The sequence below is a fragment of the Lygodium microphyllum genome, chromosome 25 (genome assembly GCF_053477565.2).
Source record: "Lygodium microphyllum isolate KBCC chromosome 25, Lygodium_microphyllum_v1.1.10, whole genome shotgun sequence".
In the NCBI taxonomy this organism is placed as follows: Eukaryota; Viridiplantae; Streptophyta; class Polypodiopsida; order Schizaeales; family Lygodiaceae; genus Lygodium; species Lygodium microphyllum.
Window position 1 is genome coordinate 9431760 of NC_141159.1, and position 72089 is coordinate 9503848.

A 72089-nucleotide genomic window follows, 5' to 3' on the forward strand; every position below is an offset into this window, starting at 1 on the left:
TTGAAAGATTTGAAGTGCTCATATACATCACTCTTTTCCTTCATGAACATAGCTTTCTTGAATAATCATCAATAAACATGACAAAGTATTTGTTGCCACCAAGAGATAGATTCTGTGTAGGCCCCCAAACATCTGTATGCACAACATCAAGTATATTTTTGCTCACATCTCTGTCATAAGAAAAAGGTTATCTTGCCTGCTTACCAAACTAACATGCTTCACACACTTTATGAAATTTTGCAACTCTAAAAGCAAGCAACCATGTAACCAATCCTTTGGGACTGCATTAATTTTAGCCTTTGCACATTTGCATGTCCAATATGTTTATGCTATATTTGAATGTTTGTAACCACTCCTTTTCCTTTAGCATACACAGTAGCATTCATTGGAGGAATTCTAGCATCTAAAGTGAATAAGCAGTCAACTCTACTTCCTTTTGCAACCAACTTGCACTTATCATTTAAGTCTTCTACAAAACAACCTTTTGCATTAAATCGAATATGCAACCCTTGCTCTACCATTTGGCTAATAGACACTAAATTCTTTGTTATTGATGGAACATGTAATACATCTGATAGACTCTTTGTCTAGCCATCATGCAAGGACAAGGGAACCTTTCCAATGTGTGAAATTGGGTGGCATGAATAATCACTGATCCCGCATATAACTTGGATTTTGTGAGTCTTGCATTTCTTCAAACCATTCAACATGACTGGTTATATGATTAGATGCACCTAAATCGACATACCATACATCATCATCTGGCCCCTTTCCTCTAACAACATTCATCATATGCTGCATAACAAATAGACGCTCATTTTTATCTTTGTTCTATCATAAAGACGATGCATAGTTTCCTTGCTGCAATTTATCACTATGATATCATCCTTCTTACCATAAAATGGGCTGCAATATGACCTGTTTTGCCACAATAATGACAAACAATAGCAAAAGCTCTAGAACCTCTATTTTTCCATCTAGAGTCCCCCCTTGCCTCAAAACTTTCCATGGCCTCCTGAAACATGCATTTCACCAAATTTTTTATTTAATGTGTTTTGCTAGTTATCACAAGCACGTCTCATACCACGGCCTCTCGAAGAGGATCTGCCACATCCCCTTCTTGAACTTGAGTAAAATTCTTGGATCTATTCACCATTTATATCAGATAAGTCACATTGCATATTGATTTTTTTTTATAATCATGCAAGAAACCAACTCATCAAAGTTTGAAAATGGCTTCTATACATATACAGAAGTAACAAATCAATTTCCAAGCCTTCTCATTATTAAGGCTACCCAAAGTAGATGAAATCAAATCATCATCATCAGGCATTGCATCAATCATTGTTAAAGCATCTGCAATGCTCCTCACCTTCAAAACATACTCATTGACATACATTTTTCCTTTCTTCAAGGTATTCAACTCTTACTTGAGTTGAATCCTTCATGCCTTTGTATTGATTGAAAATGTGTTCTCAAAAATTGTCCAAGATGCATGTGAAGTTTCTGCATTCTTGATATGTCCTAGTATAGTATTATTAATGACTGTAGATGATTGCAGATAGCTAATATATCACCTTAGTTCACTTAACCCACCTTCAAGCTTGAAGGTTTCACTTGGCAAGCTCGCTAATCCAAGCATGCACCCTTTTCTTCTTTACCATCTATGGCCTTTAAGAGTGAGCAAGTAGTGTGGGCATATACATGAAAGAGTGCTTAAGAAGAATATGGAGGTTTCACCCACTCTCTCCCTCACTCACAATTGAAGGCAAGAAGATGGGTACAATAAATTAGCACACACATGAATAATCTTTTTCATTCTCTTCCAATCTATTTATACAACTTTTTAGGATTAGGGTTTTCCCATCCCCCTTGGGCATCCAACCCACTTTTGGGCCAAAGATCCAGTCTTCCCTCCATGTATACACTTAGATCTATTGATTTGCTTAACTTCTTATCTTAAGTGCCACTTATTGTTGCCAATACAATTTGTGGGTCTCTTTTTACAACATTTAATATAATGATTTCTTCTTCAAAAAATTTGTGGCATTTCATACTCTTCGTTCTCTTCATGTCTTCATGCTTTTCATGCCATTAACCTTCTCCCTCTCCTAGAGGAGTGCAATTTGCATGGCATTCATGTAGTAGGAGCATGGTGTGGTTGGTAGAGATGATGTTGGGATGGTTGGTGTAGAGGTCTTGAAGACAAGGATGCTTGGATGGTGATAAAGGATAGGTGGGATTTGGTTACAATGACAATGAGGAAGGCAGTGGTTTTTGTAGGAAGTAGAAGGTGCAAGGCACCTATTGTTGATGGGTCTTCAAGTGCTTAATGTACATGCTATATTATTGTGTGCTCCCTGAGGGGTGTGTCTACCTATCAAGTGCAATGTGCAATGTGTATACTATGTAACTAGGAGATGGGTCAAGTTCTAAGTATGCTTAGAATGTTATTCTACTCTTGAGAACTCAATTGGTGTAGGATTTGGCAAAATGTTATATCTAGAGTGACAGGTCTATTGATCATGCTTGAGTTGCCTTGCCCTTGATGCACCTTGAGGTTGTGGTGTGGGGGTGGCAGGGCTAGGTGATGGGCCCCTAGGTGCAATGAGTATGTCATTGTGTTTCTTCTTCTTCTTCTTCTTCTTCTTCTTCTTCTTCTTCTTCTTCTTCTTCTTCTTCTTCTTCTTCTTTTGCTCCCGTTTTTTTATTTGAATGAGTTTGACAATAAATTACACTACTTAAGGATTGGCCCGAGTATACGTTGGAGGCATCACATACTAACCATATATCCTTTTAGTGAATTGTGTAGCTATAAATGTGTCTCAAGGAAGAAGGGATGTATATACAGTGCAAACCGATTGTCCACCATATCTTCTAGTAGCTCAATACAATAATAAGGTAGTACTGCAGCTCTAAAATGAATCCTATCATTGCCACTTGGTCAATTCCTATATTCATATCAAAAAACAATAGTAGAAGTCATTCCTCATATGGTGTGATAGGCTATCGAAGTAATGTAATGAGAAGTTGGAGATGATTGCATGTTGTGATAAAGAAAGGATAGGGTAGTTAGGAAGGATAACATTTGAAATTTTGGAAAAATTATACCTACCATGTTCTCGTTCCTTGTATCTTTTGCCATGGCGGCAAGGCTAGGTTCAATGAAGTGAGTTTACCTTTGGGATGTTGCTCAAGTAACCAAAGGCCTACCATATCATCTTGTCATTTTGAAGGATGGGATATCTCCACTCTGGTTGTCCTACCTAGGCATCCTATGGTTTCATGGTAAGATATCTACTTTTGCTACCCATGACTTGACAAGATTCCTTAAAGGCTTTAATGTCAAGTTGCATTACCCACTTTTTTGCTATGATTTTGGCTTCTCGAATGATCACTCACACTATGCATGGGGGTAAAGGCTCCTTGAACCTATTCTCTTCATCCACCTTGAAGTCAAAAATTACTGCACTACTATATTATTCTTGTGCATAGTATTTTTGTACCACCTCTTCGAGGTTTACTTACTCTTCTTCCACAAGGATTCAGATGGGAGAAGAAAATTTGTGACCTTTCGTGGTTTACTTGCTCTTCTTTTTGAGAATTTTAGATGGGAGGGAAAAATCTGTGACCTTTTGTGGTTGTGCCCTCAATTCCTCTATCATGGCTTCATAAGCCTCCTTTTATCCCGGGATTTTCTCCATGGTTGCTCCATTGATTCTCAAAAATCAAAGTTTGGCATGTCTAGTGGATCCGTGGGTGGTGTCATGGCACTTGGTAGCTTGAGGGAAATAGGAGACTCTGGAGGACGCATTTCTTGTTGTACAAGAACTATTGCTCTTAGATCTCTCTCCCCATATCCATTTTGTATTAGATGATGTATCAAACCTTCCTTGGTGTGCTATGTAGCCAATAGATTGATCCCTTGAATTTTCTCCAAGCCTTCTAAAGTACCATTAACCAATCCTAGTCAAGCTTTGAGCTCTTCAATATGCTCAATTTGCAGAATTCAAGCCATCAAGTTACAATGCTACATCCAAGTAGATGGGCATTTTCAAGAGGGTTTCTTGCTCTAAGTTTGACTTTATATTGAATTCATAGCTCTAGTTAATCTAGTGGTGACTATAGTTTCTTGAAGGCTAGCACATGCGATATTCCATTGTCCCTACATTTATTGATGGTCTTATTTTTCTCTTTCTCTAGTGTTGTTTTTGCTATATCCTATGACAGTTGGATTTTGACAGTGGTTTATTTCCTATAATTGTTATTGCAACTCCATCATCTCTCCCTTCTCATTATGAAGTTCTTGCTTGCTTACAAGAGTTTGTAGTTTCTCCTTCTTAAGCTCCTCCCATAGAGTTTTTGCAAGGCTTCAAGGTCCCCTTTTGCACTTACTTTCGCAATCTGACCATGAGATTTGGTGAGCTTCTCTTTGTGAGCTTGCTCCTGTTTGGTGCTTTTAGGAGTTCCTTCAATGGTATTTGCCTTGGCCAAGTCTAGAATTCAATTTGCAATCCTTCTATGGTTGTTATGAGGCTTTGTAGCATTGTTGCTTTGATAGTTTACAAGCCTTCACCAACCTTATCATTGCCCTTTTTTGACCTTATCATTTCCTCTTCTTTTCTAGTTATGAGCTCTTTGACAAATTTTACTATTCTCTCCTCCATCTTCTTCATATCCTTCCTAGACCGAATCGAATTATAGATCCTTGCCCACTTGTCTCCTCCTCTTTAGATGTTTCAAAGTATGAACTAGATTTTACTTATTCTCTTTCCTTTCCTTTTCTGCTTTGTTCAATGTACCTTTTAGATTCCCCTTTAGTACTTCCTTAGGGTGGTAGCAATTGGTCAATGTATCTTGGAGGTAAGACATCCTTGAGAGAAACTCCCAAACTAATGTTTAGAATTTTTGTAAGGACCCCTTCCATAGTTGATAAGGCTGTGCTTTCCTTCTAGCCCAATTAAGCTTCTCACTAGGACTCTTCTGGAGGACTTTGTGGGCTTTGGCTAAAGATTCTATGATGCACTTAGACACATTGCAATTAGGACTTGATTGATTAGATTATTTGTTAGAATGTCCTCCATTGAATGACCACTCTAGATACTTGTATGGGTAGGCAATGGTTTTATTGTTGTGAGTGAACATATGATCGAGTACTTGTGCTATGACTCTTAGTTCCTCCTCTAGAACATTTTTCAAATGAACTCCATTTGTAGCTATTGCTAATTCCCCCAATTGTTTAGTCACATAGGATGCTTTGACATATTTTCTCAATTCACTTTTGATATTTAAGGTTTCCTCTATCGATTTTGGGGTGAACTCAATGGCTACTTCTCTATCTTCATAATGTTGACATGTTCTCAATGAGTACATGAATTAGCTAGTTCTAGTATTTGGATTATACCATTACAAGTCAAAAAATGAATGGATGTCTCCATAGCTTTGACATACTCAACGGTGCCACACCGAATTGCTAGATCTCGAATAGCACAATGCATAGTCACCAAGTTTGTGAGGTTGGTCTTGGTACCTTGAGCTTGAGGTGTCCTACTCCCCATTTTTATATGTCCATTTTGTAGTCCACTTAGAGAATGCAACTTTATCTTCATTGAGGACATCCTTGATACATATGGGAGTTGGAATAGGTCTAAGTAAAAGAACATGTTGGGCTACGATCTGCAAAACAAGTAGTTTATAATTAAATTCCTTCACAAAAAAGATCATAGTAAAATTTACTTACAATCTCTTTACATATTTAACCTTTTATGATAAGAAAATATTTTATTATAGATGGGCCATGATCTTTCATTGGTTGATTGAGGATAGCATATTTTGACCTTGGTTAGGATTGCTCATAAATTGAAGATAAGTCACTAAGCTCCCTCCCCTTCTAGAGAATCAGTAAAGCTTCCAAGCTTGGGGACTCGGTTTTAGTGTGTGCAATTATGTTTGGGTCTTTGGGTCAAAAAAATGATGGTTTTATTAGTATATACAATAGGAGCAATTCACTTATGGACTTAAATTATGTCAAGAACCCACCGATTGTAGAAATTAGGATTGTACTCTAAGTTGACAAGAGCATCCAGGTTATTAAGGTAGACAAGGAGTTTGCAAAGGTATGATGTGAGATCATCCACCAAGTGAAGGGTCCATTGAAATGACTAACCACATGGAGCTCTTCCTCAGTCAACTTCTTGTTGGGAGTAAAGGTGCATGTGCCTAGCCGCCTATGTATTACTATATTGATAGTACCCGCACACCTATACAGTGTAGGTGGTACAAGCCCATCACTATCAATTCATTTTTTATTCTTTCAGTCAGATTTGAATAAAGGGAAGGCCGATCACACATTGTGACTGTTGGAGTTCCCACATCTTGTATTTCTCTCTCTCTCTCTCTCTCTCTCTCTCTCTCTCTCTCTCTCTCTCTCTCTCTCTCTCTCTCTCTCTCCTTCTATCATAGCTTTTGCTTCCACTCGCATGCTTCCACTTTGGGCTCACTCCTTGCAACCGGTATTAAAGCCAACCATTTGAGGAGCTTCTTCATCCTTTGCTTTAGCCCAAATTCAAAGCTTCAACTCAAAGTTTCACGACAAAACCATTGTTTCTTTCCCTCGAGATATGCATTGAGTCTTTTCTTCTTTTGGCTTATTTCAACTCACTCCATGCTTATTGAGAAGCTTTATGAGGCTTAGCTGAGCCTTGTTGGGTGCATATTGAGCAGAGGAGTAGTCATTTTATCCATTATGAGTAGATACAGAGCATGCTGTAGAAGTCAACAACTATGGCAACTTGACAACACTATCGTATTTTGGCCATAACTTTTGCATATGGTATCAGATTTAGTCATTTTGTAGCTAGAAATAAATAGCACAACGATAGCTACAAATTTGGCGGCATATTTAATGCTTAAGTGATGCTATTTTGGTGCCCGAATGGTATGGTTATGCTTTTGGGACTGACTTGAGATTGAAATAGCTTAGATTTCATGATTATTCTAGTATTATAATAAGAGGGCAACAAGCATTTATTAGTGAAAAGCTTTTGCCTAATCCTCATTGATGCTTTACGAGATACTTAGTGGATGTACTACTACTTCGATTGTTATGTATACTTTTCCATATGCTATGCCATGCTTTTGAGCTAAGGTTTAGCTCTGTTACATTGATATTAGCTGTGGTTACATGCCTTGGTTACTTCAATGGATTATGCAATTATGGTCTTGAAGAGTTTATTAGGTTTAATGCTTCCGTCTTATGCTTCATGTATCTTGGATACTCAGTTATCATTTACATTATGTTTTGAGCTTTTCTTGCTCATTTGGCATTTGATTTTTGCTTTAGTAGGAGCCACATTGGCACTTGGATATACTATAAAGCATTTGGTTTATGTAGTTGAGCTTGAGCTAGCCACTCATCTTGACATAGCATTTGTGATAGCAGTTATAGCACACTATATGACTACAACTAGCTAACTGCATTGGAATACTGTCAAGGGTATCGTGAGGTACTTGAAGGGGTATAGCAGCTATGTACATATATTATGGTGGCTAGGATATAAAAATCATGGGGTATACTAACTCTGATTATGCAAGACATGCAGATAGTAGGAAGTCTATCTCTGGCTATGTCTTCGCCTTTGCTAGAGGTGGTGTTTCTTGGATATCCAAGGTGCAAAAATACATGGCCCTCTCTATTTTCGAGGCCGAGTATATTGTAGCCATGCCATCTAGTTGTAGGCCTTGGTATTATTGATGTGGTCCCTATACTACATTTAGATTCTATGAGTGCTATCTAGTTAGCCAACAATCCGGTCTTCCATGTGAAGACAAAACACATTGAGGTGCATTATCACTTCATCAGAGAGTCATTGAGGATAGGTCTGTTGACCTTGTCAAGATCTCAATTGACCAAAATCTTGTAGATTTTCTTACAAAAATTCTCTCAGGGGAGTGGTTTACCTTTCTTAAGAAGTTGATGGGCATTGGATGAGATGGCGTCTTTCCGCATCCTATTCTACTTATGTATATTTGTACTTTGTCATGTTTTTTTCTTGTTCTCTCCTCACTAGGGGCATATTTGCCTTTAAGTGGGATGTTGTTGGGGGTAAAGGCACATGTGAGTAGCTGCCCATGTATTACTATACTGATAATACTCACATACCTATACACTTGAAGTGGTGAGTGCCTATCACTATCACCTCATTCTTTATTCTTTCAGTGATATTTGAATAAAGGGAAGGTTGGTCTCACATTGTGACTATTGGAGTTCCCACTCTCTCTCTCTCTCTCTCTCTCTCTCTCTCTCTCTCTCTCTCTCTCTCTCTCTCTCTCTCTCTCTCTCTCTCTCTCTCTCTCTCTCTCTCTCTCTCTCTCTCTCTCTCTCTCTCTACCATAGCTCTTGCTTCCATTCGCATGCTTTCACTTTGGGCTCACTTCCTTCATTTTTATAGTATGTGTGCATTTGTGGATATTTTTAGAGAATGTACACATTGCATGCACATATTCAATTATTAAAATATGTTTAATTAAAATATCACATATTTTACCTATATTATAATTTTTGTTATTGATTTAGAAACTCAAAACCTTTAGAAGCTCCCCAAACTTCTAATGTTTTACGATAACTAGCATTTTTCATCCTTCAAGATGGGACCACCACTTTGGATTTATTTTTTCCCTTTAAATTGTTTTCCCTAAAAAATAAAAATTTACATTTTTTAACAAAAAATAGATCTCTTTTTCTTAAAATGCACCCAATCATATTGCAAATTAAAATACTCATTTTCCTATAATTTTTAGCATTAAAGGCCCTCCAAATCAATTTAATCTCCAAGATAGTACTATCACTCTTCCAAAAGTGTTACGTCAGCAACTCAGATTTATTTTTACCTTAAAAATGACTTTTAAAAAATAGGTTTCTTTTTCTCAAAAGGTACCCAATCATATTGTAAGTTGAAATACTCATTTTCTATATACTTTTTTGCATTAAAGGCCCTTAAAATCAATTTATATTTTTTAATACCCACACATGTGATACCTAGGACCCTAAAAAGATAGTTATATACCCACTTTATGTCCCACTACTCCTCGTAACTACCACATCAATAGGGCAGACTAATTAAATGGAGGGAGAGAGGAAAAATATAAGACAAGAAAAAAAGAAAAAAGAGGAGAGATAGACACTAAGAGAGAATAAATAAGAAAGAGAGTTGAGAGAGAAAAAATAAAAATGAGGGAGAAAGAGAAGAAAAAAGCAAAGACAAAGAGATAGAGATAGAGAGAGAAAAGGGTAGAGAGAGGGGAGGGGGGAAATGAGGAGAGAAAATGTGAGAGAGGAAAAGAGGAGAGAGAGATGAAAAAAGGGGAGAGAGAGAAGAAAAAGGGGAAGAGAGGGAAAACAAAGAGAAGAAGAGGAGAGAGAAAAGAGAATATAAGCAAAGGGAGGGAGAGAGAGGGGGAAAAAGATGAGAGAGAAGAAAAGAAGAAAAAAGAGGGGGAGAAAGGGAGAAAAAAAGAATTTTACAGAGGGATGGAGTGAGGGATAGAGAACAAACATTAGAGAGAGATAGAGAGAGAAATATGAGATATATATATATATATATATATATATATATATATAGGGATAGGTAGAGAGGAAAAGAGAAAACGGAGAGAAGAAAAAGCTTTAAAATTCAAGAGAGAGGAAAATGGGAGAGAGAAAAGAGAGTGAGAAATTGAAGAGAGGAAAGAGAAAGAGAAAGAGAGAAAATTTAAAAATCTAGAGAGAGGGAAGCAAATTTGAAGAGAGAGGGAGAGAGAATAAAAAGATTTGGATCATGTGAAGTTGCTATGAAACAAAAGCACCAAACTTGTGGTGCCATCCCCTAGGTGCCTACTTAAGGCCATAAAGGCTCTTTCTCAATTTGCACACTAGGTGTTTCCTACCTTTTTCCTCAAAGCCCTTAGGTTTCTATATATAAATATCCTCATGCAAATCCCCATGTAAGAAAGTCGTCTTAATATCCTTCTAATAAAGGTCCGGATGATCTAACTAAGCAACCAATGCTAGTACCAAGAGTAGGGTAGTCATCTTGACTACACGAGAAAAGACTTCCTCAAAGTTAACACCAAGCGTAGGTTTTTTTATGCAAAGAGATCTTAAGTACTTGGCTTCGATTGCCCTATGATGGCTGCCTAGATTGCGCCTCGTGCTGTGCACACAGTTGTATGATCTGAGAACGATACAATTCTGGGCAGCGACATCAATTTTTCAAAATGCCACGCTCCATAGATACCAATCTCACACTTTGATGTACCAGGCATGAGTGCAGGGAGTTGAGGGATGTTTCTTTAAAAGGGAGCTTGGGAAGATCTAGCCTGTATGTGGAGATCGAGCTTCTCCAATGTAGATGCTGCTGTCCACAGATACAGATATGGCATCAACTTTGAAGACATGCAATGCTGAGGCTATAGCTACCCAATGTCACTGATTGAGGTGCAAGAGAGGAGCTCTAGAAGAAAAGAAATACTTCTCTAGAAGGAAGTCCAAAGGAATTTGACCTATGGAGATAAATATAGAAGCTTCAAGCTGATAGCGTATTATTGGCTATGGCTGCCATGGAAGCCTTATTGGAGGTAGAAATATAAATGAAGTTGGAGATGAGATCCAACACTCAACCTGAGCTGAGAGAAGATGGAGATGAGCTAAGTCGTGCTCGACTAGGTTCTGATATCATGTTAAAGGCCACGGATCCAGAGCATGGCAGCTATGGAGGTTGGAATACTATGTTCATGTTGTCATAGACCAAGAGAGACTGCCGGCTGTTACACAAGTGAATTAGGTTCCAAGATAGATTAACTTGGACTCATAAAGACAATCTTATGTAATGAATTGACACAGAAATGATACTAAGTGAAAGTACAAAGCATCATGATAATTGTGTTGAAAGATGAACCAAGTGCATGCTTTTATAGCTTTTCAATTTCTCCACTCTCCTCACTGTGCATATGGGATTCAGGACACCTCTTCCTAGAGCATACATCATTTGAGTATTCCTCGCCCTAACATCATGAATAGGACGGGTCAGAACTCCATGAGGATTGCATTACCCTCCTAATTTTAAGTCAGATAGGGATTCAAATGTCCCTCTTCTCGATTGGTTCCTTGATGTAGTGTGCGGAGATATTGCTCGAAAGATGAGTGACTATCATGACTGAAGGTTGAGGTATTTCAAAGGGGTTAATCTTTGCTCTTTGTGCCATTGGTTTCTAGTTATTGGGTTCTAGCAATGCTAATTGCTAGGGCCTAGGATAGTATGTTGCCTTGTTTTGCTATTGTTATGGATTGTCGCTAAAAGATTGTCTACATAGTAGATGCCTAGGCACTTGGCAATAAGTTGAATCGTGTCCAATACACCCACAATTTGTGCAAGTCCTTGGAGATCTAGAATAATTGGAAGGAAAATGGTTTCCTCTGCAAATGCACACACTAAATTTTTGAGCAATATAGTCATGGTTGCTTTATGGCATCGATGAGCCTTGCTAGCTTAGTTTGTTGTTGTTTGAAGTTTTTTTATTAGGTCTTGTGCCATGAACAGTTCAATACTACCATTCAATGATGAAACATCACTTCTAACTCTATCCTTCTTGTCTCAATTTCTTTCTCTATGAAGGTCATCCACTTCCATGGCCTCATTTAACATTGAATTTAGGCTTAGCCTATCAAGTGTTGAGTTGCTAGCCATGGCTTTGTAGATATGCTCATCTAAGATTCCCTTGATAAATACTTTTGAGACTTTTGAGTGCATCCAAGGCAATCTCCATGCATAGCCAAATCACACAATAACTTTTATAGCCATACCACCTCACATGTTTCCATAGTAGCACCTCTATACTCAGCCTCTATACTTGATAAAGTAAATGTAGGTTACTTTTTGTTACTCCATGTAACCACTGTACTACCAAGGGAAAACATGAATCCACTGGTAGATCTTTTGTTTGACATGCTTACTAGCCCAATTTGCATCTGCCTATCCAAACACCTATACATCCTTACTTGCCTCATAAAAAAGTCCATAATGTAAAGTGGACTTCACATACCTCAGTATGCATCTCACTGCATCCATATAAGGCTTTCTAGGCATTTTCATAAAATGATTGACAAGGCCAATAGTATATAGCTCAAGTCTGGCAGTGTGGTGGTCATGTAAATCAGACTCCCTACTATCCTCCTGAACATAGGAGTGTCTTCTATCTCATTCCCAACATTAGCACTCAACTTCACATTTTGCTCCAATGGTACTAAAAGAGGCTTACATGCTATCATACCATACTTGGATAACATATCCAAGCCATACTGCCTTTGGGATAGGCATATACCATTTTCACATCTGATCACTTCAATGCCAAGAAAGTATCTCAACTCACCCAAATCCTTCATCTCAAACTTCTTCTTCAAAAAGTCCTTAACTTTAGTAATCCCATTGTCAATCATCTATAATAATCAAGTCATCCACATACTGACTATGATGACCAAACTTGCATCTCCCTTTCTCACATAAAGTGAATGATTAGCATTAGAAATATAAAAGCCAATGTTGACAAGATACTCTCCAATCTTGCCAAACTATATTGTAGGTGCTTGCTTCAACCCATAAAGTGCCTTCTTTAACCTGCACACATATGTGGGATGCTCTAAATCCTCATAATCTACTAGCTGCTCCATATACACCTCTTCTTGCAATTCACCATGCAAGAAGACATTCTTAACATCCATTTGCTACAAACTCCAACCTTTGGCTACTACTGCAAAAGCAATCACGCATCTAACAACTGCCATCTAGCAACTAGAGTGAATGTCTCTTCATAATCTATGCCATATGTTTGAGCATAGACTTTTGCAACCAGTCTAGCCTTATACCTACTAATTGAACCATTTGTATTATGCTTGATTTTGTAAAACCACTTAAAATTCAATAGCTTTCTTGCCCTTGGGCAAGGATACTAAATCCCAAGTCTTATTGGCTTTTAATGCAACCATCTCCTCATCCATTGCTGCATCCCAATGAACATGACCGATAGCACCCCACAAAACAAGTGGCCTTAGTATCCTCAACTACCTTCACCATATAAGCATAATGGTGAGTTGCATAACCTTCAAAACCAAATCTTTTAACAAGGTATCTAGCCCTATTAGACGTGTATACCATTGGATCACTTAGTGTAGCCTTTACATTACTATGTGCTCTCTGTACACCTAGTGTCATGACTGAAAAAATACCAAGCTCATCATCCAACCTCTCTGAACCTCTAGAATCTCCATCAAATCCCAAATGACTAGTAGATGCATCATTACCATCCAACACTTTTTTCTTTTTTTTTTGTGTTTACCTGCAACACTTGTAGATCCACATGAAGATCTGGGGCTACTCCTTGGTTTCCCAGACTAAGGGCTAACTATAGGTATAGTACTAGATGATGTTTATGGTCCACTAAGGCTTCGTGATTCTTACTTTTCTTTCTACACATAGCTATTCATGATCATTATTATCATCAAATACATCACCAATAGATGCATACCAAGTCATAAAAAATAACGTCCCTACTCACTTTGAACTCACTTGTGATAGGGTTATAACGACGATACCCTTTCTACTCTAAAGAGTATCCAATAAAAATACATTTTTTAGCCTTTGGATCAAGCTTATTTCATAGCTCATCTAGCACATGAACATATACAATATAGCCAAACACTTTCAAGTGTGACACATCAGGCTTCTTGCCTGTAAAGCATTCTTAGAGGGTCACCCCATGAATTGCAACTGTGGGAGTTCTATTCATAATATATATAGCAGTATGAATAACTTCAGACCAAAAATGTTTTGGCATATTCTTTTCAGCCATCAATGCACGTGCAACTTCTGCAATATGCCTATTTTTTCTTTCTGCAATCCCATTTTGTTGTGGGGTATACTTGCAAGTAAGTTGTCTATTTATCGCATGAGACCTCAAGAAGCCACTAAACTCATTAGAGAGGTACTCTCCCCCTCCATCATATCTCAAGCACATAACTTTCAAGCCTATTTATGTTTCAACAACTGACTTGAAAGATTTGAAGTGCTCATATACATCACTCTTTTCCTTCATGAACATAGCTTTCTTGAATAATCATCAATAAACATGACAAAGTATTTGTTGCCACCAAGAGATAGATTCTGTGTAGGCCCCCAAACATCTGTATGCACAACATCAAGTATATTTTTGCTCACATCTCTGTCATAAGAAAAAGGTTGTCTTGCCTGCTTACCAAACTAACATGCTTCACACACTTTATGAAATTTTGCAACTCTAAAAGCAAGCAACCATGTAACCAATCCTTTGGGACTGCATTAATTTTAGCCTTTGCACATTTGCATGTCCAATATGTTTATGCTATATTTGAATGTTTGTAACCACTCCTTTTCCTTTAGCATACACAGTAGCATTCATTGGAGGAATTCTAGCATCTAAAGTGAATAAGCAGTCAACTCTACTTCCTTTTGCAACCAACTTGCACTTATCATTTAAGTCTTCTACAAAACAACCTTTTGCATTAAATCGAATATGCAACCCTTGCTCTACCATTTGGCTAATAGACACTAAATTCTTTGTTATTGATGGAACATGTAATACATCTTATAGACTCTTTGTCTAGCCATCATGCAAGGACAAGGGAACCTTTCCAATGTGTGAAATTGGGTGGCATGAATAATCACTGATCCCGCATATAACTTGGATTTTGTGAGTCTTGCATTTCTTCAAACCATTCAACATGACTGGTTATATGATTAGATGCACCTAAATCGACATACCATACATCATCATCTGGCCCCTTTCCTCTAACAACATTCATCATATGCTGCATAACAAATAGACGCTCATTTTTATCTTTGTTCTATCATAAAGACGATGCATAGTTTCCTTGCTGCAATTTATCACTATGATATCATCCTTCTTACCATAAAATGGGCTGCAATATGACCTGTTTTGCCACAATAATGACAAACAATAGCAAAAGCTCTAGAACCTCTATTTTTCCATCTAGAGTCCCCCCTTGCCTCAAAACTTTCCATGGCCTCCTGAAACATGCATTTCACCAAATTTTTTATTTAATGTGTTTTGCTAGTTATCACAAGCACGTCTCATACCACGGCCTCTCGAAGAGGATCTGCCACATCCCCTTCTTGAACTTGAGTAAAATTCTTGGATCTATTCACCATTTATATCAGATAAGTCACATTGCATATTGATTTTTTTTTATAATCATGCAAGAAACCAACTCATCAAAGTTTGAAAATGGCTTCTATACATATACAGAAGTAACAAATCAATTTCCAAGCCTTCTCATTATTAAGGCTACCCAAAGTAGATGAAATCAAATCATCATCATCAGGCATTGCATCAATCATTGTTAAAGCATCTGCAATGCTCCTCACCTTCAAAACATACTCATTGACATACATTTTTCCTTTCTTCAAGGTATTCAACTCTTACTTGAGTTGAATCCTTCATGCCTTTGTATTGATTGAAAATGTGTTCTCAAAAATTGTCCAAGATGCATGTGAAGTTTCTGCATTCTTGATATGTCCTAGTATAGTATTATTAATGAATGTAGATGATTGCAGATAGCTAATATATCACCTTAGTTCACTTAACCCACCTTCAAGCTTGAAGGTTTCCCTTGGCAAGCTCGCTAATCCAAGCATGCACCCTTTTCTTCTTTACCATCTATGGCCTTTAAGAGTGAGCAAGTAGTGTGGGCATATACATGAAAGAGTGCTTAAGAAGAATATGGAGGTTTCACCCACTCTCTCCCTCACTCACAATTGAAGGCAAGAAGATGGGTACAATAAATTAGCACACACATGAATAATCTTTTTCATTCTCTTCCAATCTATTTATACAACTTTTTAGGATTAGGGTTTTCCCATCCCCCTAATCTTTTTCATTCTCTTCCAATCTATTTATACAACTTTTTAGGATTAGGGTTTTCCCATCCCCCTTGGGCATCCAACCCACTTTTGGGCCAAAGATCCAGTCTTCCCTCCATGTATACACTTAGATCTATTGATTTGCTTAACTTCTAATCTTAAGTGCCACTTATTGTTGCCAATACAATTTGTGGGTCTCTTTTTACAACATTTAATATAATGATTTCTTCTTCAAAAAATTTGTGGCCTTTCATACTCTTCGTTCTCTTCATGTCTTCATGCTTTTCATGCCATTAACCTTCTCCCTCTCCTAGAGGAGTGCAATTTGCATGGCATTCATGTAGTAGGAGCATGGTGTGGTTGGTAGAGATGATGTTGGGATGGTTGGTGTAGAGGTCTTGAAGACAAGGATGCTTGGATGGTGATAAAGGATAGGTGGGATTTGGTTACAATGACAATGAGGAAGGCAGTGGTTTTTGTAGGAAGTAGAAGGTGCAAGGCACTTATTGTTGATGGGTCTTCAAGTGCTTAATGTACATGCTATATTATTGTGTGCTCCTTGAGGGGTGTGTCTACCTATCAAGTGCAATGTGCAATGTGTATACTATGTAACTAGGAGATGGGTCAAGTTCTAAGTATGCTTAGAATGTTATTCTACTCTTGAGAACTCAATTGGTGTAGGATTTGGCAAAATGTTATATCTAGAGTGACAGGTCTATTGATCATGCTTGAGTTGCCTTGCCCTTGATGCACCTTGAGGTTGTGGTGTGGGGGTGGCAGGGCTAGGTGATGGGCCCCTAGGTGCAATGAGTATGTCATTGTGTTTCTTCTTCTTCTTCTTCTTCTTCTTCTTCTTCTTCTTCTTCTTTTGCTCCCGTTTTTTTATTTGAATGAGTTTGACAATAAATTACACTACTTAAGGATTGGCCCGAGTATACGTTGGAGGCATCACATACTAACCATATATCCTTTTAGTGAATTGTGTAGCTATAAATGTGTCTCAAGGAAGAAGGGATGTATATACAGTGCAAACCGATTGTCCACCATATCTTCTAATAGCTCAATACAATAATAAGGTAGTACTGCAGCTCTAAAATGAATCCTATCATTGCCACTTGGTCAATTCCTATATTCATATCAAAAAACAATAGTAGAAGTCATTCCTCATATGGTGTGATAGGCTATCGAAGTAATGTAATGAGAAGTTGGAGATGATTGCATGTTGTGATAAAGAAAGGATAGGGTAGTTAGGAAGGATAACATTTGAAATTTTGGAAAAATTATACCTACCATGTTCTCGTTCCTTGTATCTTTTGCCATGGCGGCAAGGCTAGGTTCAATGAAGTGAGTTTACCTTTGGGATGTTGCTCAAGTAACCAAAGGCCTACCATATCATCTTGTCATTTTGAAGGATGGGATATCTCCACTCTGGTTGTCCTACCTAGGCATCCTATGGTTTCATGGTAAGATATCTACTTTTGCTACCCATGACTTGACAAGATTCCTTAAAGGCTTTAATGTCAAGTTGCATTACCCACTTTTTTGCTATGATTTTGGCTTCTCGAATGATCACTCACACTATGCATGGGGGTAAAGGCTCCTTGAACCTATTCTCTTCATCCACCTTGAAGTCAAAAATTACTGCACTACTATATTATTCTTGTGCATAGTATTTTTGTACCACCTCTTCGAGGTTTACTTACTCTTCTTCCACAAGGATTCAGATGGGAGAAGAAAATTTGTGACCTTTCGTGGTTTACTTGCTCTTCTTTTTGAGAATTTTAGATGGGAGGGAAAAATCTGTGACCTTTTGTGGTTGTGCCCTCAATTCCTCTATCATGGCTTCATAAGCCTCCTTTTATCCCGGGATTTTCTCCATGGTTGCTCCATTGATTCTCAAAAATCAAAGTTTGGCATGTCTAGTGGATCCGTGGGTGGTGTCATGGCACTTGGTAGCTTGAGGGAAATAGGAGACTCTGGAGGACGCATTTCTTGTTGTACAAGAACTATTGCTCTTAGATCTCTCTCCCCATATCCATTTTGTATTAGATGATGTATCAAACCTTCCTTGGTGTGCTATGTAGCCAATAGATTGATCCCTTGAATTTTCTCCAAGCCTTCTAAAGTACCATTAACCAATCCTAGTCAAGCTTTGAGCTCTTCAATATGCTCAATTTGCAGAATTCAAGCCATCAAGTTACAATGCTACATCCAAGTAGATGGGCATTTTCAAGAGGGTTTCTTGCTCTAAGTTTGACTTTATATTGAATTCATAGCTCTAGTTAATCTAGTGGTGACTATAGTTTCTTGAAGGCTAGCACATGCGATATTCCATTGTCCCTACATTTATTGATGGTCTTATTTTTCTCTTTCTCTAGTGTTGTTTTTGCTATATCCTATGACAGTTGGATTTTGACAGTGGTTTATTTCCTATAATTGTTATTGCAACTCCATCATCTCTCCCTTCTCATTATGAAGTTCTTGCTTGCTTACAAGAGTTTGTAGTTTCTCCTTCTTAAGCTCCTCCCATAGAGTTTTTGCAAGGCTTCAAGGTCCCCTTTTGCACTTACTTTCGCAATCTGACCATGAGATTTGGTGAGCTTCTCTTTGTGAGCTTGCTCCTGTTTGGTGCTTTTAGGAGTTCCTTCAATGGTATTTGCCTTGGCCAAGTCTAGAATTCAATTTGCAATCCTTCTATGGTTGTTATGAGGCTTTGTAGCATTGTTGCTTTGATAGTTTACAAGCCTTCACCAACCTTATCATTGCCCTTTTTTGACCTTATCATTTCCTCTTCTTTTCTAGTTATGAGCTCTTTGACAAATTTTACTATTCTCTCCTCCATCTTCTTCATATCCTTCCTAGACCGAATCGAATTATAGATCCTTGCCCACTTGTCTCCTCCTCTTTAGATGTTTCAAAGTATGAACTAGATTTTACTTATTCTCTTTCCTTTCCTTTTCTGCTTTGTTCAATGTACCTTTTAGATTCCCCTTTAGTACTTCCTTAGGGTGGTAGCAATTGGTCAATGTATCTTGGAGGTAGGACATCCTTGAGAGAAACTCCCAAACTAATGTTTAGAATTTTTGTAAGGACCCCTTCCATAGTTGATAAGGCTGTGCTTTCCTTCTAGCCCAATTAAGCTTCTCACTAGGACTCTTCTGGAGGACTTTGTGGGCTTTGGCTAAAGATTCTATGATGCACTTAGACACATTGCAATTAGGACTTGATTGATTAGATTATTTGTTAGAATGTCCTCCATTGAATGACCACTCTAGATACTTGTATGGGTAGGCAATGGTTTTATTGTTGTGAGTGAACATATGATCGAGTACTTGTGCTATGACTCTTAGTTCCTCCTCTAGAACATTTTTCAAATGAACTCCATTTGTAGCTATTGCTAATTCCCCCAATTGTTTAGTCACATAGGATGCTTTGACATATTTTCTCAATTCACTTTTGATATTTAAGGTTTCCTCTATCGATTTTGGGGTGAACTCAATGGCTACTTCTCTATCTTCATAATGTTGACATGTTCTCAATGAGTACATGAATTAGCTAGTTCTAGTATTTGGATTATACCATTACAAGTCAAAAAATGAATGGATGTCTCCATAGCTTTGACATACTCAACGGTGCCACACCGAATTGCTAGATCTCGAATAGCACAATGCATAGTCACCAAGTTTGTGAGGTTGGTCTTGGTACCTTGAGCTTGAGGTGTCCTACTCCCCATTTTTATATGTCCATTTTGTAGTCCACTTAGAGAATGCAACTTTATCTTCATTGAGGACATCCTTGATACATATGGGAGTTGGAATAGGTCTAAGTAAAAGAACATGTTGGGCTACGATCTGCAAAACAAGTAGTTTATAATTAAATTCCTTCACAAAAAAGATCATAGTAAAATTTACTTACAATCTCTTTACATATTTAACCTTTTATGATAAGAAAATATTTTATTATAGATGGGCCATGATCTTTCATTGGTTGATTGAGGATAGCATATTTTGACCTTGGTTAGGATTGCTCATAAATTGAAGATAAGTCACTAAGCTCCCTCCCCTTCTAGAGAATCAGTAAAGCTTCCAAGCTTGGGGACTCGGTTTTAGTGTGTGCAATTATGTTTGGGTCTTTGGGTCAAAAAAATGATGGTTTTATTAGTATATACAATAGGAGCAATTCACTTATGGACTTAAATTATGTCAAGAACCCACCGATTGTAGAAATTAGGATTGTACTCTAAGTTGACAAGAGCATCCAGGTTATTAAGGTAGACAAGGAGTTTGCAAAGGTATGATGTGAGATCATCCACCAAGTGAAGGGTCCATTGAAATGACTAACCACATGGAGCTCTTCCTCAGTCAACTTCTTGTTGGGAGTAAAGGTGCATGTGCCTAGCCGCCTATGTATTACTATATTGATAGTACCCGCACACCTATACAGTGTAGGTGGTACAAGCCCATCACTATCAATTCATTTTTTATTCTTTCAGTCAGATTTGAATAAAGGGAAGGCCGATCACACATTGTGACTGTTGGAGTTCCCACATCTTGTATTTCTCTCTCTCTCTCTCTCTCTCTCTCTCTCTCTCTCTCTCTCTCTCTCTCTCTCTCTCCTTCTATCATAGCTTTTGCTTCCACTCGCATGCTTCCACTTTGGGCTCACTCCTTGCAACCGGTATTAAAGCCAACCATTTGAGGAGCTTCTTCATCCTTTGCTTTAGCCCAAATTCAAAGCTTCAACTCAAAGTTTCACGGCAAAACCATTGTTTCTTTCCCTCGAGATATGCATTGAGTCTTTTCTTCTTTTGGCTTATTTCAACTCACTCCATGCTTATTGAGAAGCTTTATGAGGCTTAGCTGAGCCTTGTTGGGTGCATATTGAGCAGAGGAGTAGTCATTTTATCCATTATGAGTAGATACAGAGCATGCTGTAGAAGTCAACAACTATGGCAACTTGACAACACTGTCGTATTTTGGCCATAACTTTTGCATATGGTATCAGATTTAGTCATTTTGTAGCTAGAAATAAATAGCACAACGATAGCTACAAATTTGGCGGCATATTTAATGCTTAAGTGATGCTATTTTGGTGCCCGAATGGTATGGTTATGCTTTTGGGACTGACTTGAGATTGAAATAGCTTAGATTTCATGATTATTCTAGTATTATAATAAGAGGGCAACAAGCATTTATTAGTGAAAAGCTTTTGCCTAATCCTCATTGATGCTTTACGAGATACTTAGTGGATGTACTACTACTTCGATTGTTATGTATACTTTTCCATATGCTATGCCATGCTTTTGAGCTAAGGTTTAGCTCTGTTACATTGATATTAGCTGTGGTTACATGCCTTGGTTACTTCAATGGATTATGCAATTATGGTCTTGAAGAGTTTATTAGGTTTAATGCTTCCGTCTTATGCTTCATGTATCTTGGATACTCAGTTATCATTTACATTATGTTTTGAGCTTTTCTTGCTCATTTGGCATTTGATTTTTGCTTTAGTAGGAGCCACATTGGCACTTGGATATACTATAAAGCATTTGGTTTATGTAGTTGAGCTTGAGCTAGCCACTCATCTTGACATAGCATTTGTGATAGCAGTTATAGCACACTATATGACTACAACTAGCTAACTGCATTGGAATACTGTCAAGGGTATCGTGAGGTACTTGAAGGGGTATAGCAGCTATGTACATATATTATGGTGGCTAGGATATAAAAATCATGGGGTATACTAACTCTGATTATGCAAGACATGCAGATAGTAGGAAGTCTATCTCTGGCTATGTCTTCGCCTTTGCTAGAGGTGGTGTTTCTTGGATATCCAAGGTGCAAAAATACATGGCCCTCTCTATTTTCGAGGCCGAGTATATTGTAGCCATGCCATCTAATTGTAGGCCTTGGTATTATTGATGTGGTCCCTATACTACATTTAGATTCTATGAGTGCTATCTAGTTAGCCAACAATCCGGTCTTCCATGTGAAGACAAAACACATTGAGGTGCATTATCACTTCATCAGAGAGTCATTGAGGATAGGTCTGTTGACCTTGTCAAGATCTCAATTGACCAAAATCTTGTAGATTTTCTTACAAAAATTCTCTCAGGGGAGTGGTTTACCTTTCTTAAGAAGTTGATGGGCATTGGATGAGATGGCGTCTTTCCGCATCCTATTCTACTTATGTATATTTGTACTTTGTCATGTTTTTTTCTTGTTCTCTCCTCACTAGGGGCATATTTGCCTTTAAGTGGGATGTTGTTGGGGGTAAAGGCACATGTGAGTAGCTGCCCATGTATTACTATACTGATAATACTCACATACCTATACACTTGAAGTGGTGAGTGCCTATCACTATCACCTCATTCTTTATTCTTTCAGTGATATTTGAATAAAGGGAAGGTTGGTCTCACATTGTGACTATTGGAGTTCCCACTCTCTCTCTCTCTCTCTCTCTCTCTCTCTCTCTCTCTCTCTCTCTCTCTCTCTCTCTCTCTCTCTCTCTCTCTCTCTCTCTCTCTCTCTCTCTCTCTCTCTACCATAGCTCTTGCTTCCATTCGCATGCTTTCACTTTGGGCTCACTTCCTTCATTTTTATAGTATGTGTGCATTTGTGGATATTTTTAGAGAATGTACACATTGCATGCACATATTCAATTATTAAAATATGTTTAATTAAAATATCACATATTTTACCTATATTATAATTTTTGTTATTGATTTAGAAACTCAAAACCTTTAGAAGCTCCCCAAACTTCTAATGTTTTACGATAACTAGCATTTTTCATCCTTCAAGATGGGACCACCACTTTGGATTTATTTTTTCCCTTTAAATTGTTTTCCCTAAAAAATAAAATTTTACATTTTTTAACAAAAAATAGATCTCTTTTTCTTAAAATGCACCCAATCATATTGCAAATTAAAATACTCATTTTCCTATAATTTTTAGCATTAAAGGCCCTCCAAATCAATTTAATCTCCAAGATAGTACTATCACTCTTCCAAAAGTGTTACGTCAGCAACTCAGATTTATTTTTACCTTAAAAATGACTTTTAAAAAATAGGTTTCTTTTTCTCAAAAGGTACCCAATCATATTGTAAGTTGAAATACTCATTTTCTATATACTTTTTTGCATTAAAGGCCCTTAAAATCAATTTATATTTTTTAATACCCACACATGTGATACCTAGGACCCTAAAAAGATAGTTATATACCCACTTTATGTCCCACTACTCCTCGTAACTACCACATCAATAGGGCAGACTAATTAAATGGAGGGAGAGAGGAAAAATATAAGACAAGAAAAAAAGAAAAAAGAGGAGAGATAGACACTAAGAGAGAATAAATAAGAAAGAGAGTTGAGAGAGAAAAAATAAAAATGAGGGAGAAAGAGAATAAAAAAGCAAAGACAAAGAGATAGAGATAGAGAGAGAAAAGGGTAGAGAGAGGGGAGGGGGGAAATGAGGAGAGAAAATGTGAGAGAGAGGAAAAGAGGAGAGAGAGATGAAAAAAGGGGAGAGAGAGAAGAAAAAGGGGAAGAGAGGGAAAACAAAGAGAAGAAGAGGAGAGAGAAAAGAGAATATAAGCAAAGGGAGGGAGAGAGAGGGGGAAAAAGATGAGAGAGAAGAAAAGAAGAAAAAAGAGGGGGAGAAAGGGAGAAAAAAAGAATTTTACAGAGGGATGGAGTGAGGGATAGAGAACAAACATTAGAGAGAGATAGAGAGAGAAATATGAGATATATATATATATATATATATATATATATATATATATATATATATATATATATATATATATATATATATATATATATAGGGATAGGTAGAGAGGAAAAGAGAAAACGGAGAGAAGAAAAAGCTTTAAAATTCAAGAGAGAGGAAAATGGGAGAGAGAAAAGAGAGTGAGAAATTGAAGAGAGGAAAGAGAAAGAGAAAGAGAGAAAATTTAAAAATCTAGAGAGAGGGAAGCAAATTTGAAGAGAGAGGGAGAGAGAATAAAAAGATTTGGATCATGTGAAGTTGCTATGAAACAAAAGCACCAAACTTGTGGTGCCATCCCCTAGGTGCCTACTTAAGGCCATAAAGGCTCTTTCTCAATCTGCACACTAGGTGTTTCCTACCTTTTTCCTCAAAGCCCTTAGGTTTCTATATATAAATATCCTCATGCAAATCCCCATGTAAGAAAGTCGTCTTAATATCCTTCTAATAAAGGTCCGGATGATCTAACTAAGCAACCAATGCTAGTACCAAGCGTAGGGTAGTCATCTTGACTACACGAGAAAAGACTTCCTCAAAGTTAACACCATGCTTCTATTTAAAATCCTTAGCAACCAATTTGACCTTATAAACACAGGCTTGGGGCATCCAAAGGTGCTCTTCAACTTGTACACCCACTGTCACAACTCTATAGAAACAGAATTTGTATCCTTTTTCATTAATTTGTCTATATAATGATTTATTAAATTTATTTCCTTTGCACTAATTAGATATAAAGAAAAGTGCATTGGAGCTGGCCACTAATGAGTGGTCACAGGTTATGGTGGACCCACGCGGTGGGTTAGAGAAAAGATAGTTCACACTTCCACCTATATGACCCGATTGGGCGCCTGTGACTAGAACTCACGCATATCAGGGTTAGACTCGCACACAGAAAGGATTGATGCCTTGAAGTGTGGGCTAGATCCACTAGAACAGACAATTACAATCAACAAGATGGCATGATCATGAAATGCTTGTATAATGTGCATGTGTGGGCTGAAAGCTTGAAATGCACATTTCTTTGCATAGGAAAGTCACATGAAGATTCGGATACCATTTTTGCGATGTACACGGAAAAAGCTTTCATATGACACCCATATTGGGGGGGTCCCTAAATTCTAGGAGATCCCTAAATTTTAGGAGGTCCCTAAATTTCAGGAGCCTCGAATTAGCCTAAAAATGCTAGTCCTAAAAAATAGGGATGTCATTCTAAAAATAGTAAGTTCTGTACTCTGACTGTGCTTACTAAATTTGGTTGTTTCTATTCTTGACAGTATTCAACCCAAAAAGAAAGGCCATAGAGAAGAGACAAGTGTCAAGACACTTGTCACACAAGTTTCCAAGTGTCCCACCACTTGTCACATCTCATGACATGTGGCTGGACACTTGTCTTGTGCTACTCCACTTTCCCCTTTTGTACTAGCTCTCCCCTCTCCTATAAATAAGAGCTCGTTTTTCTTCATTCAACATCATTTTTCTTTGCTGTAAACTCATGTACAGCACCCACAGATAGCCAGAAACTGGCCCCATCCATCCCCATCATCATCCCCCACTTCTTCATTATCAAATTCCTCCATATTCCCTCTTCTATCACTGCTGTTTATAGGACAGAAAGCTTGTAAATTCATCACAACACCTCCTTCTCGAGCTTTTTCTTCCATTTTAGCTACAAGAAGCAAGCCCTATCCATGTACTGCTGATCAATGATGGAGAAAGGCTGAATTTCCCTTTTTCTTCTCTCATACTGTAAAGAAATCAGTTCTTATCATTGCATAATAGATAATGCATGTGTGTTTGTACATCTTTGCATGATCTTGTGAGAGTGAGAATTACTTCTTCTCACTCTCAGGTTGATTGTAACTGAGCTCTTCCCTAAGGGACTTGGGTTGAGCAGAAATGCATTCCTTCGGGGGGGGGGGGGGGGGGGGGGGGGGGGGGTTGCCCATCTTCAACCCTCAATCTTGTCTCCATTACTTTTACATTTTCATGGCTGTAATTTTGTGAGTAATTTTCATTTTCAGCTTTAAGTGTTCATTCTCTTTTATAATAGATCTCGAAAACAAGCGAATATCATAATTGTTAAGCATACTACGTTGTTCAGGGCGTTTACAGTGGTATCAGAGCTTTGGCTCGGTCCTCACCCCCAACACTGGTAGTGCTTACAACTATAAGTTTGTTTGTTTTCAGCCCTTGCATTGAGTGCTTGAGCATTTTTTTTTTCTTTAGTCTCAATGGATCAATCGAGTGCTATCCTTCAAGCCATTCAAAGTCTTAGAGAGGAGAATCAGCAAATTCGTGAGCAACTTCTCAAACTAGAAAAAGTTGAGAATCCCAAAGAATTCAAGGAAAGAAGCCCATCTACTTCAAGGAGACAAAGCCATACCAATGAAAGGAGCCGATCAAGAAGTCCAACTACTTCTAAGAGGCAGTCCCATTCTACTTCAAGACAAAGAAAGAGATTGCGTCGAAGCTCATCCTCTTCTTCAAAGTCATCTGGCGCCTATTCTGATGGATCCTCTTCTAGTAATGAAGAGTCACACCCTTCTCGTGGAAGACCTCATCATCGTCAAAGGCGTCGACATTCTTCACCCTCGTCTCCATCTTCATCCCCATCAAGCACTTCATCATCTTCAACCTCAATATCCGAGCATGGACGAAGGCATAAGAAGAAGAAGAAGACTAAGTCACTATCTCAACTTGAAAAGAAGATCAAGTTCAGTATGTATGATGGTTCCCGAAATCCTGATCTTCTTCTGAAGTTTATTCGTCAATTTCAAATTTTGTATGGTCGTGACAAGTATAAAGAAAAAGAAAAGATTAAGTTTGCAGCTTTACATTTAACTGACTTAGCCCATACTTGGTGGACGGGGTTGGAATATGATCATGCTGCCCCAAAATCATGGCGGTCCTTTGTTTGCCTGATACAAAGCCAATTTCTTCCTATTCATTTCAAAAGAGATGTAAAAATGGAATGGGATCGGCTTTGGCAAAAGAAAAATGAGTCACTTGGTGACTATACCAAGAGATTTTGGGAGCTACTTTTGAAGGTCCAACATTTCAAGAAGATCAGCAGTTCGGAAAAGCTTAGGAAGTTTCAAGGAGGTTTGCATTTTAAACTTCGTACTGCTCTTAATCATTATCATTGTTCTAGTCTCAAGGAACTCATTGACCATGCTGAGACATGGAAAATGGAGCACAATGGCAACAAATCATTCCAAAAGAATGATAAGAAGAGAGTAGCTGATGATGAGGAGTATTCAGCCCCAAATGAAGGACAAAAACAGTGGCAAAAGCAGCCATCAAATCAAAAGAAGATGAAGCCCTATGCACCTCCTAATGCTCCTCAATTTCGCTCCAATCTATACCCACAAGCAAAGCAATTTTCCGAAGAAGAAAAGCAACGCTTCATGAAAGAAGGGAAGTGCTTTAAATGTGGACAAACAGGCCACATAGCGAAGCAATGTCCAAACAAGGGACAAAGCAAGGTTTCTGACAACAAGCCTAAGTCGCCAGTGAAAATCAATGCTATCAGTGATGTAGTTGCAAACACAACTCACACTCCAGAGATGCGCAAATTATTAAAAGCTTGGGGACAGTTGCAAGATAAGCAAGCACTATTCTTGATAGATCTTGGGGCGAATGAAAATATTATTTCCTTGCAATTAGCTAAAGAGCTTGGATTAAAGAATGAAGAGATGGACACTCCGGCAGAAGTTTGCCAAGCTTTGAATGCTGATGAAGGTGACACAGTGAAGACTGTGATACCCTACATTGGCAAGCTCAAGTTTCAAATTCAAGGCTACAGTGACGAAGATACCTTCTGTATCGGAGACCTTGATGGTTGTGATGTGATTCTTGGCATGCCCTGGAATCATAGAATAGATTCAACCATCTTCTCTCAGAAAAAGAAGGTAGAACTCACCAACAAAGGCAAGAAGTACGAGATCCAAGCTGGAGTTTCTGGAGACACCATACCTATGGTAAGCCATATGCAAGTCTTTAGAGCAATTAAGGATTGTGTTCAATGTTGTCTGCTTTATGTCACTGATGTAAAAGATAATATGAATGCTGAAAACCAAGAGCAACTTCAGCTCTTGGAAAAGTATAAAGATTGTTTTTCGGAAGATCTTCCTTATCAGCTTCCCCCAGAAAGGCCAGAAGACCATCATATTGACATTGTCCCGGGTAGTTCTCCTCCTAATATAGCACCATACCGTGTGAGCCGTCCTCAACAAGAAGAAATCAAAAAGCAAGTCGAAGACCTACTCAACCGTGGGCTAATTAGGCCAAGTAGCTCACCATTTTGTTCACCGGTTCTTCTTGTTCAAAAGAAAGATGGCACATTCAGGATGTGCATTGATTATCGAGCCCTCAACAAAATCACTGTGAAGAATCGGTTTCCTATTCCCAGAATTGACGACATTTTGGATCGTCTAGGAGGCTCAAAGGTTTTCAGCCGCATTGATTTAAAGAGTGGTTATCATCAAATTAGGGTAATACCACAAGATGTACACAAAACTGCTTTCCGCACTTCATACGGTCTTTATGAATTCTTGGTGGTTCCTTTTGGATTAACCAATGCACCAGCCACCTTTAATCGAATGATGGAGCGCATCTTTAGAGAGCATCGACAATATGTCGGTACTTTCTTTGATGATATTCTTGTCTTTAGCAAGAATGAAGAGGATCATCATCAACACTTGGAAATCGTTCTACAATTACTACAACAAAATCAACTCTTGGTAAATGGTAAAAAGAGTGAATTTTTCATGCATAAAATAAATTACCTTGGGCATGTCATCTCTTCTGAAGGGATTCAGATGGATCCTGAAAAGATCAGGATAATCCAAGAATGGCCTCATCTTCGTGATGTACATGAGGTGCGATCGTTTCTTGGCTTATGTTCTTATTACCGCCGCTTCATCAAGCATTTTGCACATATGCCTTCTCCACTTCATGACCTTACAAAGAAGAAGATCTATTTCCAATGGAAGGAAAAAGAGAAGGCAGCCTTCACAAGGCTGAAAACAGCTCTTACTTCTAGACCTGTTCTTATCATTCCAGATTTGGTAAAACCATTTGTGGTGGAAGTAGATCCTTGCGGTGATTGTATTGGTGCAGTGCTAAATCAAGAAGGCCATGCCGTAGCCTTTGAAAGCCGCCGTTTAAATGATGTGGAGAAAAGGTATGACATTTATGAAAAGGAGCTCTTAGCAGTGGTTCATGCTTTAAAGATATGGAAACATTATCTTTTAGGCAATGAATTCCTTATTAAAACCGATCATCAAAGCTTGAAGTATTTCAAGACTCAAAAGCATTTGCAGGAGAAACATGCAAGATGGGAAAATTTCTTGTCTATGTTTCATTTTCAAATTATGTACACTCCAGGGAAACAAAATGTAGTTGCTGATGCACTTTCTAGAGTGCCTCGCATTGCAACTATTACAGTGGCTCATCATGAAGATTTTCAAACGATGAAGAATACTTATGATGAAGATACTATTTGGTCAAATTTACAGCAAGGAGGTTCTCATCCAGATTATTCCATCAAAGACGGTTACCTTCTCATGAACAATCGCCTTTGTGTCACTCTTCCTGTTCGACAAAAGGTGCTTAAAGAAAGTCATGAACCCCCTTATGCAGGGCATAGAGGGAGGGCAGCCACTCTAAGTGCAATTGAGCGCTACTTTTATTGGCCAACATTACGAAAAGATACACATAACTTCATCGAGGCTTGTCTGGTATGCCAAAAATCCAAATATCATAGGCAGAAGATTCCAAGATTGTTGCAACCTCTTCCAGTGCCTAAAGATCCATGGGAATCTATCACAATGGATTTCATCTCAGGTATTCCAAGAACACCTCAAGGTCATGATATGATTTGGGTCATAATTGATAGATTCGGCAAACAATCACATTTTATTCCATGTCATAAAACATTGAAATCCGCACAAGCTGCAAGACTTTTCATTCAACATATCTTCAGATTACATGGTATGCCTTCTGAGATCATTTCAGATAGAGACTCCAAATTCACAAGTAACTTTTGGCGTGCTTTATTTGAGAATTTGGGAACCACTTTAAAGTTCTCCTCAGCTTTTCATCCTCAAACTGACGGCCAAACAGAGGTGATGAATCTCACTCTTTTGGATATGTTGAAAGCTTATGTTAGTGAACATAAGTCACAATGGGAGAAATATCTTCCATTATTGGAGTTTGCTTACAACAATACAGTGCGCTCATCCACAGGGAAAGCTCCAAATGAAATAGTACAGGGTAAAGTGATTCCTCCTCCAATTATTCGCACTAAAGATAAGATTTTTGCTGCTGATGAGTTTGCTTCAGATTTAAAAACAACAATGGATCAAGTTCGAGCCACTATCAAAGTTGCGCAAGAGCGACAAAAGAAGCAAGCAGATAAACGAAGAAGACCTTTGGCTTTTGAAAAAGGTCAATATGTCTTGCTAAAGTTTGATAAAAGTAGGCTCAAACAAGGTTCTGGTCAAAATTCATCTTTTCCAAAGCTCTCCAGTAGATACTTTGGACCCTTCAAAGTGATTGAGAAAATAAATGAAGTTTCTTATCGACTTGAGCTTCCTGCTCATTGGAAAATACACAACGCTTTTCATGTAAGTTTGCTAAAACCTTACATAGGACCAGAACCAAAGGAACCCATTACTGAAGATCCCCCAGAAGTTGAAGAAACAGAGCAACTCTTGGAACCTGAAAAGATTTTGTTTCTCAAGGATCGAACCACGAGAAGTGGCCTTGTGACACGAAAATTCTTACTAAAATTCAAGAATCTACCCACAACAAATGCACAGTGGGTAGATGAAAAATTCATAAAGGATTACCCAAATATTCTACAGCAATATCAAGAAGCTTTTCAGCTGAGGACAGATGAATAAAAGCCAGAGGGCTGTCACAACTCTATAGAAACAGAATTTGTATCCTTTTTCATTAATTTGTCTATATAATGATTTATTAAATTTATTTCCTTTGCACTAATTAGATATAAAGAAAAGTGCATTGGAGCTGGCCACTGATGAGTGGTCACAGGTTATGGTGGACCCACGCGGTGGGTTAGAGAAAAGATAGTTCACACTTCCACCTATATGACCCGATTGGGCGCCTGTGACTAGAACTCACGCATATCAGGGTTAGACTCGCACACAGAAAGGATTGATGCCTTGAAGTGTGGGCTAGATCCACTAGAACAGACAATTACAATCAACAAGATGGCATGATCATGAAATGCTTGTATAATGTGCATGTGTGGGCTGAAAGCTTGAAATGCACATTTCTTTGCATAGGAAAGTCACATGAAGATTCGGATACCATTTTTGCGATGTACACGGAAAAAGCTTTCATATGACACCCATATTGGGGGGGTCCCTAAATTCTAGGAGATCCCTAAATTTTAGGAGGTCCCTAAATTTCAGGAGCCTCGAATTAGCCTAAAAATGCTAGTCCTAAAAAATAGGGATGTCATTCTAAAAATAGTAAGTTCTGTACTCTGACTGTGCTTACTAAATTTGGTTGTTTCTATTCTTGACAGTATTCAACCCAAAAAGGAAGGCCATAGAGAAGAGACAAGTGTCAAGACACTTGTCACACAAGTTTCCAAGTGTCCCACCACTTGTCACATCTCATGACATGTGGCTGGACACTTGTCTTGTGCTACTCCACTTTCCCCTTTTGTACTAGCTCTCCCCTCTCCTATAAATAAGAGCTCGTTTTTCTTCATTCAACATCATTTTTCTTTGCTGTAAACTCATGTACAGCACCCACAGATAGCCAGAAACTGGCCCCATCCATCCCCATCATCATCCCCCACTTCTTCATTATCAAATTCCTCCATATTCCCTCTTCTATCACTGCTGTTTACAGGACAGAAAGCTTGTAAATTCATCACAACACCTCCTTCTCGAGCTTTTTCTTCCATTTTAGCTACAAGAAGCAAGCCCTATCCATGTACTGCTGATCAATGATGGAGAAAGGCTGAATTTCCCTTTTTCTTCTCTCATACTGTAAAGAAATCAGTTCTTATCATTACATAATAGATAATGCATGTGTGTTTGTACATCTTTGCATGATCTTGTGAGAGTGAGAATTACTTCTTCTCACTCTCAGGTTGATTGTAACTGAGCTCTTCCCTAAGGGACTTGGGTTGAGCAGAAATGCATTCCTTCGGGGGGGGGGGGGGGGGGGGGGGGGGGGTTGCCCATCTTCAACCCTCAATCTTGTCTCCATTACTTTTACATTTTCATGGCTGTAATTTTGTGAGTAATTTTCATTTTCAGCTTTAAGTGTTCATTCTCTTTTATATTAGATCTCGAAAACAAGCGAATATCATAATTGTTAAGCATACTACGTTGTTCAGGGCATTTACACCCACTTGCATGGTAATGCATGCTTTCCACTAGGCAAAGGAACCAACTATTTCTATAAACATTCAAACTCAAACTACATGGCTCTCTTCCAAGAGTAACTATCACCATGGTGTATGGCCTCATCATATGGCTCACATGCATCTATCACCATTGGATAATCAACGGGTTCAAACCGCTCAGGAGAATGTTTGGCTCTAGCAAAGTGTCTCAAGGCATGCTGAGGACCCTACACATTCTATCTAACATCATGGCCATGGGCCACTGGAGCATTAGCTGCTACTACAAGCTATCTAGATTACTGTAGGGAGTAGGAGACTCCTCTTGAGATATAACCCTATGTATCTCGACTATCCGCCTAGGTTGCTTATGCATCTTTTCCTCATGGAAAACTATATCATTTGCAAATGACTTTACGAGTGTATGGAACCCATAGGCAATATCTCATCTCACTTGTATCCCCATAACCAAGAAAGATGCATATTACAGATGTAGGATCCAGCTTTGTGTGCTTTTCCTTGGGTACATGGTAGAAATCCTCACAACCAAAGACACGAAAATGATTATACAAGGGAGGTTTTCCAGACCACACCTCCTCTACAACCTGAAAGTTAATAGAACTACAAGAGGAGATCGATTGATCAAGTGTACGGCAGTAGTCACTGCCTTAGTCCAAAACTATTGTGGTAAGCCTATGTGGCTAAGCATACTATGGACCCTTTCCTGTATTATCCTATTCATGCGCTCAATCATACCATTCTAGGGTGGGGTGTACAGGGCGGTCAACTGACGCTCAATACCCCTCTCATCACAAAACTGCTTAAAGGTTTTAAAGACATACTCACCCCCATTATCTAAGTGTAGGTATTTCAATCTACACCCAGATTGGTTCTCAACCAATGCAAGCGAATGCTAAAAGGTAGCCACAACATCAGATTTCAGCTTTATGGGATATACCCAAACCTTGATTAATTATCAATGAATGTGACAAAGTACTTCCCACCTCCTAACGACTAATAGGGCATAGGTCCATAGATATCAAAATGAACAAGAGCCAAAGGCTCACCCATGTGCAAAGTGCCAAACTTCTTATGTGTACTATGTGTATGCCTGCCATACAAACAATGATTACATGACTCAAAAAACTTATAGTCAAGGGGGCGAAAGATATTGCAAACGAGTAAGCATTTTCATTCCCTTTAAGGACATGCCCAAGGTGATGCTGCCAAAGAGATACATGTGGAACTGCAGCCACATACAGAACATGATCTATGGATTGAGATACAACCAAGGGATATAAAGTGCCAGACTTGGCACCACATGCTAAAGTAAGGTTCCCATGGGTGATCTTCCAAGAAGAATCCCCAAAGGAAACAAAGTAACCCTCATTATCCACCAGTGTGCCAACAAAGATAAGACTCTTTGTGAGAACTAGTACATGTCAAACATTATGCAATCGAATATCACTAATACCAACTAACTACAATGCCAAGTCTTTCCTCAAACCAATACATCCATTCATACTGCGATAGGAGTGGAACCACTCTCTATGAGGGGTCACATGAAAGGAAGCCCCTAAATCCATCAACCAACATTGAGTAAAACTAGGCAAGGCATCATACAGATGTGAATCATCCAAAGAAGAAGTTGCAAGTATGTAATCACCATCAGAGTTAGGTTGCTGCACTACATTGATCTCTTTGATCTTAACACTCAACTTAGCATGGAAAATGTTGTGATCATTAGACTTGTCATGCGCTTTTTCTTTGCCCTTTTCCTTGTGCTTGTCATTGCGCATTATATGGCACTGTGGGCATGATATGTCCTCCTTTCCCACAATAATGGCATGTCAAATTGGACTTACATCCATGGGACTTAATGCGAGACTGTGCATGAGACTTAGAATGAGACTTCTGCAAGTCTCTACCACAATGATCATTCCCATTGTTGACATCATGGTGATCCGAACAATCAAAGCATGAGAAGTACGAGAAGCATCCACATTCTTCCTATTGATCTCCTCTATGCACCCTCTACATCAGACAATTTCAACCCATTCTCGGGAATATTTGCACACATAGTAGCACAAAATGTGTCCCAAGTCTCAAGCAGTGTGACCAACAAGAACAAAGGTGGAAGATTGTCCTTAAAGTCAATGCCCTGCAATGACAGCTAGCCAATGATAGCATGAAACTCGCTCAAATGCTGAGAAACACTGGTACCTTCCTTCATACGAAGATCCATAAGATGCTTTAGCTAATACATCTGAGATGCAAGGCTCTACTTATCCCACGCAGACTGCCCATCTGTGATAACATTATAATAAACCTACTTATTGAGGGACAAGTTAATCATGGACCTACAAAGCTCATCTAAGTCATCTCATACATCCTAATCATGACCTTCAGGCTTAATGCTTTTACATTTGATCAGCCTAATCTGATATTTTTCTACCAAAACCTACCAAATTTGGGTCTTCCAATAGCCATAATTGCCGCCATCTAAATTTTTAATATTGAAGATGGTACTGTCATTTGAATGACCAGTCATACTGTAAGAAAAAAAGGCACAATACAGACCAAGCAGACTGCTGGAATACCTGCAAACTGTCCCAAAAGCACTACCAAAACAAGCTAAAAACAAGAGATACGGACCAAATAATGAGTTGTCCCACAAATTATGACCAAAATAGCATCAAATGGAGGAGACTGCTCTCAAGAATCTACAATTACAACATGTTGAAAATGAGGTATAGCATACTCAAGCTCACTACAAATAAAATCTTAAGCTCAATATAACATCCAAGTGTTAAGTAAGTGGCTTCCACTGGAATAAAAGTCAGATGTGCTAGACAAGCAAACAAAGCTCAAATCCTCATGTGAGTGGCATCTAAGCATCCAAGATACATCGAGTACATATTCGGGAGCATAAGACCCAATAAAAGCTTTGTAACAGGCCAACCTACTAGCTATCCAGGCATGTTTTTAGTTGTCCATTGAGAGATGAGTCTAAGTGATGCTGCCCAGCACTCCCATGGAATGTCACAGGGTTTTTTGCCTAGGTTTTCCCGAGTCCACTTCACAACGGAACATCCGAACCCACTAGGATTAACCTAAAATTCAGGGTTCCTAGTGGCCAAGGTCTCCTAATAGCATTCTAGCATGGGTCCTAGACATCCTACTTTACGCAAAGATACCCAAGCCGAAGTAGACCCATGCCACACTTGGTTCAAAGAGAATGGGAAATGAGAGGGATTCACCGCTCAACCTCTCTGCCCGTGGGGCATAGTCCCATTCTAGTCCCCTAAAACGGCATGAATCGGGGTTCTAGCCCAACAATTCCTAAGGGTCAAATGTTAGTAAAACCTTATGAGAAGCCTCCCAGTTCTCTGGGACCATCCTACCATAGGACAAACCCGTGGAGGGTTCCGCCATCCACATGCTTCCCTCAGTAGGCATTCTTTAGTTATCTAATTAGGTCCTATCACATTTATGTGTCACACTTAAAATCAGCTTCATTAATTAAGCCTTTTAAGGAACAAGGTTTGTTCACGTAATTTATGGGCACTGACACGAATACATGGCAAGCAATCCTTTGACAAACAAGTTCAATTCCTTAACTTATCTTCACGTTAATCTTTGTCTCCTGCCCATACAAGAGAAATTATGTATCCCTTCTGTCCAACAGAAGTTCCCGATCCAAATCACATGGCACCATAATTTCCATCCTTTATCTAGAATGGGATCTTCCAACGCCAAAGACATTGGGCTCACTCTTTAACTGTGTTTCGGACTAGGCAAGGGGTGTCCAGAGCTCCACCTAAACCCAAGTGACCTAGGAGTGAAACACAATTTCCATGGTTGGCCTTTTCACCATTTGACCTTCGGCCCGTGAAAACCATTTAGGAATCAAGCATGAACAAGGCATTCAACCAAATACCATTGTCCAAGAAAACATTCCTTTATTCCCATGGCAACTTATCATCACAAACTCTTGCCATGCATTTACCATCAACCACAAGCACTTGGAATAACCATCCATACCACAATCCAACAATCATTTTAATGCAAAAGCATTTAGGAAATTTGTTTGATCAACCAACAAAAACAATGGTATCCTTTTTCAAACATTGCAAGAATAGTCGCAATAATCTTTCCATTGCGTATTTGCTCTCCCCCTTGGGATCAAGAGCGGTTCTAAGTAAAATTTACTTAACACACCCTACTTAAGGTTTCAAACACTGTACAAGACATAAGTCCTATCATTTCAATGCGAGATAATCGTTCTAGCAAGAGCATTCGTGCCTCTTCTCGAGGTGACATTTATCTTTAGCCTTTCTCTACTATGCAGCATTTTAACTTTCCCTTATCTTCCTTTCTTCTAAGGTAAGGAATCATATACCTTGATGTAAGCTTCACATAATCTCCCCCCGTGCATGTACCACCCATGTGTATCTGTGAACTTTAAACAATATTGTCCTAGGTAAAGATTAATCGAAGACTTAACTATGCTTGGTACTTTAAAATCTTATATGCTACTTATCCTATGCATGGATTTTAATGTATAGCAATGAGAAGCAATCTACTTCTCTTGATACATGCACTTCGCAAACTCCATCTTCGAATACTTGGGGTGAAATTTATCATTTTTAGTGTCCTATTCTCGTGCAACATAGTACTATGACCCTAGTGTATCTCATGCGAAAATCAAGCAAGCATCCATCGATTTGGAAATACATCACTTACAACCGGTACCATAATTAGATTAGCAGTGATGTCCTCGCTTGAGGCTCTGTTGCTCGTTGAGGGATTGCCATCTGTGCATAACATTTTCCGCTTGGGGGCCATTCTTGATCTTTGTCTCCCTTAGATGTGATTGTGCAAGACTTCAATAGCCACTTGCTCGAGAAGAGGAGTAATCGGCTTGCAGGTTAGGGGATGAACTCAGGATGAACTCAGGGAAAAGGAAAAGAGAAAATGCATGTGGCCATCCTCTTTGGAGGGGAAGGGAAAGAGTCTCTCTCCCTCCCTCCCTCCCTCCCTCCCTCCCTCCCTCCCTCTCTCTCTCTTTCTTTCTCTTCCCCTCTTCTTCTTCTTTCTTTCTCTCTCTCTTCCTCTCCTTCTTCTTATTCTCTCTCTTCTTACCTCTCTTCCTTCTCTCCCTCTCTCTCTCTCTCCCTCTTCTTCTTCTTCTTCTTCTTCTTCTTCTTCTTCTTCTTCTTCTTCTTCTTCTTCTTCTTCTTCTTCTTCTTCTTCTCTCTCTCTCTCTCTCTCTCTCTCTCTCTCTCTCTCTCTCTCTCTCTCTCTCTCTCTCTCTCTCTCTCTCTCTCTCTCTCTCTCTCTCTCTCTCTCTCTCTCTCTCTCTCTCTCTCTCTCTCTCTCTCTCGATCTCTCTCTCTCGATCTCTCTCTCTCTCACAGGCCGGCAGCAAGGGGGGCCAAGAGGTGGTATATCGCTGCCTTTCGAGGGGGGTTTTATATAAGGGTTTGGGAGGTTTATTATGGGGGGGAGAGTTATAATTGGGGGTGGGGGTGGGTTTGGGGGGGGGGGGGGGGGGGAGGGGGGGACATGGAGTGAAGGTGGAGGGATGGTGCCGTTTGCATGATGATAGGGCTATTTGGCCCCTCCAGGTGGCTAGGGTAGGGTCGATACACCCAAGGGGGGGTGCTTGGCCACATGACCTCCCCCTCTATCAGCGACATCATCATCATCTTCCTCTCCCACGTCCGCTTAATCTGCATCCTCGTTGGCTTCTTCTCCCACCATCATCACTCGTCGTCTTCTTCCTCTTTCCCTTCTCTCCCCCCTCGCCACATGTCCATGATAACGAGGGGGAGAATTAATTTTTTTTTAATTAATCATATTAATAAGGGGGGTGTGGTGGTTCCTACGAGGGCGGCCAAGGGGGAAATATTACAAGCTTCAAGCCCATAAGGTCATAGACCTCTAAAGCATTCAATGAATTAACTGACAATAGATGTCAAATGTTCTAAGCTCAAATCAAATCTCAAATGCATTCAATAGCATAACCAAGCATAGAGCTTCAATGTCATGCACCATACTTCCAAAAAATGCATGGATAGCATGAAAGAGCATTGGGCATAGATTATCCCTGTTAAAAACTTGTTGTGCATTGTATGTACAACAGTAAAATGATAGTCAAGTCTGAGAAAAAAGTGAGCTCAATTGAAGCCCAAAAGCATTCCAGGAGCATGGCCAAGCATGTGGCATCAACCATAGACATCAATGTATCATCCCCAGTAGCCAAGAAGTATAAACAAGCAATAGGCATATGCTTTCACTAATAAATAACCTTCAGCCCTACTTATTACAGTAGTAAAAATGACAATAAAACTAAGCCAAATATGAGATCAAATCGTTCCAAAAGTATTCCAATATATTGGCCAAAAATTCCCCAAGTGTCCAACGTCAAATAAGCATCCCCGGAGCATCACATAAGCCTTGCATGACATTAACTAGATAAATAGCATTCATCCCTATTATGACAACAGCATACCTATGAGAAAATTGAGCTCAAAGAGTGCTCAAATCAATCCAATAGCATCTCAAACCAATTACATATGATCCCCCAAGTATCTGGCAACAAAACATAAGTATATGGGCATCTCAAGAAGCATATACAAGCTCCAAACATTGAAGATATGGATGTCCTTGTTTTATGACAACATATTGTCCTGTTTGCACAGTTAATAGATAAAACTCAATGACTCAAAACCAATGTGTAATGTTAATGGTCAATGTCGGGAGGAGTGGTAAACAATGCCAAAGCCTTTGTCCAATACCGGGCAGTGCTTAAGCAAGCACAAGTGCTTGAAAGTGGCCACAGCTAAAAAAACGTGTTTGTATTTCTAGCCTTGAATATTGGGTTGAACACTCCCTGAAATAAGCTCAATGTAGGCTTAAGATTTCCCTAAGATAGCCCCAATAGGTCCTGAGAAGTCTTAGAGCAATGAGAGCTCAATATGAACCTTAAGAGGTGGAGTTATGGCTGCCAATGGTGAAACCCTATTGTAGGTAACTCAAATGAGAACTGAAGCAATGTCAGATTGAGGTCAAACTCACAAAGAACATGGCTCTGATACCAGTTGCTTGAAGGGAGAAGCCCAAGTGGAAGCATGAGCAACGAAAGCAAGAGAGGTGTGAGCTATGGTGGATGGAGCAAGAGAGCAAGAGAGAGAGACTCAAGATGTGGGAACTCCAACAGTCACAATGTGTGACCGACCTTCCCTTTATTCAAATGTCAATGAAAGAATAAAGAATGAAGTGACAATGATGGGCGCCCATCGCATGCAGTGTGCAGGTGCGGGTACTATTAGTATAGTAATACATGGGTGGCTGGGCATAGGCGCCTTTAACCTCAACACATTATATATATATATATATATATATATATATATATATATATATATATATATATAAAGAGAGAGAGAGAGAGAGAGAGAGTGTGTGTGTGTGTGTGTGTGTGTGTGTGTTGTGTGTGTGAATATAAATATAACACCCACTCACCTTTCAAGAAAATTCCCTCTTTAGTTATTGAATAACAAACTTCTCCTCTTATGCCACATAGGGTTGGGAGCCTTCTAGTTGGTTCAGGATCGCCAAAGCAAAGCTCTAGATAACACAGAATAGATATAGATAGATGTACCACTTTATTTTAGAATGGTAGTAGTTGCACACCGCTCTCAAATGGTTTGCCTCCACTTTTAGGTGTATCACCATAAAAAAGTAAAATTGTACTACTAGAAAGTGGTAATCTAACTAAGTGTAGGATCCCTTTATTATAAAAATACAATGGTTATACATCAATTTCAAGTAGTTTACTCTACCTCTTATTGATATAATACAACCAAAAAGTGAAATGCACCACTAGAAAGTGGTATAGGCCACTCTAAATTATTGGAGCACCACAAGAAAATTATCAAACACCACTTTTGAGTGGTAAAATACCACTTTATAGTGGTAAATTTAACACATTTTAATGGTGGGATATTACTTTTTAGTATTAATTCACTTTTTAATAGTGAAAATCTGCCATTTAGTGGTAGGTTACCACTTTTTAGCGGTGCGGTACAACTTTTTGGTGGTGGAAAGTACATGTCACCACTTTTAAGTCTTAGTCCATCACTTAAGAGTAGTTCTTCATATTAAGATTGCGCTATTTTAGCCATATATCATGGTTCTCACTTTTGAGCTACAAAACACCACTAGAAAGTGGTATTACTTACATGGTACCTTACCTAAACATGAATTTTCACCACTTAACAATGGTCTAAAAGCAATCAATATCACAATGCAGTACCATGTACTATGACTTGCAATCGGGGTTCTACCACTTACTGATACCATCAGAGTGCTTTTATAATCAAGATTTTAAATAGTATGTAAGATATATATTTTATAGACAACCTTTGCTATATTTGTGACAAAGAAAAAATAATATTTCTACATATCTATTCTCTAGTCTTGACACCTTACTATATCTTTTGGGCTTCACATTTTGTCCCAAATATTCTTCAAAAGAACCATGATGATCATTTCATGCAAAATGAGAACATGGATTGATTTTACTATGTTTTCATGCATGGTATCAAATTTAAACAAATGATTATGCATGCCTCTTTTGTAGAGCAAGGGTATCAATTATGCAAATTCATGCATGCAAAAAACCTATATTGATGGGAAACCCTTATGCAATATTATTTCCCTTTCGAGGTTACCACCTTTCCCTAAGTCTAAGGAAGACTCTTTCTTAGTATGGTTATTTATCCTAAAAATAGTAACAAAATATAATATCTACATGATGAATAATTATTCCCTTTAAAAATTACAAAATGCAATATCTTGAAAACAACCCTTTCACAACCTAAATTATGATTTTTGTAAGTATATATGTGGTTCATAATATTTACATGATGCAAAACCTTCAATCCTATATGTAGCCACACATGTATTGACTGCATGTTATACACAACCAAGGGCCAAAGCATTTGAGAAACAAGTAAGGAGACTATTTGCTACTTCAAAAATGTGTTGCTTTTGGCAAGCAAAGATTTCTTGATGGAGAAAAAGAGCGTTCGAAGGGTTGTGAAGCAATCATAGGAGAAAGCTCCATCTTGTCCTTCCTAATCAAAAGTTTTGTGTGCTAACACTCATCATAAAGCATTACAAATCATGCCGTGTGATATTCATACTTTTATTTTCAATCTTCTCAATTTCTTGCAATTAGATTTGTAGAGTTTTAGACCATTAAATAGGGGAAGTCTCGAATAAAATAATCCAAATTTTGTAAACCGACACCTTCCAGGGTCGATAAAATCTATAGCCAACCTTCACGAAAATCGCCATATACACAGTAGTCATGGGCCGTAAGTCATAACTAACTAAGAACATTTAAAATTGAGAACATAAGAAAAAGCTTAAAGCTTTAAAGATTAATCTTTTTTTAAAAGAAAGCTTATGAAGGAGAAGTCAACAAACAGGCTGCCCCCCCTTTTTTAAACAAAAAGAAAACAGTGCCAAATTACTCTCTCTCCTCCCAAATTGGGAGATGCTCAAAGCACAAAGCAAATCTTGAATTCTCCTCCTCAATCTCAGCAAAAAACTCCAGCAATCTCCCCCTTTTCTTAGTTTGACAAGAGGCCTAGATTAGAGCAAGATCATCTGAGAGCCTAGCGAATCAGCCATGGCATCTCTGGCAACCTCTATGGACCTCAAAGGTCAGATCACCAACATCAAATTGCATCTTGAAAGCTTCTAGATTGTTGGATTTCCAAGATACCCTCCACAAAGAGCTCATTTTCTTAGCCACAACCCATAAACCCCTTCTTCTTCAATTTAACTATAAATATGGGCCATGAGGAGCCATTGGAGGGGTAGACTGATCAAAGAGAAGAGGCCAAGAGTATAAAGCAAGAGGGAGTGGGGCAAGAGAGGCGCGAGGATGGAAATTCTTATCATGAGGACAAGGAGAATTCTTCGCTAGCTCTTGGAACCAAATCCCCCATCCCTTCTACCTTCACTTCCCTGTAAAATCAAGACTCTGGTCGATTTTTTCTCAATTCCCAGTAATCATCATCCCCCATCAATCCGATTGTGACAACCCCTGAACTCTATTGCCAAAATCTCCTCTACAATCTCATCATTAAAGACCATGGTCTCGAAGAAGAAAATAACAAAGGTCGCTAAGGTAGGAGCTGTCAATAACGCCATGAATAAGACCATTACAAAATGGCGAGTACTAGGATTACAAACGAAGGTGCAAATACCATCAAGCAAGCACTCGTGGTAGATCCCCAGGTACCATATTTTGATATTAAAGGTGGCTAGAAGATCATCATCCTATGAGTTGGTAATAAAAGCTGCATTCGTAAAATAGGACTTTTTTTTATCTCCTACATAAAATCTTTTAAAGAAATTCTTAACCACAAATTCCAAGGGATAATTTGGGTTTGTACTAGATGTTCCAAGAAGAAGTACAAGGAAGGTACTGTGTTCCTAGAAGACTTAGGATTTTGATTTGTATTGAACTAATGGAACCTTTGATGGATAAACACAAACATTAATTATGAAAAAAAAGGGCATTGAAGTGTAATTGTTAAAAGAGTACTTTTCGTCATAAAACTAACCAAGATTTTTTTTACTCACAAGCAAAGACCCATGAACTCCGTTTAGAAAAGAAAAGACCATCATAGGAATTGTTATCAAAAATACAATTCTTATTTAGATTCAATCCAGACTAGATCCCAAGGGGAGGGTAATCCGAGAAGATTATTGGAAGATATTGCCACTTACACTAAGTTTTGCCTTGATATTATTATTTTTGAAAGGAAAGAAATTGTCTCATATAAATTTGTTAAAAGTTTACATATAATGCATTTCGAAATAAGATGTTTGTGATTGTAAGCTAGATAATAATCTTTCCACGATCCAAGTGTTGTCCAAACAAACTACCTCTCGAAAAATGGCTATAACTTTTGACTCTTGTGTGCAAAGGAGCTACTTTCTAGTTTAAATCAAAGCCAAGGATGTGCTCTTTAAGATGAGCTATCAAGCACTCTGTTAGAATCAAGATAGAATATTCTTTTGTGGTTGTACAAAACTATTTATCAACCTATAAATGCCCTATTTTAGTGTTTCAACCACTTGTAGGTTCAAAGTAAGATGTATACATCCTGTAACAACCTCCATATGACCTAGTGGAACTTAAAGTAGCCTACAATGACCTGTAATAGACCTATATATCCCCTATAATAACTTGCAATACCTATAAATGGATGGGAATCACCCCCAAAATAGCCTCTAGTACCTTGTTTTGCCTGTAAATTCTTGCAACTTGTTCTTGAATGTCAAAATAACCTATAAACCCTATAGGACAATCAAGAAACACCATGTTTTGTTGCTCTTCATCTCAAGTCTTCAAAGTCTTCAATGCTCTATTCGAGATACTTATGAGGGATAAAGTGGCATGACAAGCTCCCTACACGGGCTCCAAATCACCGAGAGAAGGGCAAAGTTTCCCTTGGGTTGGTTGGTTGCACCCCTTTAGGATCTTCGATAGTGAGGGAGGGTCACCTATCTTTTGTCCCACTATCTCCCCTAGCATCCACCTTTTTCCTCAGTGGGAATATTCATTGTGGTGGCAAGAGCAAAATAATATAAGAAAACAAGGATGATATGGATTTCTGGAATTGAAGCCTTCAGCTTAATGAAGTACATAGATCAATTGGAAAAAGAGAATTGAAATGGAAAATGGGATGAGGGCTTATTGTTGCATTTCAATGACTCATTAATTGCATTAGCTTGCCCTTTTACAATATATTTTTTCCAAATAAAGATCCAAGCACAAATTAGGGTATTCAATGAAAGCATGAAAACATTGAAATATGGCTGTAATTCAATTGGATTTAATGCAGACAATTGATCAAAAAGATTAAATCAATCTAAAAGGGGCATCTATACCTGACTTGTGGTACATTAAAAGCCTATGAAGAACATAAACTCCCATCAATGAGTGGATCAATTGGATTAAGAGAGATTTCAAAGATTAGATGAATAGATTATCTCTTTCAAAGATTGAAGAAAATTGATGAATCAATATAAATTAAGCTTCAGCCAAATCAAGGTAAAATGAAAGCCCCAAATCTCTCCATAAAGCTCCATATTCTCAATTTCCATTGATCGGTTCAATCTAATGCTTATAAAGTGTAAAAGCCTTGCAATAGAAGAGACTTCAGTCCTTTTGAAAGCTCACTGATAAGAAATTTAAGCTTAATGTATGAAACCCCCAAAGTATTGGCCCATAATGCTCTTTGATGCTTAATCCTCTTCGATGTGTGTAATCTTGGTCCCATTCTTGGAGTGAGGAGTATTGAAGATTAAAAAAATGATAAATGTTGAAGATGATGAGAGCGTCAAGCTATTAGCTATGGCTATCCTCCTATGGTCTAGGGCTTTTTATGAAGAGGATGAAGAAATAGAGATCGAATGTTGATAGGGCTTGTTGAGGAACCAAATGATTGTTGAGTATTTGAAGCACAAACGAGAGATCACCAAGCAAGAAGTAGAGAATGGACACCAATCAATTCAACATAATTTGCAGTGGGTTCTGTGTTGATCATTTTAGCTCCATATCATTCACAAGTTCATCACAAGTATTCTCCTCTTGTTAAGCTTAAACCTAGGAATGCCTTGGGCCAAGTCAAAGACAAGAAAATGATGTTATGACTAGGAAGAGAGATAGAAGAGTAGTCCACCATGGAAGCTTTATGAAAAAGCTTGAAGAAAGAAGAGAGAAGGAGTCTTTTCAAAAAATAACTAAGACTAGGGTCATGGCTAACTTTAGCAACCTCTTCTTTAGCCAAAATACCTTCCAAAATGGCATGTGTATGGATGACAACTTGCTAATTTTTTTGCCTTGCCTCCAATTTTGCATGCGTGTTATGGAATAAGCTCTAGCTATGTTGTCTTCTTTAGCTGAGGGACCGGACCTTTGGTCTCTACATCAATCTCCTTCAAAAGTTGTATCACATGTACATGTGTGACCTTGCATTGACTGTATGAATGGGAAAATCTTGGTTAGGATGTGACTAAATGGGATCAAAGACCAATTATGTGATACCACTTGTCAAGGAGGAGACTCACATGGAGAGAAAAGTGTAGAAGAGAGAGAAATGAGGAGAGAGAAGGACTTATGAGGAGAGAGAAATACTAAAATGGGACAAAGGAGGTGAGAGAAGCCATGAAAGCTTAGAGAAGGAGGTGAGATGAAGAGACTATTCTTCTATATTACTAAGCAATGAAAAAGTTACAAGTCTCTTACATCTTAATACCTATATCAGTATGACATCACATTGTTTCGCAAATACACTTAAAAATATAACTCTTTCTAGTTAGTTATAGTTTTCACTCTATACAACCTAGTACATAGCACTGTTATTTAAATGAGATAATTATTCACACGATTACTATAAAAATTTTAGAAAACTTATTGCTAGGTATCCATTTCTTGAATTAAAAGGTTCAATTCCATTTCATAATGAAAGTTGATCATGTCTAGTGTATATTTTTAGTATAGAATATAGCTAATCATTTATCTAAATAATCATTTATGATTTTTCCTCTAAGTTGTTGGGGATAAAGCGCATGTGCCTATGCCATCTTGTATTTACTTCACACACTATGACTACACACATGTACACTACAGGTGGCACACACCCATCACTATCACTTTATTGCTTATTCTTTATTCTTTCAATGACTATTGAATAAGGGAAGGTTGTCACACATTGTGATTGTTGGCTTGATCATGCTTCAACTTGAGCTTCTTCCTTTAACTAGCATCAGAGCATTGATCAAGGATCTTCATTCGCCATTGATTCAATTTGATTTGAATACCTATAGTCTATGGCTTCAACTTCAAAGTTATGCATTTGATCTTCCTCACTTCTTAACTTGTTCTTGCCTCTTAATACTTGCTTTAGGTTTGCAATAGGCCTTGTTCATTAGTACTTGACCCTCCATACTAAGCAAGTTAACCAACATAGGGGTTACTAGAGCCATCATGATTTGCATTTGTTGTACTACCCCTATTTCCCTAGCTCATTGCATTACTCCTCCAACCCATGTGGCCTTTGGCACTTAGAAATCGACCTTGGCAATCATCTTGAAGCATCCTGATACTTAGATCTTGTGTTTAGGCGCCTATTCGAGTGGAAAAACTCTACCATCTACTACATTCAACAATAGACCTACTATAGCACAGGTTTGTGAAGGGTCTTCATCAAAGTTTGAAGCTTGTCTATGCTTCTCTTCATGCCTATTGGTGCCCAAATCATTATAAATAAGGCAGCAAGCATTTGTCTCAAAAAATATTATGCCTAATGCTTGTTGATGCTAAATGGTTATTTTGTTGATCTTCCATGGGAACGCATCCTACGTTCACCAAAATTGAAGTCTGACCTTATTGCCCTGTTTGTCTCTTCAAAATGGATGCTTTTTCTTTTTATTGTCCTCTCTTTTAAGCAACAGTTCCTCTATTATTAATTTTTGAATAATTTTATACAAATTGAATGTATTTCCATGCAAATGCACCTCTCTCATGCTGGCACTACAATTTCATCTCATAGACATGATCTTTCCCTTCTATCAAATACTTTTCATTTTTAAGTCTGCCTTTCAATGCATGGATTTGCTAGATGATATTTTAGGAGGAGTCTCTTCTCGTTGTATAGCTAGCTAGATAGTCTGCAACAAATGATACTCCAATGGCTCACGACCCTAATTTAGATAGGAGGTACATGCCCCATAGCCTATTTTGAGATGGTCTATTAGAGAGATAGACATCAATCTAATCAGTTTGCACCATCTACAGATTATGTTATCATGACAGATGTTGGTGAGTCTCTTACCTATAATGAGGCTATACGTAGAGGTAATAGTCACTCTTGGGAGAGGGCCATGCACTTAGAGTATGACTCATTACAAAAATATCATATGTGGGATTCGATTTCTTTGCCTAGTGGAGAGTGTGCTTTGCCATGCAAGTGGGTGTACAAGTTGAAAAGTACCCTTGGACACCCCACACTAGCCTATAAGGCCAAATTGGTTACTAAGGGTTTCAAGTAGGAACATGGTATTGAGAAGCATGTCATCAAAGATGGCAACTAGTTGTGTGTCATAAAAGAGAATTACCCCTTTGCTACTATGATCAGGGTCTCTATGGCTATAGTGGTCCACTTTTGTGGTGTTGGATAATCTCCCACTTATTCTCTGATTGATTTTGTTTCCCTTTTGGAATCCCAACCAGATATCATAGTCTCCCCTTTCATGACTATGAAGTTCATAGAGAATTGGATCCCTGCAATCTTAATCGGCCAAATTTTTAACACTTCGAATGGTCTAACTTTCGTCCCATTAGCTAATGTGACATTAAAACATTCCATTTCTACTGGTGGGTTACCCCAAGCCTATAAAACTGTATGACTTAGAATGCTAACCCTGCTCCTATGTCAATGATTCCATGTCATGTTGCATCACCTAGTGTAACAACATATAAGACTGCGTGCATTTTTGTTCCCTCCCAAAAGGCATTCACTTATAGGGTCCTTGACTGGGTTTAGAGTTAGGCTTGGTATGTGTGTGCCTACTTCGTGGCTTAGCAAGGTGGCTTCCTTTGGTCGATTAGGCCCTTCAATCCATCTTTTCAGAGCTTTCCACAATCATGGGCTTTACTTAAGGAACTACCCTGTGAAAGTGGCAAGTTCCTCACAGGTCTTTCTAGTTCAAACTCTTCAAAGGGTTGCTGCCAGTGGTTGTGAGAATAGGCTACGTTATTGTGGCAATCTCATTCTACCTTCTTGTGATGGCATCTGTAGTGTTAGATTATCCTTTGTACCCTTGCATGTAGGAGAACTAGGTAGACTCACAGTCCAAAGTTCATTAATCTCATCCTTGATGAACTAGTTCTACATCCTTTAGGTATGCACGCACTTCTCTTACCCAATCCCTAACCTTATCCATAATCTCCCATTGTTGTTTGGGATTGGGATACTCTGCAACTCATGCACTTCCTTTCTCTCTCTTTTGAGTGGATATTTTGACTTTTGCATCAGTAGCATTCTTCCCTTTGGTGAGTGTGGTGGCACTATCTATTTTGAGCATGGGGCTATTGATAAGGTATCCTCCTCAGCAACAAGTGGCAATGTATTGCTTTGCACCTGTACCTACCACAGTTCATACAAGTGCATAGCAAGCATTTGCCTAGAAGGTGGTTCTTCCCACAATGGATGCATTACACATGAGGTCGTACAAGTCTTCTCAGTAACATATGTATTCCTAGCTTCTTACACAAGTTTTTTTTTGTTGCTCTCTTTTCTCTCAATATATTTTTCTTCTCTCTATTTTTCTATTTCGTGTCTTCCCCTCTCTCTCCCTCTTTTCCTCTTTCTTCTTCTTCTTCTACTCTCTCTCTCTCTCTCTCTCTCTCTCTCTCTCCCCTCCTTTTTCATTTTCTTCTTCTTCTCTTTCTCTCTCTCCCTCTTCATTCTCTCTTTAATTTTTTTCTTTTCTCTCTCTTCTAAATTTTATAGTTTCTCTCTCTATAATTCTCTCTTTTCTTCTTCTTCTTCTTCTTCTTCTTCTCTCTCTCTCTCTCTCCTTTCTTCTCTTGGAGCTTGGCCAATTCTAGCCTCAGGTTTGCTATTTTTTATGATTGGTCAATACTCTTCCCTTTACCCTAAGTGTCAATGATAGATCATTCACTGTGAATAGTGGTTCTATCACCATAACTAGAAGTGGCACTTGCTAGTCTAATGGCTTTGCTTCTTTCCTTTAGCAAGTCATCCACACGTCTTCTTCAAAGATCCTTGCTAGTATGTCCCTTTCTAGACTCAAGTTACTTGTTAGGGCTTTATAGAGCTCCTCATTACATATTCCATTAATAAACATAGTGGAGATTGCCTTCTTGTTCGAATGCTCAGTCATCAAGACTCTCTTATAGAGGCTCCTAACATGGGTGACATAATCACAGATCTCTCCCTTGTCCTTTTGATTGATGTTTATTAGTTTGATAATTAAGTTATCTGTGTACCTTGCTTCAAAAACCCTCTTGATAAAAAGGTATTTCAATGTGTCAAAGTTGTTGCACTATAGATTGGTGAACCAAGTTCGGCTTTTTTTCCGTATATGCAATCCAAAAGCTTGTCCACGTTGATCAGGGTCTTGGAGGTTATTGGCCTCATAAGCCTACCAAAATTGTTCCACAAAATTGTATGGGTCAACTCTTGCTATGTATTTCACAACTTGTTTTGTGACAATTCCGCTCTGAATTGTCCAATAGTTGCTTGTTTAGGAGTTTGATTGAAGTGAGGTCTACTTCAAGTGCTCGTTTTATGCCAACATTAACCCTTCGTCCCATGCACCTTGCAAATACCAAGATGTGTTGCATTTGGTTAAGTTCAACCTCTTTCCTTTGCCTATCGACTCATTGCACTTACGTGAATCTCACAACCTATTACAACATGTCCTTCTCTACCCTTCTTTCCTCTTTTATCTTAGTGATGATCTCATATGTGCTTGTCTTCTTGCATGCACTACTTGCACCTTTAGCTTGTTCTATGCTAGGAGCTATTGGATTTTAGTTGGAAAGTTCTAAGGGACAATTCCTAGGTTGCTAGCATTTGATCTTGATAGCAACATGGTCACTTTTTGTTCTTGTGCAACTAAGGTTTCAATACTGCTAATAAGGTTTGGTAGAGCAACAATTTCTCCTATAAGTGACACTTCATCTAGCCACTTGTTGCACTAGGGTTCACTTGACTTATATACTTTACAAGTTTGTTTTGTTGCCTTTTTCCCCTTGTCTCAGTATTGTTGTGCTTCAACTTCATATGATTTTTGGGTTTCGTTTTCCTATTTGGTGTCTGGTGATTGGTTGATTCACATGCTTCTTATCATAGCAAATAATCCCTTTCTTACCAAATGTAATTAGCAATGAATGGTGCATATACAAACTTTCCATTATTTCTCAAGGAAAGTGGATGAATGCAATGTGGATTTCCATGTAAGGGATGCTAAATCAAACTTTTTTCAATTAATTTTTGTTCAATTGAATTTTCATTCGAAACTTAGCCCAATCACCAAAGCTCAAGAAGTTGTATAGTAGCTCTCGAAAATTGATATCAACTTCGACAATCAAGTCACTTGAGCTTATTACAAGTCTACGTATTGCAAACCCCATTGATTTGAAAGTTAGTTTCACACCTTGTGAATTGGCTTTGTAGTTTGTTTTCCCTAAATCTTAGTTCAAGTTGTCATGGTTTCTTAGACGGTGATTCAATGTGTTTGGTTAGGTGTAATCTCAAGATTTTTTAAGTGAATTGTAGTTTGTTCTCTTGGCTTACATTTGTTGGTTCCAACTAGGATTCCAATGCCCTTAGTTGGTCTAGCAATTTCAACTAAGAATAGCTTCCCCATGTGTCTAAAAACCGCCAACAAGGGTGTCATAGTCTGGTTATGTGTCTACTCTAGTCACAAACTAAGTGCATGTCACAATGTGCATGCAAGTGCTGTCTGTTAAATGATGTGGATCTAGGACATGACACAAGCTATGGTGGATCAAAGATGTAAACCAAGTTCATAATGACATGGACAAGTAGAGACAAACTATTACACAAGTGAATTAGGTTCCAAGATAGATTAGCTTGGACTCATAAACACAATCTTGTGTAGAATCGACAATGACAGACACTTAACTGAAAGTACAAAGCATCATGATATTGTGTTCATTTCATAGTCAAGTACAATGCTTTATAGACTTTGAGTTGTTCCACTCTCCTCACTGTGCATATGGGATTCAGGACAGCTCCTCTTGGAGCATACATCATTTGTCTATTTCTCAACATCCCCCCTCAAATGATGAGTCCCTACACTTGCTGGCTTTTGCCCCCCCTTCATGATAACATGGCCCGGAAGACTAGCTCATAGGCAGCCTAGTCAAGTTAAAGCTTGAGACTTTACATCTTGGCAAGGGTTGTACAAATCAAATTCACTAAGGAAAAGAAAGATCCACTATGGGAAAAACATATGTAAGAGACAATGAAAGTTCTTCAAAACAATCTGTCAGAGTTGTTGATGGTAGTGGAAGCATATTCTTCTTCTTCTCCTTCTTCCATGAATTGGTTCTAGTGATGATCACTTTGCAATTGTTGGGCTCTCTTCTTGTGGAAACATTCACTTGCTACATGGCCAGTCTTACCACAATAGTGACATGTAATCCGATCCTTGTTATTGTTGTTGATGAATCCTCGACCTCTTCCTTTAGGTCCAGCAGCTCCTTTGGTGTACAAAAGATTTTCCCTAGATGATGAGACATTGTCTTTTGCATTCTTGGTTTTTACTTTGCCTTCTTCATCGAGTAGTGAGTGCTCAATATCTTTAAGTGTGAGGCTTGGAACATTACTCAAAGTGAACACAAGATTTTCATATGGATCCTTGTTTACACTTGCAAGCAGTACGGCTATTGCTTCATCTTCCTCAATATTCTTTTTAAGAGATGCAAGTTGAGTTTTTAAACTCTTAAACTTATTAATGTGTATGGTCATAGAAGCACTGTCTTTGATATCCAGTTTATAAAACTGCATGAGAAGTTTTACCTTTGAATTCTTTGCTTGAGTACCAAACATTTTATCAAGTTCCTCCCAGGCAGTTTTAGCATTTCTAATACCAGATATATGATGCAACACATCATCACTTGATCCCCAAGCAATGATGCCTAGTGCCTTATTATTCATCTTTTTCCATTCTTTGGATTTGAACTGATCTTCTTCAACGAACCCGTCTTCATCATCTTCCTTCTTGTTATCTGCATCATCTTCAAACAAGTCCCATAAGTCCTTTCGCATCAGGTGGTACATGGTCTTTTCCTTCCAGGCATGGAAGCCTTCTCCATTGAACTTTGCTATTTGCTCAAGTTCTGCCATGTTGAGCAGCTCCAATTAACTGAGAAAAGACCAGCAAGGGGGATTTGTGAAGTGTCACAAGGAGGTTAGTGTCAACTGACACTAGTTGAGTATCAATAGATACTATTCTTGAGCTTAGTATTGAATGTCGGTGCTTGATCTTCTTCTTGCTTGTTGATTTGAAGTGTTAATCTTGCTGGGAACTGAGTTCAAACTCAGATAAGAGTGGCAGTGTGTGCCCTCAGTTGAAAGGAATGAGAAATTGAAGGAAAAATGAGCTTGCACCTTGATGGCTATGGCTTCCCGGATTAGGGTTTTGACCCAGGCCTGGTTTTTTCCAGATATCTAGAGCTAGAGTTGATCATTTTGGAAATTTTTTTAATGGAAATGTAGCAACACTCCATGCTCTACAAGAGCCCCATGATAATCATCAAGATCGGGTACTGCAGCCCGCGCGCAGATCAGCGAAACGTAACCAGGTGCAGATATGGCAGCGACGTCGAATTTCAGCAATGCCAGGCTTGTAGGTATCCAATGTCAGGCTTAGATGCAATAAGCAGAAGCTCCTTGAGTAGAAGAACAATCCTCCTGAAGAAAGCACACTGAAATATTGCCTAGTTTGAGAGATATGAGAGCTTAAAGTGAGGTATGTCCTGCAAGCCACAAACTGGGGCTACGGCAGCAACTGACAATAGTGACAATGCTGAGGTCCAGATAGACAAATCTCATGGATTGATGTGATACAGGGAAGCTTTGTGAGGTGGAGAACAACTTTCCAGAAGGAAGCTCAGAGAGATTTGGTATGTGGAGTGAGATACAGGAGCTTCAAGATGACACGGTGCTGGTCCAACTGAGATTTGAAGTTGAAACTGAAGATATGAGCTGAATGTGGGCTGGTTAGAGATCACCAGAGATGAAGGGAGACTAGAGATTCAGAGTGTGAGCTGTGCCATGCCCAACTGGGCTCTGATACCATGTTAAATGATGTGGATCTAGGACATGACACAAGCTATGGTGGATCAAAGATGTAAACCAAGTTCATAATGACATGGAAAAGTAGAGACAAACTATTACACAAGTGAATTAGGTTCCAAGATAGATTAGCTTGGACTCATAAACACAATCTTGTGTAGAATCGACAATGACAGACACTTAACTGAAAGTACAAAGCATCATGATATTGTGTTCATTTCATAGTCAAGTACAATGCTTTATAGGCTTTGAGTTGTTCCACTCTCCTCACTGTGCATATGGGATTCAGGACAGCTCCTCTTGGAGCATACATCATTTGTCTATTTCTCAACACATTGTCTTGAGATCTATAGGAGTTGTCACTAGTGCATGTGCAAGACAAACTACTCTAAGTCCTACCAAGTTACCATAAGATAGTTGGGTCCCTGTGCATCACGTGGCAAGTGTCTGGTATGCATTCAGATTGTATCCTATGCCCACTTATGCAATTGTAGGTCCCTTTTTTAGAATGTCTAAGTTCGTGTGAAACTTAGCCTTGTGAGTGCTACATACCCTAATGGTCAATTACAACAATGGTTGGCCATTCAAGGAGCCTAAGTTTGGATGTAACTCTATGTACAAGTGGTTTCAATCGTGGCTCTGTGTTCTAAGGTGTGCTTAGGCAGTTGAGTGGCTATCCCACTAGTTACTACACAATTGAGTATGGGTAATGATGTGTGCCTTAGTGTGCGTCCAAAGGATTATGCGGCATGATTGCCTAGTGACCCAATTGTGTGGACACTAATGTACCTAGGTACTCACAAACTCTGAAATGTGCTTAGCCTTGGTGTGTAGGAGTTAGGACTAAGTTCATTGAATCTCACATTGGCTTACATAGGTCTTGAAACTTCTTCTCATGCTAGAGAATTATGATCAAGGTGCTCTTGTGTGCGCTCACTAGGCCTTAGTGGGCGTGCCTACGACTAGGACTTTAAGGATTATGCATGATCTGCTTGTGTGCAATGTCTTTAGTGAGGCCATGGTTGGCCACCTCAACCTTTTGCTCATCAGACTACTACGGACAATCGACTTGACTAACCTTCATATGAGAAGATAGAGGACAACCAATAGGCTTACCATCTTGCATATGAAATCGCTCAAGGACTTTTTGGATATACTCCTTCTATGACATATAAAAGAGCCCCTTAGAGCGATCTCACGTGATGTGTATCCCAAGATTATGCAAGATATGTTCCGTGTCCTTCATCTCAAAGCTCTTCTTGAGCTGAGTCTTCAAGGCATCCAGCTCATCATGAGCTCTCCTAGCAATAAGCACATTGTCCACATAGAGTACCAAAATCATAAGGCTACCATCATAGCCTTCTTCATATATAAATACAGATCCATAGCACTATGGCTATATCCTTGTGAACACATAAAAGCATCAAACTTGTGGTACCATTTTCTAAGTGCCTACTTAAGGCCATAAAGGCTCTTTCTTAACTTGTACACTAGTTGTTCCCTACCTTTCTCTTCAAAGCCCTTAAGCTACTGCATATAGATCTCATCATGCAAGTTCCCATGTCAAAAAACTGCCCTTATATCCGTCTAATAAAGGTCCAAATCTAGCTAAGTAACCAAGGCTAGCATCAAGCATAGGGTCATCATTTTGACCACAAGAGAAAAGACTTCATCGAAATCAACACCATATTCCTACCCCCCTCCCAAGAAACAAAGAATCATCACAAATTAAAAAAACAAATTGGCCCTTAGTTGTCTATCCTTAATAAGGCTATAGGCATTTGAGAGTGGCCTACTTCACGTGGCCTATTCTGCCTATCAACTTAGGGGTCGGCCATTTAGAAATGCTTATACATAATAAAATTCAGACGAATGCCTTGCAGCTCAGACACCTTATGGCTCGGATGCCTTGAACTTAATGCCTTGTGGCTTTCGAATAAACGTCGTTTTGCAATTCAAGCTTTATCGCTTGTGCTTTTGGACTTTTCGAACAAATGGCCTAAAGCCTTATGGCTAAGGCTCTTGGCCGGGCATCTTGCTAAGTTCTTCGACGCTAAGGCTTAGCACCTTATGAGCAACTCGGACGGCACCTTTATGGCTAAGGCTTAAAGCTTGGTCATTCGGAGGGCCTTCAACGCTAAGGCTTAGTTTAAAAGCCTTACAGCTCTTCGGACGGGCAACTCTTTTGTGGGCGTGACTTTGGGACATGGCTCCAATGCCAAGGCTTTAAAGCACCTTATGCTAAGGCTTGGAGAGGCATCTCTGGACGGCGTTAAGGTTTGAGCCTCACGGCTTGTGGCCTTGCCTCGAACATAAAATGCAAAGGCTCGAGGGCTTCTTAGGATGACAATCCGGACACCTTGCGTTGGCCATAAAACGTGAAGGCTCAAGCCTTAGGACGACCCTCGGATGCCCTGTCTCGGACATAAAACCTAAAGGCTCGAACAAAGCATAAACATTTAGTCTTAACACCTTGTCAATTCGGACATGCATCAATCATTTAGCCTTAATGCCTCGTCAATTCAAATAGCCCTCGACGCAAAGGCTCAAAGCCTTATGACTTCGGACACCCATCTCCGGGATGCAAAATTCAAAGCGTACTGCTCGACGAGGTCAACTCGGACGGGCATCAATACTAAGGCTCTAGGACTTCCGAATGCATGTTAACTCAGACGGCCCCTTTGAATGCTGAAGGCACGATGCCTTATAGTCAGTCACTCAAATAGCATGCAAAGGCTTAAAGCCGCTTATCATGGCTCTCGGACGAGCTTCAGGCAAGGCTTAGAGCCATAGGAAGAATGGCACGCAAAGGCTTATGGCCTACTCATGGTCGATGTATTGCACTTTGAGCCTTCCGGCTCGGACGGATAGCATTCTTGGGCAGCACACTTCACGCAAAGTCTTAAAACCTTATTGAGGATGGCTAAAGCTAAAAGCCTCATTATGCCAATCGGATTTGCTCTTCGAACGTCACCTTGCACGTCGTTAAGGCTAAAGCCTTATGGTTCATGGGTCCCAAACAAATGTCTAGACTCGAACGTGAAGAAGCCTCATGGCTCATGCTTTAAGCCATGCTCATCCATGTATGCTTCTATGGCCAATCCTCTCTCTCTCTCTCATCCTAGTGGATAAGTGGCCTTATAGGTCTTAAACAAAACTCGAAGGCAAGAGATCAAGTACAGCAAGGAGTGACAAAAGCACATACAACTTACACCAATGATGAAAATAGTTAACATAGTCTAGACGTCACAATAGCCATACCTAAAAATCTGAGAAGGGTGGAGTAGACTTTATTCTATCATCTCTGCTCTCCTCCCCAATGCAAGATTCCCAACTAATGCTTTCTCTCGTCTCCCTCTTGCTCTTATAGTTCTCCCACTACACAAGCTTTTGACCGAAAGCAAATATCATACCAAAGCGAAAAGCAAACTCCAAACTCTAATGCTAGATTCACTTAAAAAATAAGAAAGAGGGGAAAACAAAAACCCTACTTTTGGCCCACTCACAAGTTGCTTCAAGCCCCCTTCTTGCAAGCCCCTTGCTTACAACTCTATGGAGTATACAAAGACTGAGATTTATTTAGTTTTTTAAATTGTTTTCTTAACTTTAGCACCTTAATACCTAAACTCTATGTCCACACACAATCTTGAAACTATCTACACTTTGGAACCAATCATCCATGCAACAAAAATGAAAGATCCAACACACCAACACAAACCGATTGCGAGTCTTGATTTGTCGCCCTACATTAATCCATGTGATGTTTTGGAGTGCAAGCTCTTATTCCATTGCTCAGCCTAGAGCGCGCACACCTAGTTGCTCGAATCCATTTATCCCAACAACAAAACCAAAATGTTGTCGCTCTCATGACTAACACTGCCAGGCCTATGAAATGCATATTGATTCAAGCATTTCAAGCAACCGAACTATGGCTACCTCTCGCATAGCCAATATACACTCACCAACCAAATGTAGCGAGCTTACTGATCCATCCATGTATTATAGTTTAGCAACATGAATTTGCTCCACCCCTATCATGTGCTCATTACACAGAGAGAAAAGAAGAGAAGAAGAAGAAGAAAATAGAAACAAGAGCTTCTCTAAGCCAGTCCCTCACTCTCACTCACACTCTCCCTCTCTCTCATCTCTCTCTCTCTCAACAAGATAAACACAAGAGCAATATGAGAGCCACAAGTTTGCACACTCCATGAATGAGCTTATCCTCTTATTTTTTAGCTTATATAATGTCCTCTTTTTTGGGAATCCACCCACCTTTGGTCCAATGATGGCCCTTTCTCAATACATGGCTTCCTTTCTTTCTGAGCCTATGAAGTACAAGTCATTCTATATGTTGTTGTGAACTCTTTGATTTTACAACTTGCATAGGAGGGAGTGTGGCACTCATACAACTTGAATTATTTTCCTTGCTCTTGCTCTTGCACTCACTTGCATTTTGAAAAATTTTGTTGCACTTTTTCTTTCTTTTGCTACTTCCATCTTGGAAGGGGTTAACACAAACCTACAATTGAGAGAGAGAGAGAGAGAGAGAGAGAGAGAGAGAGAGTGTGTGTGTGTGTGTGTGTGTGTGTGTAGATTTGCAAACTTATCATGACTTGCATACCTATATAATATACAAAATTTTAAACTACAATCAAATCTATGTGCAAACGACCCTAGTCTCAACTACTGTAATAGGCCCTCATTGTTGAATCAAGTGTAGGTAGGTTAGGCAAGGTAAGGACCCTACATGAGCTGACTAGCAATGTTTAATGTATGTAGTATGCAAAATATGGCTAATCTCAATATATCAATTATTGACGAAGCAATGGTAGCTATGGGTCCACATTCAAAGAATGAATAACAAATGGTGCCACAAATGGACTCATAGCCAATAGTTAGGTGCAAGAAGCATAACATGAATGATCTTATGTAGGGTGTTGATGGTTGACCTTTTCACACATGTCAAGTGTGTTTATATTATTGCACTGCTAGTCAATTGTTGGATGACTCTTAGGACTTGGATTGGAAGCATTTACTAGATTTTGTAAGCACTCTATTGGGAGAATATATGGAGCACAATCACCATGATATTTTGAATACACATGTGGATACCAAGAAGGTGTTGTCTTCTTTTCTTCCTTTCACAAGCAGGGTGTTATTTTATTATTTAGTATTAATGATCGCAAACTATTTTATAAGAGGATTGCATGAAGAAATATTTTTTAGTGGTCACAAACCATTTTGCGAGAGGATTGTGTGAAATGAATATTTGTGGGCCCTCAAGGCTTTTATGAAGTTGTATTGAGATTGATTCGGAATCATGAAATTCTCTCAAGTAAACTATCTCTATTCTTTGATCAACAATTGGTTCATATGGTTCCTTGGCAACCTATGGCAAAATTTCAGCATTGCTCAAGCAATAATGTTCCATTTGGGTAGAGGTTGATGGTTGATGGTCTTTATTGAAAGATGCCATAGCTACACTCCCTCTAAGTATTCAAGTAACTAATTGCAACATTTTGTATATGCTTTGGGACATGACATTGAAGAGACCTAATTGAGTGTGCATCATTTCTACAAGTCTACAACCTTTGAGATTCCATCTCAAATGGGGAACTTTGTTATTCATTGCCTCTTGTGTGAAAAAAATAGGCCACTTTATGGCTCAATGCCCTAGTAAGTTGGAAAGCCTCACTGACTTACATAATGATACTAGCACGTTTTTTATGATTCTGACATGGATGCTCATCCTATTCAATGGGATTTGGATGAAGATAAACAAGTAATTTTGTTGTCACTTGACATTGAGCCTAGTTTGATAGATGTGCACAAGAGAAAAGTGAAACAACATGTTGTTGGATGACATGCTTGAACTTTAATGGGTCCTTAAGATTCCTTTTGAATGTGTATGTGTTAAAAAGGCAATAATCAAATTATGGATGATACAAGACATTTTGGATCAAAGTTGGCATGTACTTTGAGGCCTTGGGTAGATCATCTATGCTATCCATCTTCATGCCTTGCCTTTGATAAATAAGGAAAGGTAATTAACCCTTGAGATAGGAGATATCCCCATTCAACCTCAAAGAACATTCATTAACCATCCAAGTCAAAAATGGAGTGTCATGGATAAAATGATTTTGCTATCTTAGTGGCTAATATCTTAGATTATGCATGATCAAGCCTCATATTTAAGCTTTGCCTTATTGCATATGAAAATTGGCACATGGAATTGGATGGAATGTGGTTTCTCGGGGAAGTTACTATATGTATATCCTCTACATCACATGTGTTCAAGGCATATGCAATGGGATAACATCATTTAACTTGTTCATTTGTAATGTGCAAAGCGTCGCAAGAAAGTATGGAATCCATCATGATTCTCTTCACAAATAAAGATTGCATGATACATGGAATCATTGGCATTGGGTTGATCTCTTCTCATAGATTCTCTAGTGGATGCTCTTTTGGTCTTGTTATTTGCATGATTGCTAGATCTCATCAAACACTCATTTTATCAACATGCTAAACTTGTGGCCTTGATAAAAGGATTGAGGATAAGTATTGTCACTCTTATAAATTTTATCAAGGGTCGCATGCCTCTTTTGCACGTGAGAATATGGCGTGGTTGCAAAATTTAGCTCAACTAATTGACAATAATCCCTAGACTATTGTACAAATGTGCCAACAATACTTCATGGATCTACTTTGATCACAGCAATCCATTTTGGATAGAATTACTAATGCTTAATCTATGTTTTATGAGTTGATTTGGGATCAAGTTTTTCTTGTTATAACTACTAGTTTAGACGCTTGCATTATTGAGGATGAAGTGATGAATGTTTTATCACAGTTAGCAAAGTACAAAAGTCCTAGTTGGGATGGTCTTACAAATGAGTTTTTTGAGACCTATGCTAATCCCATGGTAGCACCATTGACTACTATGTGCTAGGAAGTTTGGGTGTCAAGAATTATCCTTGCCTCATGGAAAGAGAACATTGTTAAGCTGATTCCAAAGGTTCACTTGCCCTCGATGCTTAATCATTGGAGACCCATTTCATTGATGTGTATTATGTATAATATCTTTTCTAATGCATTGGCCAATAATTTGCATTGTATGAGCATCTTCTTGGTATTGTGCATCCATGCCAGTATGGTTTTAGAAGGGAGAAACATTTTACATAGCATATTAAGTGTGCAAATGGGTATTGATTATGCACAAAACACAAGCTAGGAAGTAGTGTTGATTTAGTCAAACTTGGAGAAAGCCTTCAATTATCTTGAATGGTCATTAGGGGAGTTTCAAGGTTTGGAAAATGCCTTGTAAGTGATCCTAGAGAGAGAATATATTTTTAAAAATATTTTTTATATTTTTAAAAACTTTTATATTTTGGTAAGTAAATATATCAAAAATCCTTAATAAGTCATGGTCATGATATTCTCATAGCCACATCAAACCTAGAAATCTAGGCTGTCATAAAGGTGACAAAGGTTGTTATAATGAAGATCTTACTCATCCTCATTAAAGTGAAAACTAATATTCATTTGAATTTTATTCAAGGTTTGATTACTTCCCTCCATTTTCACTCTCTTCTTTCTTTCCCCTTCTTACTTGTTTCTTCTTTGTTTTCCTTCTTATTTCTAATTCACATTATTTTTCAATCCAATCTTCTCATCACATCCTTAGCTATGGATCAGCCATCTAATTATCTTTGTAGCTCTATAGTAAAAAACCTCTCTATTATCCTCATATTGAGTTGGATAGTGAGTATGAACTAAAATACAATCAATGCCATACATTGAGGCTATTAACCTTTCATTTGGATTGAGAAATGTTGGGATCCAAAGGCTATGAAGAATGGATATTACAGAGATGATTGTGTCACCAGCCTTGATGCTAGAGGAACTGTTGTTGAGATGAAGAGATACACTTGAGATTTTGCAAACCTCTTTGTAACATGTGAGACATCGAACAATTGAGGTAGCACTTGGAGTGAGCTGTGCATGGACAAGGGCAGAGCATCTTGCGAATTGAATCCTGGATGATGAAGAGACGTTCGCCCTTGTTGAGAGTGTGGCTCCTGCCCGAACATAGAGTTTGGGCAAGAAGGAGGAGGTAATCGATGATTATGCTTTGGCCATGCTCAGTTGCAATATGTGCTTTCTGCAGAGGTGTCCTTGGGTTCTCATTCAATGGCGTTTCCGTCATGGCTTTTGTTTCTTGGTATTCCTGTCACTTCCTCCAGAATGGTTTTTTGTGGGGTTAGTGGTCTTGTGGTGACTTGGATATTAAACGCTTCTAGACATTGACCTGTGTCATTCTGCATTCAGTTGGAAAGGTGTGAGAGTACATGCAAGTCACATGCTTCAACCATAATGAAAATGTCCAGCTAAACAAGACATTGCCAACCTGAATCCCTTAGTTTTGACTTGATGCGTATCACCTGCACTTGGTCATCATTGCTCATGGGGTGTGTTGGCCTTTGCTTCTTTTGGTATTATTTACACAGTCACAAAACACGTTGTTTATTTATGTACATGTTCATGAAACCATGTCACTCCGTGAGGATAAAAACCAATTGTAGAACTCAGGATTGTACTCGAGTGTGGCACACATATCTAGGTTGTGTGGTAGCCTACTTAGCAATAATAAATATTTGGCAACATCGAGTAGCATGGTGCCTTGTCCGAGTCTACTGGAAACATGTAGCTCCTCCTCAGTGAGAACTTTATCAATCAAAGGGCTCTCTAGGCTAGTTCCAGCTAGGTCCATACCTCGAACTGTAGCTAGAACTCGAAATGAAGTTGGTGCCACATAGGTCGGGTCTCTTTGGGACCACCATTTGGCCAGTTGCTCCTTTGAGACTATCATGATTTGGGCTCCAAGTTTGGCCATTGTAGCGCTGTTTTCAAACCAACGTTTTTCAAATTGGCTTCTACCCTCTGATTGTCACTTTAGTTGCTCTATCTCTAAGAGATTTGGTTGGTAGAGCATATCATTGAATGTTACAGTTAACCGTAGTTCGTTGGCTTCCTCGTCAGAGATGAGTCGCATGCATTCATACAGGAGCCTATCATAGTGCTCGTTAAGATGTTCTTACTCTTCCCAGGATAGGGAAAATGGCAAGTATTCTCCAAGCTGCTCCTTAGGGAATGCGCCCATGTCCGCAAGGACGTAGACATGTGCGAACACCTTGAGCTTAGCATCCAACTCAGTTAAGCATTCTGTGACACTTCTATGTTCAATGAGGGCTTGCTCGATTGCTATCTCATGCAAGGTTCTAGGAGTTTGCCTAGGCTTTAGCATAGCTAGGGGCTCATGCCTAGATGAGCAAGATTGGTCAACGCTAGGATTGCTTATGCTCTCGGGGATTGTGCATTTGTCATAAGGTTTTGCTGCTATTTTGTCATGGTTCTTCTTGGATGTGACTGGTATGGATTTTTCACCCTGTTGTGACAGCGTTGTATCCACTCTTGATTAGTCGATGCGAGTTCTATGGTCGATGGATTGAGTGTTGAAAGCAACTGTTGATGGCAACGACTGCTTTGATTTTTCAGAGCACACAGATGTGTCTGAGGTTTCACCGCTATTAGGAGAGACATCAATGGGTTCATTGGTGGATGGACTTGATGCTTGATTCCCCAGCTCTCCAGTACTCTTGGTCTCAATGCTCTTGGGGTCTACAACCACTTGTAGCTGCTGTTGTTTTCGTTGTTTTCTCCTCCTTTTCTTGGTAAGTGAAGGTGCATAACTTAATGACTCAAGACCCTGAACTAGGTCAGCTGTTGATGTGCTTGGTTGGGCCTCAACTTTCCCCTGCTCTGGTGTGTCCTCATGGGACATAGCCGTGGCCTATTGAATAGTCTTGCTAGGTTGTGAGGGTACAACTACCTCCCTTTTTGGAGAGTCTAGCTCTTCCCTTCTGTTTAACTCCTCCAGTCTAGGCTTTAGGCACTTTGGAAGTACTGGAGTTGTTAATGAATTTGGTTGCAACACCTCCTCCATAGGTAAACTACTAAGGACACGTTCCGCAAGGGACATTGTCACGGCCAAGGGCTGTGACTGCTGTGATCCCTGATTTGAAGTAGCGGTGGCTAGTTCAGTGGACTGGCTACCATTGGTAGATTGCGGTGTCAAGTCCTTAGGCAGATCAGAAGTAGTCGTGTCTTTTGTTGCCCTTTGCGCATTCACTTGTGCAGGTTGAGCAGCGGCACGAGGTTACTGCTGCCGTGCTTCCCGTGTCCATTTAGGTGAAGAGGATGTAGGAGATTTGGGACTCCTACGTGGGCTTGGCACTGACTAGAGTATTTGCTCGTGATTGTTAAACGATTCTGTCATTAGCTTTGTTGAGCAATCAGCCTTATCATGAGCAATGTTGTGCCTGTGGTGCTCATTATCCTCTTGGGAAGTCAAAGGCTCCTTGGGCACTAGTGGACCTTGTGCACGCTCGACAATTACATCTGATATCTGCTTGCTAAGCACGCTAGATTGAGGATCTACTTTTTGATAGGTCATGTTTGGTTTCTTGATTTCAATCATGAGCGGCTCAATCACTCCAATATTTTTGGTTCGAGACTTGGATTTTCGTTTAGGTTTCCTCCTACGCCTCTTTGCTTTTGACATAATTTGGGCTTCTAACAGAGGTGGTTTAGCAGGGGGTTTTGGTACCCAAATCCATCGATTGCTTGCATAATACCCTTGAGCACAAAGCAATGCCTTGGATATCCATCGCGGCGTTGTGCTAGCTCTCCATCGATGCCTTCATCTATAAGGCTTGGGCTTCTTTCATGGTCTTCTACGATATTTGTAAGTCCAAACCCTATCCTTGGCCTTGTCTCCTAACCTTTTTGTTTCAAGTATGGCCTCACTCACTAGTTCTCTCCATTCAACCTGCGCTTGTATCAACTCTTTCAACAACTCCTTGCTCTCATTACTAGGCTTGCTTGGTATGTCAGAATGCTCATTGCCCTTCCCTTGAGGTTTGGTGAGGTCACCCTTGCTAAAAGTCATGATTATCCTCACACCTAGTAGTGTTAGGTGTATCCTCTGTGCTATATAGTCAGCTTCACACTTCGTTGCCTTTTTGAAGGGCCTTCTTAGGAGGATTTCCTTTCCACAATTCTCGCTATTTGGAGGAACATAGAACAGGGCTGGCAAGCTTTCTGTTTCAATAGTTACAAGGATTCTGCACTTCCCTAGAAGTGCTTGTGGGTGTTCCCCGTAAGGATTAAGAGTTGCATCAATCAGTTTGAGCTCTGGTTGACCTAGTAGAGTCCATGCTTCGTAAGTCAAGATATTGAAATTTGCTCCTTCATCAATGAGAGCATCAACACTATGCTCTCTTTTTGCAGTGAGTTTGACCCTAAGATAAGCAGGTGGCACTATGTCTTCATCTTTCGGGTCTTGGTTTATAGCTTCAAGCCTTCTGATACATGCCTTTGAGTCCCTAACTACACAGTCAGACGTGGATTCTCTACTGAGGTCTTGGGTTGTCTGTGTAGCGCTGCTCAAGGTACATCTATCGTTAGGACTGTCATGTCTAGTCACCCTCGCATTGATAGCTTGATGATGTTGCATTCTACTTCGACTAGACACAGTTTGAACACAATGTACATGTGTTCTTGTGGTGTGGCCTTTTTTCCCTTGATGGCTAGATTAGCCCGTTGAGGTTCTAGGGTCTTTGTTTGTCTTTATTTGGGTATGGGCTTCCATTTGCTGCTTTTCAAGTGAAGATCTATGCTTGTGTAGAGCCATTACTACACTAGGGCCTAATCCGAAGGACCTGTTGCAGCGCGCGTTTTCTCTCCAGCCTACCAGGGGAGGTGCGGATGGGGTAGAGCCCCCTATGCAGGAGTCCGAGGGGGTAGTGCCCCCGGCCCAAAGGGCCATTACGGTAAATACCATGCATGATTGGGAGGACCTCTGGTAGCTAATTTTTGAGCTATTTGCTGTGGATTTTAGCCTAGTGATAGATCTATGATGTACCTTTGGCTCTATACGATTTCTAGAGTCAATTTTGGTAGTGGCAACTCAGTTTTGGCCAAAATGAAATTTTGGAAAAATTGTCGTTTTTGGGCCGAGTCCCAAATTCGGTCGGTCGAGGGCCGAGGGCTAAATCTGGATGTTTGAGGGCCGAGTGGGCCGAGTTGAGGGCCGAATGGGTGTGGGCCGAGTGCCAAGTGGGCCGAGTCGACCAGGCCGAGTGGATCGCTCGAACAGGCCAAGTCGATGTTAGGGCCGAGTTGTCCGGGCCGAGGGCCGAATAGGCCGAGTCAGCTAGCCGGGCCGAATGAGTTTTTGGGCCGAGTCGGTCGGGCCGAGGGCCGAATGGGAGAGGACCGAGGGCCAATTCTAGGGTTCGGCCCAGAATGGCCGTCACTCAAACGGGCCGAACGCGACACAGTTTTGGCGGATTTGACGATTAATGCTTCGTTTTTTATGATTTTGGCCTTGAGGGGTCACATAAACTTCCACAATGCAAGAATAGACATGAATGAAGGATTCTATACCCCTGGAATAGCAAATACCCTCCAAAGTACAAATCGGCAAGCAAATCAAACCCTCTTTCCCTGTTTTGACAGCAGAAACCCTAATGCTTATTTTCTTTGTTTTCTCATACTCTAATGCATCCAAATCACAAAGTAAATACCTACACTACTCCATCTCACAACATAAATCTCAAAAAAGCAAAAAACCTACTTACCAAGGAGATCGAATACCATTTTCATCCCCCTCACTTCCTACCTATCTCAAGCACCAATTCGGGGAAAACCCTACTTCAATGCTCGATGTGGAGCGGGCAAGCACTCAAGGCTTGAATCCGTTGGTCCCAGCAATGGAACCAAAATGTAGTGGGAGCTTTCGCTCAACCGCCAAGACCCACGGACCGCTTATTGCTTCAAGCGTTTCAAGCCGAATGCTAATGGCTACCTCTCACATAGCCTACGTGCTCTCATGCTTACCAGGTGCAGTGAGCTTCTCCACCGCACGGTCCCTCACCCTCACACACTCACTCCCTCACACTCTCACACTCCCTCTCTCAAGCACAAGCTCAAGCAAGCAAGAATAAGAAGAAGAAGAAGAAGAGGAGAGCTACTTTTGGCCACACACAAGAATGAGCTTCTCATTCACTTTTCAACTTTATATACAAAACCCTAAATCCCTTTTGGGTGGTCATCCCCTTATCCCCTTTTTTACATGGCCGACCGTGGCCTAGGCCCTTTTTCCAATTGCCCTTCTATCTTCCTAGCTTTCTTCCTACCGCCCATGTAACTTTACAAATTGCACGGGTGAGAGCTCGATGCTCTTTAAATTAAACCATGATGCGCTTGCGCTCTTTTACAAAAGTATTGATTCGCACTTTTTCTTGTGCACCCTTTTCCTTTATTTAGGACTTTTCTGCATTTCTTGTGCTTCCATATTTTTCTTGGCTCGCCTTCGTCTTCCGTTTCACTTTTGCCTTGGCCTTTGTCTTCTGCTTTAGCTTTTTCAGATTTTTCACCTTGTTCGTCTAACGGTTAACACTCTGAGAACTCTTCTTCTGTAGGTAGCCCCTCCTTTTCATATTCCATGATTTGATTAATACATGAATACAAGACTACATAGCTATCTTGAAAATTCTCTCCCTCAACATCAAGACTTGCTAGCAATTCATATTCATAACCTATAAAATTCTTATCATTTTGACCCCATCCTACAAGGATTGCTAATAAGCAGTAATCTTCTTTGAGATCAAAAAGGTGTTAAATATCATTTAGCAATACATATATCTTTCTATTGATGAGGTACGTGAGAAATGTTGGGACACAATCAAGAGGATCTTCTTATCTCTATACTCAACTCTATCTCCTTTTCTTCTACTTTTGTAATATTCTCACTTTTAAACAAAGCAACATCACATCCCTGCACTAATTGGTTCTCAAAATCCTCTTGAAACATTTCGCCCTTCTCTTCAACCTCTTTATCTTTACTTGCAATATCTTTTGTCTCCTTCTCTTGTATTGTATCTAAAGAAGAACTGTCCATGAAGATATACAAGAAATCCAACATCCTTGTGGACATTGATGTTGATGTTGATTCTAATGAAAAGGGCAATCCACTTCCCACTTCTTAAATTCCTTATGAATGAGGCTAAACATTGTTTGCAAAGTTTTTCTAGTTGCATTAGTAGCTTCCACTACATCGTTGTAATGGACAAATCCCTCAATCTCTAGGCCATGCACATGTCTATCATAAGACTCCCTATAATCCTTCAGTTTGTCTTCAAGATCCTTCAAGAGCTCTTGCAAATCAAAGGGAACATTGAGCATATCTCTAGTGTAGTTGAATCTGGATGAATTTCTAGTTGCATGGAGAAAATCAAAGAGCTTCACATCATACATATTCTCCAGATCCTCTTCCTCCATTTCCTTTAGAGAAATCTTCCTTTTAGTCATCTTGATTACTCATAGAACCAAATTCTAAAACAAAAATCCAAGTTTAGGAATACAAAGAACCAATCCACATTTGCTTACATCCAAATAAGCAATTTAGATATGTATAAGTCCTGGTTGCCTTAAAAATGACTCAACAAAAAGTGGTAATATATTTTTCAATCTACATCACTTGGAATATGCTCTTAACATGGAGATTTATAAATTTAGGACTTATGAAATGCAAGTTTAGTATTCAAGTAGCAAACCATGGCATCATCTTTTGTGTTTCATCTGACATCCACAATTTATGAGTTGATGACTTATGAAACATGATTATGGAGGTCAGAGGAGATTTTTGGAGTCTTATCGTGTTTCATCCAATAAATTTTATTGTTCAACAATGGAAAAAATGAACACAAGTAAAGAGGAATTCCTTTTAAAAAATTATTCAATCATTTATATTGCTCTCAGTGGAATTAAGAATAAATCACAACACCTGTGTATAAGAGCAATGACCAATTGCTTTATGGGCATGTATTCTTGGCTTACGACTTGCATAAGAGAAATGAACAATTACATAGGATGAGAAACGACCAATTGTTTTGTCAAGAGCACATGTATTCTTGGCTTATGATGCGCAAGGTGTGTGGTTGTTGGAGAGAGAGAGAAATGTGTAGAAGGAAAGTTTGTGTAAAAACCAACCTGGTTTGGCTTCACAACGTGTATTTATTTATAAATAGTTGCCTTGGAACTCACTCAAAAGGTACCATGCACTAATTAAAAAATGATATATTTAAAGTAGAAAAAGAATGCTTAAAATTCTTCCCTTTTACCCGAAAAATAATGCCATAACATTCAAAAATGTCAATGACATGTAACACATGTTTTGAGGTGACAATTGTATATCCACAACACATGTGAAGTAAATTGCTCATTATACTTTGAGGAAATGCCCTTTTAAAAAGAAAATTTGAATCACAAAGCAAATTTTTGAACCATTAAGCTCTTTCTTGCTCTGATTCACCAGTGTGCAAGGCAACTTCATCACAACTCAAAATTTTCTAATACCCACCACACAAGCCCACCACACAAGGTAAGATTTCATCACACACAAGGTCCCATAATGCACAGTATTTTCTATATTCTTTAGCTAAAAAGAAGACATTTTCTCTATAGTAATGTAATTTTCTTTAATAGATCCTAGGTAGCTCTATATCATTGTTTGTTTACGAGTTTTCTCTGAAGTAAAATCACAAATTGTTTTTAGACGTATGAAACATGAAAATGAAACTCTCTCTCATGCACATGTCTTCGTTTTACATTTCATACGTTAGATTATGTAAGTGTGTTGTCATGCACTTTGAAGCAAGCACTAGTGTCATTCAAGTATCTCATGATACTTTATATTGCCTTCTAATGCTTTTTGCCAGGGTTTGTCATATATATGCTAACCACTTTCATTGCATAGGCAATATAAAGATGTGTAGCAACTATGGCATACATTAAGCTAACAACTGTGGATGTATAAGATCCTTGGCTATGTCAACTTTTTGCTTGTTTAACTTGTGGATGTCCTAATTTTGAGTTTTGTTTTTCCTAGAGATTTTAGATAGCTAGAACTAAGGCTATTGCAAGAAAGCCAAAAGTTGATCCTAAAGGCCGTGCTTCAAAGATCCATCAGATCTCCAAGCCTTCTAAACTTCTATTAACCCTGATGTGAGATGAAAAAAAGAAAATTTAGAATATGAAATAATGCAGAAAAAGGCAACCCAGCAAATGAATAAGAGAGGAAATGCTAAAAGTGTAAAAGGTCAAGTCAAAGGTAAAGGCGCATTTTAAAATGCAAAGGCATCACCAAAATTTTATAAAAGACCACCAGGCTCCCTCCTATGCAAATAATAAAATCTAGATGAGTATAGGTAAAGAAATAAGGCAACTAGAAGGGAATAGAGAAAAAGGACCTTGGCAAGATGCCTAGTGATGTAAAAAAGGGGATGGGTACCCAAGGGATTTAGGGCTTCTAAATAAACTCAAAAAGTGAATGAGAAGCTCATTCTTGTATGTGGCTAAAGGGGCTTCTTATTCTTCTCTTCTCTTCTCTCCTTCTTGCTTATGTGTGCTTGTGTTGAGAGAGGGAGTGTGAGAGTGTAAGGGAGTGAGTGTGTGAGGGTGAGGGACCGGGGAGGAGAAGCTCTCCATCTTCTCTTCTCTTCTCTTCTCTTCTCTTCTCTTCTCTTCTCTTCTCTTTTCTTCTCTTCTCTAGTGCACAACTGTGGAGGATAGAGCTTGAGGAAGGAGGGTTGAGGTTGCTTGAGCTTGCATCTAGGATTGTGGAGCTACTAGAGTGCTTGAGGGAGGAGGCCACTCATTTGGGCATCGAGGTAAGCTCACTACACCCGTAGGATTGGAAGTGCATCGTCTAGGTGAGAGATAGTCATTAGAGCTCGCTTGAAACACTTGAACAATAAGCGGTCTATGGGTCTTGGCGATCGAGCATGAGCTCCCACTACATTTAGGTTTTGTTGCCAAGATGATGAATTCAGGCTTGAGCACTTGTGCACTTCAAATCGAGCGTCAAAGTAGGTTTCATTCCTAAACCGATACCTGATATAGGTAGAAGATTTCAGAGTTTAATCTTCAATGCAAGTAAGTATTTTGGGTTTTGATGATTTGGCAAGTAGAATAAATCATTTCAGTGCTTGAGTTTTGATTTTTGTTGCATTTAGAGTAGAATACGATTGAGAGATCCAAGAGAATCACTTTAGGCTTGATGATGTAAATAGGCCCAAAACAGGGCAAAAATAGGGGAAAAAGGGGATTAAAATCCATTGATAAGGCATGAGCATTAATGGGGTAGCACTCGGGCATTGGAACGAAGGTTTAAGAACAAAGGAAGGGGGGTCGAGGGCTCATTTTTAGCTTCAACTCTATGTGTGTGTGTGTGTGTGTGTGTGTGTGTGTGTGTGTGTGTGTGTGTGTGTGTGTGTGTGTGAACTTGAGAGAGAAGAGAGATACCTAAGGCTTCTGACAGAGCGATCGACTTGTGCAGGAGTTTTTAACCATTCCAAGTATATATGAACCTGGACCCTTGCCCATTTCTTGCATTATGGAGATGTATGTGACCTTACATGCATTAAATCGGCACCGCAAATTGAGATTTTGTGATCACGGTTGGTGCGTCGTCGGAATCAGACTAGGTCATTAGAGTCTGATTCCCAAAATCGGACTTAAGCATCCAATTTTGGATCATCAAACAATCCGATTCTCAATAATCAGATGCTTGGATACTATTTGAACCATCCAATTGGATGCAAATCAACAATCAATTTCGAACCCCCTATGACCCGTTTGATCAAATGCATAAGTTTTCCAATTCGAACTATCGGCCATCGAACACTTGGACTTGCAAAAATCCGACTGCTTGGAAATTGCACACATCAAAGTCAGATAAATGAAACGGGCCACCCACACTCGGACGTCCATATTTGAGAATTGGACACTAAGAATTGGACCCTATCGAAAAATCGAACCAAAAGCTAGAAGTGAAAATTGACAAATCCAGAACATCTCAGGCAAAGCAGAGCACCTTCCGTGATAGGGAAACCTTTTAATAGCCTTCCAAATGCGTCAGACGACTCGTGGAGCCTCTTGACTGTGCGAGTGTGACCTACTGAACTTAGAAGCAACGCTAGCTAACTCACTAGCTCTCCAACCTGCTTAGAGCCACAAATCGACCCATAGACCTCGATTATAAATTGACCCACCTGAAAGATGCCATAGAGGCCCTAGAGACCATTGAGAGCGGCCATACTTTGCATCTGTCATTTTGCATTCGCACACCACATAGTTTTTTACACTTGAAGTGCACTTACAAAGACTGAAAGCCTGATTTCGCACAGTGCACGGAAAGAACACCATGTGCACTTGGAGTGTACATAAGTTGAGGATGGTTTATAATAAAGAAAAGAACACACTCCAACATAATAAGCAAAACAAATCCACCAATAGGAGATGACCCTCAAACTGAGACGGGCTATGAAGAGTCCCAATTCGTAGGACCAAGAGAAAGACCTGACATGGAAAGCCAGACACATAGAAGGATCAACACCTTTGGAAGTGCAACACTGCCCAACTTGATCAACCTCATCAACAACTTGGTGGAGCAAGAGGCCACAGACATGGCTGAAACCAATAGGAACCATGGAAACGACGAGCTCGACTTGGGAGATGTCTAGTTGAAATCCAACAAATGGTGAGTAGATATGATCTACGTACACAAATGGAACACCATGGTAGGCCATTAGAGGATACCCTTGCAAACATTGAGGAGAAGAGGAAATTAGCACGTAAGGCACTACAGAGCATCATAGCCTACAATCAAGAGCAACACGCTAGGAAATTGCGGAAGGACATAGATATGTGAGAAGTCCAGCAGCTCTAGCGAGTGGAAATCGAACGGGAGCTAATGTATATATATATATATATATATATATATATATATAGAGAGAGAGAGAGAGAGAGAGAGAGAGAGAGCGTGCACTAGAGGCAGACTTAATGCTGAGTGAGCTTCTCACGAAGCGGCTCATTGGCAATATGTTAGTAGAGTAGAGCACGACAGCCTTAGCAACCTC